Source organism: Meleagris gallopavo, chromosome 8 (genome assembly GCF_000146605.3).
Source record: "Meleagris gallopavo isolate NT-WF06-2002-E0010 breed Aviagen turkey brand Nicholas breeding stock chromosome 8, Turkey_5.1, whole genome shotgun sequence".
In the NCBI taxonomy this organism is placed as follows: Eukaryota; Metazoa; Chordata; class Aves; order Galliformes; family Phasianidae; genus Meleagris; species Meleagris gallopavo.
This window is the reverse complement of record NC_015018.2, coordinates 8,609,058-8,662,175: the sequence shown is the minus strand read 5'-3', so window position 1 is coordinate 8,662,175 and position 53,118 is coordinate 8,609,058. Positions and strand designations below refer to the sequence as shown.

The following is a 53,118-nucleotide window of genomic DNA, read 5'->3' as shown; positions in this document are numbered from 1 at the left end:
AAAGATCAAAATGTGGAAACAGAAGCATGGTGGCTGCAGAGAATTAGTGGGGGAAAGACTTCTATCTTCTTCAAATGGCATCTTCCAGAAGAGTGAGACAAACTTCATGTGAGATCGAAGTTACACCAAAAAGGAAAAAGTAGGAATCAGGTGGCAGCACCAGAGAAGAGCCAGAGCTAAGTGTCACACATCAATGTCCTGCATTTAGACCTTGGCCTGGAAATCTCCATAAGCTAAGTAGCATTCTACTCTAGCTGCAGGTGGAGTGCAATACAAGACGACAAAATTTTTCTCGGCAATTAAGCAGAATTCATTTGTTTTCTATTATTTATTTTAACTACTTTATCCATCTTGTTTTGGCATAGGCTTCCAAAACGAAGAAGGCCAACAAACTGCTCCCTCCTGTAACTGCACCTGGCCACAGGACCACCCTCCTAGCCCCATCTCTGCCCCTGACCAAGGCTCCAGCTGGAGCCTGCAATGCTGCTCTGGGGCTGCTCCTCCCCATGGGCACATGCAGAGCCCCAAGAGGCAGCACAGCCATGTGCCTTCTCTGGCTCACCTGCATGGGAGCTGCTGAGGTTCATTCATCTCAGCTCTCTTTGCTCTCTCAAATAGTTCTGAGGGTTGCTAGGCAACTATTGTTGAATACATGCATGAGGCATTAATTGTCTGAGCGCTTTAAAAGAGGAAAATTCTTTAAAACTGAGGACACTGCCATACCAAAAATAGGATATTTCCTTTATAAAGGGCAACACTCGTGGCTGGGAATGTTGATGGCTGCAGCATGTCAGAGGCGAGATGAGTCATGGCGATTACTCACAGCGCAGCACAAAAGCAACATCTTAGGAGAACTGACTTTTATAATAAAGTTTTATTTTAAATTAAGTGCTTCAGATCTAGTTTTATCTCCATACTGCTGTCATTGGGATATCACAGTCCACATTTTCACCATGAAATTAATGGTGTTGGGTCCGTCCTCTGTTACAACTTCCTGAGCGTATCAGTTCACGGCCTTCCAAACCCAAAATGGCACTGGCAAGCTTTGCTCTTTGCTGCACTTCAAAGAGACACTCTAGTCTCACTCCTGATCCTAAGTGCTCTGTGCTCCCTACCCGTAAATGTGGATTTCATTTTATAGGGTCTTTTTTTTCCAAAATACATTCCAATGTCATGATCAAGTTCTGAAGACAGTAAACACAGACTTCCATAAATTGACTTAAACTTCTAAACTAAACAACTGCTAGGATTTGCAGCTAGGTAATTTTCCCTTTTTTTGTTTTACAATAAACCCATCTCTATCGTAACTAAACATTCACAATGTACATATATTCAGCCTAATTACAGGGTGCCTTTCAAAACCACCAACACCAAAAAAACCCATGAAGAGCCATCTTTTTTTTTTTTTTTTGGTAAATTGGTCAAATGATTATGGTTCATTGCAAAATCAGGATATATAAAGGAACGGGGGCAACGGTACTGCTGAATTTGTACATGGTATTCTGAGCAAATGGGTCCTAAATACCCTAGGAATAATCTTCAGCCTGATTTTCAAACTTGTGCTCTACTTCTGTGGAAGCATGTAAAGGACACAGGATCACCTAAACAGAGTTCCAAAGTTCACCTGAGGTTAGCAAGATTTGAAAGATGAAGTGTTTTATTTAATGAATGAAGTGGGGAGGAGAATCAACACCTCCTGAAAGTAAACCCGGTAACTCATAGCCAAGACTTGCTTTCAGTGGGAGGCCAGCTTCTTCTGCAGTTGCAGATCCCATGGGAAACATAGGAGGGTGGTCATAGAGATGGAGGTCACACCATCTTTCTCTGCTGGAGCAGCAGCAGTGCCTGGGAACGTCATTCATGTTAGCAGGATGATCACCATTAGCCTTTTCACATATTCTCTTACCCTTTCTGAGGGCTGAAACTGCTGATTTCAAATGAATTCCTCCTCTTCTATTACTCACTTGTTACAAACACCTGTTTTTTAATTAATGTGCTCTTTAAAGCTACTACAGAAAGAGGTAAGGTGACTGAAGATGTCTGTAAAGGACCCATCAGGGAAAACTCATGGAGTTGGTTAAGTCTGTACAAGATCTTGTAGTTGTAACAGTATATTTAAATGAGATGCTATCAAGTTACATTTTCCAGTTACACTTCAGCTGAAGAGCAAGCCCCTGGCAGCAATCATTTAAGTGATCTAAAATGGGGCAGATCCTTCCTGAGCTGGGCTTCCCACTGGAGAACAGGCAGAGCTCCCAAGACTGCAGCAAGGGTTGATGCTCTGAGACGGGCACTGCTCACAGCACCCGGGCTGGTGCTGAGAGCAAAGAAGCACATTTTTGGAAGGTTTGGTTTACTGCGTAATAATGAATGTGCAACAGTCCAACACAACCTAACCTCTGCTGACCCAGATGCTACAAGTGATTTAATATTAATACAGTAATGGTTTTCAATGCCAGAAGAAAACAGTAGGATATTATTGTCTTGTTTACTTTCTGCCTATACAACTTCAGAGTGACTGCTGGATGAAGACAGTATCTCTTGTCTGAGATCATGTTGTTTGGAAAGCAGCCTTGATTTAAAAGCTTGAAGTAATAAGGAATCTATGTTACCTCTAGCTAAGCTGTTCCCCTGGGTAATTACCCCTCACTGCTAGATAATTGTGCCTTAGTTTCATCATCAATTTACCTGTTCCTTCTCTGTAGGACTCGGTCCTACTATGTGCCTGTTCACCAAATTAGAGAGGCCTCTGCAGTCACAGATCTGGCTGCCCAGAGAAGCTGTGGGTGCCCCATCCCCTGAGGTCCCAAGGCCAGGCTGGATGGGGCCTGCGGCAGCCTGATCTGGAGGATTGCAACCCTGCCCATGGCAAGGGGTTGGAACTGGATGGGCTTTAGGGTCTCTTCCAACTCAAGCCATTCTGTGATTCTACAGAATAATGCAATGGAGCATTAGCAGTGCAGTTATCCCATGAAGTAGTATCGTCCTTTTGTAGAAAGCCATAATCATTTGAATGACTAACCAAAATGTTAGCTCTTAGAGGCTCTGATAATGATTTCCTCTAGTGTTATATGCAGCAGCAGTAACACCTCTCTATTTCTTCTCACTGTTCCCCTGCTTATTCAGCTAAGAAGCAGGTTTGCCCTCCTATTCTAGCCAACTGGTTATCTGCCATTGCCCTTCAGTAATTCATGGCATTAAGACCAACAAAGCAGCTCTAAGGCACAAGGAAATGCTTGTTTGATCACTAAAAGACCAAGACACAACTATGTATATTATCCAGGCCCAAATTTAAGCTGAAATGTAAATTCTGACTGCTTCACTGGCCTTCGCTTCATAATGGACAATAAATCCATTAAAAAGCATTACAAAGTCCTAATTGCTGATGAGAAACCTACAAATAAGCAACATTTTTTTTTTTTTGGAGCGAGGTACTATCATTTTTTTAATTGCCTCCTTACTGAGTAGTGATACATGAAAAAAAAAAGCCATCTGAAGAAAGTCCCAGAATCCACTGTCTACCCCTGAAAGATGGGTGCTCATACACCTTTTAGCAAAGAGCAGCACTTTCTCCAGTGGACGTGGGAACAGAGAGACTGCTGCAGTCCCTTCAGTTCAGTAGCTCTGAAAATATGAACTAATTCATATATTCTCCATGATCTATCTCATCACTTTTCAAAGATGCTGACAGGTACTGAGAACTTCCTACAACAGCACTGGTCAGTAGAGTGGAAGAAAACCAAAAGACTCCTCCTGATCACAATTAATGCCCTCACTCAATTTCACAAAGAGAAAAGCAAAGCAAAACTTCCTAATGCCTTAGCTTGCCTCTTTTGTAGTTTAATTTAAAAACAAACAAAAATAAATTCACAAAAATGCAGCCACGTGGAACTTACATTCTGCAGGAATCTCACCAACCGGTAATTACTACTGCAGTGTTTAAAATTTCCAAAGAAAGCAAACAAAAAACAAAGAAAACACTATTTTTCAATTAATTTTCTTCCTCTGATTTCTCTCCACATTGCATCATCTCCCAATTACTCTGATTTTGCTGAGTGTGCCAGTTTCTTAAAGACACAGCTATAAAATGTATGGACTAATTGTTGAGCAGAACTGAAGAGCTATTAAAACTGCAATAGTACAGCACTTCCAATGGTAGTCTATTATTTCTACATGATTGCTTTTGTACAGTCCAACTCACGCAGAGAAACTCTTAGATAAATTAACTCCTTCGTCTTGACATAAACATCAAAGGGAGAACCAGAGAAGAACGAACGTTATTTTCTGCTGCTATTTTATACACAGTGTTTGTAACCTCCACGCACGTTCCTGGAAGTTGCAAATTGTTTAAACTGAGAAACCCATTTGCTGTTTTATCAAGTCTGTAACACATAAAATTTGGCTGCAGAATTATCTCGTTTTCCCATTTCACGTTTCCCTGTCATTTACACGGTGGAGCATGTTTACAGAACTTTATAACTATAATATACAATTCAGTCATTTTTAAACAGCTCTATAAGAGTAACACTGAAATGTACACATTTTAAAGATTACTTAGTGAACACCAAACCCTTTCCCAGCTGTTTTAAATTCTGAATTTCCCAATAAACGAGTAACATACTAAAAAAGCAAACAAGATCTGACATTATTTAGTCTAAGTTTCTAAAATGGCATAACATCTGTAGCTAAAAACAATTTTGAATAACTATATTTAACTATAGCAGTATTCTATTATTCCTAGCTCATTTTCCTTACGGACTAGGGGACTTATATGGTGTTCAAACATTTCAAACATTTCTTCTAATTGTTCAGTCCTTCCAGCAGACAAACTGCAGCGAAAAGGGGGAAAAAAATCTCCGCTCCTATCTTTTATATATATTCATGTGACCAACCCATGATCTCAGTTAAGTGCCACAACTGTTCATTAACACACATCACAGCCCCACAGTCAGCACTGCAAGCTTTGAAACCGTGCCAGAAGCAGGGGCTCAACAAATGGCACTTTGACCTTTTCACTACTAACTTCAATCTTTATTAAAATCTCTAAGACGTCAGCTCTGTCTCTCTCTTTTACCATCTTTTATCTGCTTCAGAAATACCTAATATTCATTCATTAAACGGGAAAGTTTGCTACATTCTTACGTAATGATAGATCCCCTTTTCACTTGGATCGGCTGCTGAAATGCCTTTGATTAAAAAAGAAAAAGAAACGCACTCTCCCCTCGCCAAACAACTCTAAATTCAGATTGCTCACTCATTTCCAGGGAAATCAAGCATGGTGCCTAATATTAAAAAATCCTGCAGTGTCCAGGCAAATTCCACTCCATTTTATGTCTCTCTTATTAAATTCCAACCCAGTAGCACACGAGATGCTCCCCCTGCTCTTTTCTTCCCGTTCTAATTTCACACTGGCACCCTGGCACTATCCGCCTGCCTGTCCGTGCGGGGACAGAGACTCATTTTTTGCCCAGCAGGATTTCCATTCCCAAAAGTGAAGCCACCAAAACCGGTGGCCCCATGGCGTAAAATGGAACTAGGGACAAACACAGGCTTTGATCATTTTTATGGTGCTCAAACATAGGTGGGGGAGAGGAATCACATCTCTTTTTGTTAGTTTTTTTTTTTTTTCCTTTGGTGTAGTAGTAATTAACTAATTAGATGCTAAAGAAATAAAAACAACAAGAAGTTCACATGAGTCATTCATGTGTTTTCACTCTTTGTAATAATTCTGGCACACCCTGTACGCCTCATCTCTTGCTTCAAATAAGTACTGGAAAATATGCATAGTATTTGGGACCACGGGGAATGACATACTGATTCAAAGTTTGCTTTGTCTAAGTTTGCATTTTCTAGATTTGAAATGCAACTTCAAGGAACTTAAAACTTGCCTGCAACCTTTAATTTCTGCCACCCTTCTCCCACGGATTATCTCTGGACATAGAAGCTATTCATTTGGGCAGTGCCACACAGCATCATCATTAGGTGGCTTAGTTGCCTGGGATACTGCCCCAGCCCCACACTGGGGAACCCAGGAAGCAGGAGCTCAAAGGGGGAAAAGTAAACAAAGTAATGAGTAACAGTTACAGCTCCTTAAATGTGTACATTAACTTGGGGATTGGGAAACTGTTTGCTTTCTAGAGGCAGTACCCTCCGACTGAAATAATGACAAATATTTTGGAAATTCCATCCATAGCCAAAATGAAATTACTCAAGTGCACTCCGAGAGAACAAAGCTTTTTAGTATACCTTCAAATGAACTCAGGTAAGTTTACAAATGGCCTATACCTAAAAGACCATTAACTGAAATTACATTTGTTTTTATTGAAAGACAGCCTCAAGTGCTGACATGTAATATATGACATGTGATACATAATAATACTCCTAAACCAGTTCTGACATAATATCTCCCAAGGCATAATAACCACAAATGACTGCTTTAGTTAAGAACTAGCCAGAAGCAAAATAGATCCATGTAAAAGTAGCTTTAACCATAAATACCTCAACAATATTTTATGTCACTTTGTAAAAAAGTTAAAGGAGACCCATAATAATTAACAACAAAAACTTCATGTTCTTTACTATTGTATGGTGGTTGTGAAAGGTTATTTCATAGTCCCGCAGCTGCCAATGCTGTAAATTATGCAGGCACCAAGAAGCATTAAGGAGAAATAATAGCAATTTAAACCGAGGCTGACGTAATTCATGATAAACAGTCGCTGGAAAATATTACAATGTTGTCTTTTTTGAGCGGGTTTAATCAGAAGAATGTGACCATATTCTGACACAAACCACTTCTCCTTCTGCTCGCAGGGCAGGAAGGCGGGCCTATTGCTCTACACCCAGCCCCGCAGCGCAGTCCCATGGCCCATGGGCACTGGGGCACAGAACACTCACGTGAGGATGCTCTCACGAGTGCTTGTTCAAAATGATAATAACGAGAAGAAGACGGTTCCAGCATTGCAACTGCACACCTCCGACATCACGCTCATGCTTGTGATGAATTCGGCTCGGGCTGCTTTTTGATGTAAGGGCAAAAAGTGATTTTGATGAGGGAAATATAAAACTAGCCACACAGCTGACATCTACCACCAGTTGGTGAATGGCCACCAAGAAAGCGGGCGCATGCAACACATAGCAAAGCCCACATGATAGTTCACATTGATCACGCACAGAAAAGTGGCACACTCCCTAAACCTGTTTTGCTGCAAGGATGCATTCATCCTCTGCCGAGCTCAGACTAAGGAAACACGCAACCCCCCCAGTACAGTGTCATGTGCCCACTACTCAACCAAAACACAGAAAAGGAAAGGAGCCTTCCACGTAAAAGCACTGGACTGGAAGTAGGAGCACCATTGCTCTGCCACGGATCACCCTGAGCCATGTCAGTGCTGCCCAAGACCCCAGGCCAAGCCCCTGGCCATGCCTGGCCCCAGCAGCTGCAGCAGAAGGTGGGGGAGGAGGAAGAGGTACCCCCTTGCCCAACGTCCCATGTCTGCTGCCTGCAGGGATGGAGCAGCACTGAGCACCCCAGCTGTGCCGCAGAAGCAGGCCTTACAGGAGTTCTGACTCTGGTTTTATGGAGTGAGAAATAGTCTATCTTAGTATTTATCCTGGTTACAGCTGTGGTTGCTACTAAAAATGCGCACACACACACACACACACACACACAAAAAGTAAAAATAAAACAGCATTTGTTTTGAAGTTCTTACAGACAGGAAGGCATTTTATCTTACTTTACCACACATTACTTATGCTCACTTAGCAGCTCGCTGTTAACATTGGGTGAGATTCTGCCCTTAGTTAACTGGTGAAAACCTGACTAACGTTTGCTGAAGTGAAGGGAGTCATTCTGGATTTACACCACTCTCAGTGAGACAGAATGTGACCCCCTATCGGTGCTTTTTGCTTTGAGTATACAAATATTTTATGCATTTCAATGAGTGACAGAATGCAAAACTTGCAAATATTTATTTTTAGATGTATGGGGGAAAAGCAATTAGAGCTAAAAATGTTAAGAATGAAGAAATCACTTAACAGAAGCAATTATGTTGAGCATATAAACAGCTCTGCCTTCAGACATTTTATTCAAATGCTGCAGAGCACACTAGAAAATATCAATTGTTTAAAAAAACTGCAAGTATTTTTTCACAACTGAAAAATCAATCATTATAAACAACATCTGGGGACCATTAATATCTCACTCTACAGTTGAATTAACAAAATAAGAAAGAGGTCTGACCAGAATCCAGAACATTTCCAGATTTTCTTTTTCAGGCTAAAAGCTTATGTTTGCAGAGGTGGGGCGTGAGGGGGAGGAAATGTACATTTATCTATCTACATTGTATATAGCATTATTATACATTAATCACTACTTCCCCTCCAGCTACGTCCTGTTTTTGTTTTGAGAGAGTTAAAATTTGAAATATTTAGCTAAGCCACACTACCCAGGGTGTAGGAAAAGTTCTGCATGTTTTTCAGATTCCTGGAGATGCCACCACAAAGCTCCATCTAAAGAGGCCCCAGCAACATGCTAAAAGAAAGTCTCCATGCTCTTCCCATCACATTTGTAACTGCTTCAATGTTCCACTCTTATCAGAGGAGCATCAACAGTGGTCCCACTCTAATACAATTTTTATGTTAAGATAGCCTGCATGCATCTATTTAAAAACCAAAAAAATAATAAAAAAAAAAAAAGAAACCACTGAAGAAAGCGTAGAGGTAAAAAGAGGATTTTAGAGCTTTTGAGTGCTTTTTAAAGGGAGAAAAAGCAAGCTTCCATTTCCACCATTACAGTGTGGATGTCACACAGGATGAGATTCAGCCGGCGCAGTGCCCAACCAGCTTGAGCCTTTGCCCCGTCCCAGCTGGGTGTCCATCTGCCTAGGAGATGCAAAGGATAGGAGACCCCTCTGTGCACAAGACATACAACATTCCAAAAATGCAGAATTAAAAAAGAAAAGGAAAAAAAAGGCTCTTCCATTGTTGAGCTGCCTGCACTACTTCATGCTGGATGCTGATATCGAAAGGTGGGGGACTGATGGCACACTCATGGGAATCTTGTAGTTAATCACAGCTAATACCAGCTGATTAAATATCCCTATGACTCGTTAAGTTACTATAAACGTACGAGTGATAAAACACTCCTTCTAGCCAGTTTTGGAGATTAAATTTGAGCTTGCTCCGTTCTTACGAAGAATGAAAGCTTGCCACATCAAGCAGATACCAATTTTGGCTAAATTAACTTGGGACCTATTCTTGATTGTTAAAATGTAGTTATGAGCTACACTGACAAAGACATTCAGCTGAGATTTCAAGCAGCAGATGGATACAGACTAAGGAAATCTTGAAGAGGTAAGAATATTAGTGTGCCTACCTTCTGGACAAGTGATCCCTAATGGGATAGGAGAAGATTTAGAAGAACTGAGATTCTAAGACCCAGAATCAGAGGAAGCTCCTACTGGCCTTGCTGAGTTACACTGATATACATTACCTTGGAAGTAACCAAAACTGTCAACAGCAGAAATGCTGACATTTTACTTCTGCTGAAAAACATAAAAAACTCCAAACATTCATTCTTAAGGGTGATTATTTTGACTCACACAAATAAAGAGCGTCATCAACAGTAAAACTGGAAACATTCTTTCTTTTTTCTTTCCTTTCCTTTCTTTTAAGTTTCATTCCCTGTTTTGGTTTTGTTTTGTTATCTTTTACCCCCTAAACCACGTATTTTAACTATGAGTCACAAACTCATAGTTCAGATGCATAATGAGAGCAAGGACAAAATTTCAGCTGCTCCAGGAGTAAAGGTACCACACCACTCCATATCTTGAAGCCATCAGCTCCCATCCTACATGTTGTCTGTGGTATTTGACCTATCTCTAAACAGTCCTCTCTTCTTTGCAGCCCTGTTTCCATGGCCTATGACAAGAAAGTAGGTAAGTCCTGAAAATATCCCAGAAAACCCCAGAGGTTAGGAAAGTCATTCCTCACTCCAACTCATTCCCAGCAATGAGATGATCTGCTTTCTGTATTGCTCAGCAGAGAGATCTGAGCTGGTCAAGGTACAGTTGTTTTTGCTTTGTTTTGAATGTAGATGGTTTTTCCCCATGCAAGCAACATGTTGTTAGCTTTTCGGGAGGAAGGGGGAGAGAAGGATAGTGGGGACTGCAACACCTCTATGCATCACTTATGTAAAGAGAAGATTCTTTCTGCATTGCTCTTATAATAAAATGCAGAAGTTTAATTCTTTCAGAAGAAAAAATGATATTAATACAACAGCAGGATGCAGTTCTCTCACTTTTTGGTATGAATTGTTTTACAAAAAATTAGCCTTTACAGGAAAGAATAAAACTTTTAACCTTCTTTCAGGGGCCAACATGTGTTTACAGCACCTCAGGGACCAAATAGCTTTATTAATGGCACACTGGACCCAGCTTGCTACAAAAGTAAGCCAGAATGATAAAAAATTTACCAAATGTATTTTTAAAAAAATGAGAAGAAGGAAGGTATGTGTTTTCCCTCACACTCTTGTTTGTACAGCAATCAAACCCATGCACACAAAATGGACAACAAGCTTCTGGTTCATCCATTGTGGGCAGGATTTACAATATTCATTCAGCAAAGCACTGTGACAAATCTTTCTGCGTTGGTTTTCACCCGGAAAAGGTGATGGAGCTACAGAAACCCACCTTCACCTGACTCTCGTGCTCCTGCAGCACCGTGCAGTCCCAGGCCTGTGGAAACTGTGCCAAGGGACACAGCTGTGCACAGTAGGGGCTGATGTGCCTTCTGCAATGCAGCCCACAGCTGGCTGAGGAAAGAAGCCACGCTCACCAATGAGCCCTGGAAGTCTTTTCTTGCAGCAGAGTAGGTGCAGGCCTGGTAGAAGATCAAGTCAGGTAGGCAAGCACTGAAAGGTTGCATGCTGTTGTAGCAACTACTTTGCACACTGATTTCTGGCCCAGAGTCCTCAAACACATCTTCTGGATACCGCACATGCAGCTTGGTCTCCAGCTAGTCTCTTTGATCTATAACGAAAACTATCAGAACCCCTGTTTTTTCATTCCTTTGCTCTTGCAGCATGTATGATAGAATCATAGAATCATAGAATTGCTCAGGTTGGAAAAGACCTTAAAGATCATCGAGTCCAACCACAACCCAACCATACTACCCTAACTCTAACAACCCTCCGCTAAATCATGTCCCTGAGCACCAGATCCAAATGGTTTAAGCACATCCAGGGATGGTGACTCAACCACCTCCTTGGGGAGCCTATTCCACTGCTTAACAACCCTTTCAGTAAAGAAGTATTTCCTGATATCCAACCTAAACTTGCCCTGGCGCCACTTGAGGCCATTTCCCCTCGTCCTGTCACCTGTCACCAGTGAGAAGAGACCAACTCTCTCTCGCTGTAAGAGACCGCTCTCGCTGTAAGCACCTTTCAGATATTGGAAGAGAGCAATAAGGTCTCCCCTCAGCCTCCTTTTCCGTAGACTAAACAGCCTCAGTCCACACAGATCACACAGCAAATGCTAGTAAATTAAATGTATTTACAAAAGTTATTCCACAGCAGCAGCCCCAGGGGCTGCTAACTCCAACAACTTTGACAACTGTCTGTAGCAATGACATGGAGTTGAAGAGAAACCATGACTGCGCAGATGCCGGCAGAGACTCCAAGGTGCCAGCCCCCTTGGCAGGTATTTGTGGTGGCAGCTCACGCTGGAGGCACAGCTGGAGCTCCATGATGGACAGTGGCCATCCACACAGGATGGCCTGCAGCAGCTAGGCCTGGAACACCTCACGCCATCTCCTCCAGCCATGTTGGAGGGAGCTGATGCACAGCATCTACAGGCCTTTCCAATTTAAAGAGACAAAAATCTCACATCAAAAACCCAGAAGTTTCCACCTGAACTTCTGTCAACAAAACTTGATCGTTTCCTGCTTTATTTATTTTTTTGTTAACCTCAGAATGGGGAAAAAGGGTGGAGAGATGAGAAGGAATCAGAGCAGAACAAAATGTTTTTGTTAGAAAGGTGTAATAAAATCAGGGATAATACTTCCTGGAAAAACACTTCTCTCCATTAAAACTGCCTAACAAGAACAACAACTACACACCACAGTGAATGGGGATCTTTGTAGAGGTTTTTCTGGTGTCCCCTTGCTATTAGCTGCATCTCTTGCATGCTGTGACAGTGCTCAGAAAGGGTGCGGCACTTCACCCAGCAGTTTCTGAAGGAGCCCTGCATCCTCGTCAGAAGTCTTGGGATCTCACAAAGCTGTTTTTCATCCACACTACCCCAAATTTTATGTTTGCTTTGGATTTTGAGGAATTCCAGGCGATGGGGAAACACACATGGTCCCGTCTTCATCTTTCTGCACACTTCTTTCATTTGCAAGTAAAGAAATAGCCAAGCCTCTCAAAATTAAGTGGGTCTGGATTCTCTTGCTGGAATTTTAGCCACATTTCTATAATCTGGTCTCTCCCTCAGATTTGACTGATAAATACCAGTGCCTTAGAGTAATCCATTTATCTACTATACCACCCTGCCTCTGTTTAGCTCTAGCAGTCATCACTTTCCACATGTGACATCAATCTGCATGATATCAACATAAACTGTTTGTATAATGAACTGTTGTACATTTCATTGTCCTGCCAGCAAAGAAGGGGATAAAATGGCACTTTGCCTATTGCCTTCAACAAAGGTAGTATAATTGACACCGTACACTCTGCAATATAGTGATGGAACCATACACTGGCTAGTTTTTCCTTCCTAGCACAGTAGGGCTTGCAAATTTTACATCCATTATTTTTGTAAAAAATATTTTTAAAGAATAGTCAATTTTTTATTTTTTAATAGGCATTCAGAAAATCTGCTTTTTAAACCAAACTATATTTTAAATACACATTATTAATTTCTATGGCAAAGATTTCTGTGGCTCTGGTTTGATAATGAGATAATTGCCTCGCAAAGGTCAAGAGAATGGCATAGTTAGCTTTCAGAGACTGAACAAAGCACTTGCTATGGTTCACTGAGCATAGTTTCTGTATCACTCCACATCTTTTTGATTCATCTATTACTAATATTCCATGATACACTTACATTATGGATCCAACTATTTCAACAAACCTGTAATCAAGGAATGACCCTGAATAAAATACTCTGCAGAAAACAGATGGTATGCTCATCAAACGCCTTCAAGCCTAAAATAACCTTTCCTATATGAGAAGGGTAGTCAATTAAAACTGAACTTTATATTCTAAGCTAAAGCTCAGAGTAAATAAAACTCAACATGATACTACTGTGGTATTGGACCAAATTTCCCGGATATTTCATTCATTTTTTCCACCTCCCCATCCTCAAGAGGAACCAACATTTATAACCATAATTGAAAGCCTGTAATGTTTGGTGTGAATGTAAGAGGACTTGACAATTTGGACCTAATTTTGTAATAGCTCAACACCACAAAATTAAAACTCTTCACAGTAGCAGCGTGCTCCAGTGACAACAGTACAGGAGGACAGCTCTCTCCTACCTGCCTGGAGCTACTCTATGCACGGTAAAGGAGCACTTCCACACCACTGAAATGCCTCAGCCCAACCTGCTGAGCTGGCGCTCCTCTGTGCCACCACAACAAAGGCCTGACTGAGCACAAAACCAGTAACCAACATGCTAGGGTTAGGACAAAGCGGGATGTTACTCTCCCAATACAGGCACTGCTGAGCGCCTTCCCTCTTGCTCCCATTATTATGGATTAAACACATTTAAAAAATTGTCTAAAAGACCACAGAACTTCCTCGCAGAGATGTACGGAGCCCACAGCAAAGGTGCAGCCCACCGCTACACAAAGAGATTTCGCCAGCATGATTCGCGGTGCTCATCCACCTAGTAGTAAGGGTAATAAAACTTGATTCTCACAGCATAGGCACTTTACTAAAGAAATTACACTGGACCCATTACTAGAGCTGAGCTGTGTGTGTGCAGAATATGCATTCTGACACATTTCACCAGTACAAACCCTGCACTTGGGTTGACTCAACAACGCGAAGCAAAACAAAACCGAAGCATTAAATTACATGGCAGCTATTGGAGTTTCGTCTTGCAGCCCCCTCTCCCCAAACTGTGAGGTGCTGCAGACTCCCCTGGAGTGGCATGGTATTCTCTATACCTTTTGAATTAAGAGATCACCTCTCAGAACTGCCTCTGCACATGGAAAATCAAACTCCTAGTTGAAACTCCTGCTGAAAAAAAACATCTTTCGGGAAGGCCAGAAACACACAGTCTGTAGCAGACGTTTGTTCAAGACCCATAGAGCAGATACACGGTTGATGAGTGCTCTGCAGCAGGAATGGGATGTGAACGGAGTTTTCCTGTTTTGCATTTATTAGCATACAGCACCAACAATGGCTTTAACAAAACAACACACATTGTAAAGCTTCTGCAAAGACACAGGCCACAGGCTAATGGTTAAGGTAAATAAATTCCAAATCCAGACAAGGGATCCTTTCACTTGTACTGAGTGACTGTGCTACATACTCTATCCATGTAACATTATCTTTGATTGTGATAAACTCAAGCTGCAAATGTGAGATCAGCAGTAGCTAGAAGCCTTCAGACTCAGAGGAAAGAGCACATTTGGTACTTAAAACTTCAAACAGTAAATAGCATTGATTCACTTTAAAGGAATCACATTTCCCCCTTGAAAATTGGTGGACACCTAAGAAGAAGAAAAATGTCATGTGAAAAGAAAATAGCTGTGAAGTGACTTACCAAACTCATCACATATACTTTCATTTTCTATAAGGGTTGGATGATCAAATGTATCCCGACAGTAGAAGATTTGGGGGTTCTTGCTTGTTACTGCTATGCCACCCAGGGCTAAAACAAACTGGTCTGTTAGTATTGAAGAAGGCTTGTCCTGAATGCGCTTTAACATGGAACGATAGCGACAGTACTGTGGGTAGCTGAGAATTAGCAGGTTTGAATCTTCATCATCCTCACCTGGAAGAAGAAGAAAAAAAAAAAAAAGAGAGAATTACTCTTATTACATCAGAAAAAATATAGGACAAAGCTGTTGTCAAGCAGCTCGGAAAACCCAGGGCCCCAAGTTCACTATCTTCAAGACCCATCTTTTATAACATGGTTGTTTTTGAAAGAAAGGTTAAAAATAGAAATATTTAAAAACACTTATTGGAACAGCTTCTTCTCTGGCTTCCTGTCCAGTTCTGTCATGCTTCCCCACAAGGGACTCCACCTGACTAAGGAAACCCCACTCTGAACAAGCTGGCCAATTGCCTGAATCAAAGTGCTCACCATCCTTTGCCAACTTGGCTGCTTTGATAGAAATATTATCTGCCATTTTCACTCAGCTCTCTATACAGCCCCACTGAACTCATGTTGACACTACCTAACACCTTTTAAAAATAATAACACGTGAGCCCCAGACAGCAGAGCAACTAAGGCTCTTCTGAAGCGCCTGATACTGGCAACCACCAAAGGGCCACGGACAGGAGCAGAGCTGCTCCGACCCGCACAGTGGTGCAAAGCGGCGCAACAGGTGGAGTGAACTTTCCTCATATTAACTGCAAATGCAGCAATAAAAAACCTACAGAGGGCAGCGAGCAAATGAATTTCCGAGCAGCTCATACTGTTGAAAGGTACACTCAAAATGTAAAGCAGTCCTGAGCGCACTTCTTTCCGTTCCCCTGAGTTTTACATGATATTGGGCATAAAGGTGGCGGATGCTGAACTATCACAATCAAGTTTCATCACATGACAACCAGCAGGAAACCTAACAGCAAAAATCCAGAGATGCAAACATGAGAAATTAGTCATTTGCAGGTATGCAGCCAGTACTTAACAGCACTTCTTTTTATGCTCATTTATCTCCTCAGGTGGGGCAGCTGAACATGCCTTCCCCTGCATGCCAATGAAGACAAAGCAAAAGAGTGCAGCTTACATTTTCTGCTTATCCTGATTACTGAATAACTCAGCTACTTCTTCTGACGGAGACAAAAGATCTAATATTTAATCCCATTACTAATACTGAAATCATCTTTCTTAGCCTTAAAGTAAAAATCACTTCAGATATTGAAAGAAATGTCAGATCAGCTCTTTCCGGCTAAATACAAAGGCACAGCTCGTCTTGATTTGTGTGAGGCAATGGAAATGTTGACACACAAAAGCCTACATTTTCAGAAGTCTCTGGAAGCAGACAGATTGTCCAGAATGTCACCACCGTAGACAAATGCGACGCTGCAAAAACCTCAGCACAGCCAAGGGGCTGGGGAAGCCCTGCTTTTATGGGCACAGCACCTGAATGCAGAACTTTGCCCACAGCCCTGAGGTAGGTGGGAAGATGAAACTACTTGTGTACCAAAGTAAGAGTAATACATTGTGGTAAACAACATTTACGTTACTTCTCTGAGAAATTTCTGGCTCTAACATCTCTGCTCAGCCACAAGGATGTGGCCATGCCTCGATCTCAGTAAGTGTCCCATGAGCTTCCAAAACAACGGGACAACTGCTCCTGCGATTAGGCCAGTCTCTTCTTTATCAGCAAACCCTAAAATCAGATCAGGAAAACCGTTCTAGGAATTAACAAGAACACGATCCATCCTTTAGCTCCTCTGAGAGTTTCATATATGCCTGCCTGACCGTTATTACTACTTTATACCTCTGTGTAGATAGCGGTGAGCTGAATCTGTTGATCTGACAACGCTTTTCTCAAGCCAGGATGTGGTCAGCTTTTTAAACAGGGTGCACATAAACGTATGTTCCATAAGCCTTTGTAGTAAACCATTACTTTCTAGACAAATTTCTCTAAGACTCTGCACAGAATTACACAAACTTCCTAACCCTGCAGACCAGCATCTTAACTCAAACCCACAGCATAAATTAAAGTCACGCAATTTTTCATTGGATCACTTTTACCCATGCTTGTGCAACACTGAGTACTTCACAATGCATTTTTTCCTCTCCTTATTCGCTCACTCTGTGTTCAACAGAAAGCTCTAAGAATGAATAAAGACTGAATAAACTGAAGATTTGCTTAGTGAAAGACAAACAGTGCTCCTGGAACAAAGACTTTTTTTCTCAGCCACACCCACACAAGAAATGAGAAATCAAAGTAGACCAATCCCTAATAAAATACAAGCCCAAAGAAGTATTTCTCTTCTAGCACAATCTAACACGTCATTTAGCAGTGGACTTAGTGTATATTGCTGAATATTTTTGGTAAACATGATCAGAAGGAGTTTACTGTTAGGGGGACTGAAATGTTGATTGCATTTCATTAAAATCCAGAAAAATAACATGATTTCTAAAAACATTTGGCTGAGGTTTTAGCAAACCACGGTGCTTTATTTCTGTGTCTCACTCTGTAGCTTCAGTAGAGAAAACAAGGTAAAAGATAATACCTACAGTATGCTGCTTGTAAGATTTCACTGAAATGACTCTAATCCTATGCTTATACCGTAATTACTTGTTTTAATAACCCCCCTCCAATGTCAATTTTTCATTTACTTATATATTTCAGAGCTGGAAACAGAGCAACTGTAATTACAGCACATGGTTCCGCCCCTGCGTTACAAGCACTGCCTATATATGCACAGATGTAATCCAACAGTTCCCTTTGTGAGGGGTAAAGAGAGCCGGGATTTGGCACAGCCTGGCATTTATGTTGGATTACATGTTCTTCAAGTTGTCTTTGTAAGTAAGAGATGCATGAAATGCCAAACACAATGAATCTATGCAAGAACTGACTTTTCAAATCAGTACAACCATTTTTAATATGTAATGCAAGACAATTAAAAGCCCTGAAAGAAAAAGAGCCTGCTAAAAGCATGCATTCCTAACAAATCCATCCAGAGCCAGAACTATTTACAGAAAGAACAGTGAAATACAGAAATGTAACTCCTTTTTGTTTGCTTGTTTCGGAAACATCAGACTACAATGTTATTGCTAACCGCCATAATCTACTCCCAACATCAGCTAGTTGTTTTTTTTTTTCTTTAGAAAGACCTTCACACCATGATTTTATAGAGCTTGATGGAAAAACTATGCATGTTCCTTCCTGTACCTAATTACCTCAACTGCAAAATCTGCCAAGTATTTTGCCCTTTAGTTCCTTTAATCGTATTAGTGCAAATGCATTTGGATGCCAACAGAAACAAACATTTAAAGATTTCTGCTTAGAAGGCTCCAAATATGTATTCGGCTCCGTTAGGAAAGCACACACTCCACTCCTTCTCAGAAAGCAGAGAGTTATTTCTTCAGAAGAAATATGAATTTGTGCCTCTTGTAAGACTAAATGTCTAGTTTCAACCCAATTTAAGTAAAATAATGCCAATACGAACTGCTCTCACAATGATTTATGCTACCTTCTGTTACTTTATTACATTAGACATTCCTTTCTCGAAGCTTTATACTTTTCGCCGTGCTCCTAGCAACCACATAAAGGCTGAGCAGCAACTTTACGCGCCTGGCACGGCTCCAGGCTCGACTGTTATTGATAATTATATTGAAGTTTCAATTTAATTGCTACTCTGTTGTGACACGGAATATTTTTTGTAATTAGGCATTTCCCATTTTCTGTCCATTCATTTTTTGTGTTACTGAAAACCATCTTTCTTTTCCCAGAAAAAATCAGCAGAACAATGATGCAGATAAGAGTAGGTACATCTGTTACTACCATTACCAACACCGCAGCGTGAAGAAAAAATTTAGAGGAAAAAAAAATTGTGAATATAATTTCTCAGAAGGTAATTTTCTTTTCAGTTTAAGTGCTCTTATTCTTCTTCCAGTTACTCAATGATTTCCTGTTCTAATTACAAGACATTATACAGAAAGTCATTTTTAAAAAGGAAATGTACTAGAGCAGGAGACTAAATAGCGTCATTTGCTTGCTATGGTTTGAAATTCCAAACTTTTGCATCTATTTTATAAACCCTCTGCTTTACCCGGTGCGATTTATTCTGCCCCAGATCTACCATCTCTTCCAAGGCAGTTAGCACAATTGTATACATCAAAGAGGAAAACACACTTGCAGTTAAACTGCAGGCGAAAGGAAAAAAAAAAAAAAAATACTTTTTTTTTTTTCCTCTTGACTGTAGCTGTTAAATTGGAGGCCAGCCAAGCCGAGGAGTGGAAAATATTAAAAAGTAAAAAAAAAAGAAAAAGAAAGCTCGTGATTAAAAAGCGAGAGAAGAGATACTCAGTTCTAAATCTAAATGAACAAGCCGCAAACTATTTCATAAAAACACACTGTGACGTAAATTACACATCAGCGTTGCAGTGTTGTGGTTATTTTGAGAAATGGCTTGTACTGTAAGTCAGCTGGTAAAGCCCCACCCTTAATGATTTTGTAATTCTCCATACAGCGATCAAGCAGAGCAGTCATGAAATTGCCAAGAAGGAAAACAGACTGAGCTGCAGAGAGTTTGTAATAAAAAGATAATGTACTTTTAACATAACAGAAGTAGAAGATTGGTTTTATTAACTAAAAAAACTACTTAAAAGGTCCCAGGCTTGCCATTTGTTTTGATAAATGTTAACACAGATCTTCATACGATAAGCAATGGAAGTATCAAGGGAACCAGATAAAATGGGACAATGCTTTGCTGTGTGGGTAGCAAATTGAGCAGGGGAGTTATTTGGAATGCAGAGCAAAAATGAAGGCAGCAGCAGCAGCGTGGTGTCCATCAGCCTTCCTCCTGCTCGCAGTATGAGCCGCTCTGCCGTCTTCCATTAGCTCCACTACTAAGGGGGCATCCCACAGGACGCACAGATCATAATTAGTTTGCCATGCTTGCATGCATGGCGTGGCCATACCATCGCTATGCAGCAGGTAGGGAGGGAGGGACGGCGCATCTGGCTACGTGGAGGCACTGGGATGGCAAGGGCTAGCAGTACTGAATGACGACAGCCAGGGCTCCCAAGTGGTCCCCTGCCCACTCAGAGCAGTGCTCGCTGCCCGCAAAGCCCGGGGTTAGGCTGGGGCTTCAGCAACACACTGGAGCACATGTGAGGGGCTGCATTTCATTCCATACGGACATGTTTTATTCCATAACAGAGTTTTAGCGTACCACCAACATGCAGATCCCTCCACAGTCAAACAGATCTCTTTACAACTTGTTATGTGGTAAGGCTCAGATCTTTTCACTCTCTGGAGTTACTACTGCCTTGTCATTGACGATGACTAGCTCAGTCCAGAGACTGGGCCTGCAGATGGAATGATTGACATGAATGCCACCAACACAGCTGCCCTATGCCAAAGCAATGGTTCAAATGCATACTAGAACATCCCCTCCCAGGAGGCATATTCACCACCAAGACATAAAAATGCTGAGATCATCTGTGATTGAAGACTTCTGCTCTTCAGCACTTAAGACAGACCCAGTTCTCCTTCCCTCATTCCACTCCTTTGGCTACGACATCCTGCAGGACGAGCATGAGAACACAGGGAGATGAGATGAGGATCACAGAAACATAAAATCATTCAAGTTGAAGAAGGCCTCTAAGATTATCTAGTCAAACCATCAACCCATTACCACCATGCCCACTGAACCACATCTCTAAGAGCCATACCTACCCTTTTCTTCAAAGTCCTCCACCTTTCTGTGCAGCCTGTTTCAATGCATTACCACCCTCTAACAATAAATTTTCCCTCGTATTCAACCTGTGCACAGCTAAAAGCAACAGCAGCAGGTCGGATAGGAGAATCTCAAGCATGCCTGTTCTACTAACATCCCAAAGGCCACCACACAGCTTGCCAGCAGGCAGACCAAGCTTACTGCACAACTCGGTTCCCTCAAAAAATCCAAGAGCAATAGAATTAGCAGAACACTGCAAGAATACAAGAAGGAAGAAGAAACTCTGTCTTTATGACTTAAAAACCTTTAAGGTAAATTTCAAAACGAGAACACTTTTGCAGATCACCTTCCAGTCTCAAACCTGCCAAATAAGCCCTATAATTGCCCAGATTCTGCATGTGGCTGAGAAGCAATGCCAACTGTCACCTACTTCCCTGGGTACTCCTCTGAGTGATAGGACTGTTCCCCAAAGAAATAACCTCCAAGACTGCATTATGGCAGGCCCCCTGCTCGCTTCACACATCTAATCCTCTGCATAAAGGCAAGGCTAAGAGCTGCAGCAGGAATCCACCAAAAAAACCACTCCCGAGTGCTCTGGCACACTGAGTTCCTCTTTCCTTGGGGATCAGGAGGACTTACCAAATGCAGCTCCTCCAAGTCACCTGTCTTTTCATCCCCACAGTCCCTGTTCACTCTAGCAATGCCACTTAGTGTGCCTTGGCTGGCTAATTAGTTACAAATCTAAAAATATTAATCTGAGAATCATATTTCTCTCACAGATAAAGACAAATACAGTAATGATTTAACCCTGTGACACAGGACTGAAAATCTGTGTTTTTGGGTTTAAAACACCCTGAGTAAATTATTGACACAACAGAGATACTGTTTTGTTAGCAGGACCCACTCCGCTTGCTTTGAGAACCCCCCTCTATTTGAATGCTAATGCAATCAAGAACAAAGGCAACGTGTTGCAGGATATGGAACACAGTGATTACATTTATGTTTACCAGATAATGATGATGTTAACAAGTTGCCTGTAATTCTTACATGGACGTCTGCCTGCCTGATTTTGCTTTCATATTGATCAAGAGGCAAAAGCTATTTTGCCAATACAAAGAATACCAGAGGCAGTCTTCCTGCATGTATCAGATATTTCTTCCCTTGTAAGGAGGAGTCAGAGCTAATTCTGAGAATTTTGTGCCACTTCCCCAGCTCTCTGTTTTCTGTCACAGAGCCAAAAGAGCAGCAGTCGTTCAGAGAATTCCTAAGATTAGTGTAACATTTGAAAGAGAAGACTTACAAACCTACTGGAGATTTTAACTACTGTTCCACCCGACAGCAATGCAGTCATTAATTAAAAAAAAAAACACAAAAGAAAAAGACAGCAACATCTCATGTGTATGTAAAGCACATGATTGAAGAACATTTTACAGTCAGTGATTTGGACTGGATTTGTTCTAGTCCTGCTTAGTGGGGACAAAACAGGGCATGTTCATCAATGACTGAAAGTAGGTCCATATAATTAAATCTTCCATAATATTTATCCCATCAAATCACTTTGAGTTTAAACCCTAAGTCTGACTTTGAAGAAGACAAGAGAAATTTAATAAAGTTTCCAGACGGATGTCCAGTGCCCTCTTCCATACCCTGATGCAATACTCAGCTCTGCATAACTGTGGCTCCTGCTCTGCACTCCGTGGGCCCTCCTGTGCCATAGGAAGCAGGTTTATGAGGTGTTTCCAGGCTCCAAAGAAAAGTGACTGACAATCATCATTTCCAGTTTTATATAACCCTTCCATCCACAGCCCTCAGACTGCTTTATGGAGATGAGTAAAAATTATTATCCCCATTACACAGGGAGAGAAACTGAGACAGAGAGAGCTTAAAGGATTTATTCCACAACATCAAGCAACTTAGAGAGCAATGGAGACAGCAAACAGCCAGCAGAAGTCCTCACTGGCAAGGATTTCTGGGTAAGGAGAGTTTTCCTAAGTTTCCTCGAAAGGGAAGCGACCGTCCCAGCCTCCTGCCTCCACAGGAACAGGGCAAGGACCAGGTGAAGCTCTGTGCTGAGGCATCTCTGCCGCTGCTCCCCTCTGCCCTGCTCGCCCACCTCAGCCACTCCTTCAGGCCAGGAGCATCCTGCGCTGCTGCCCGGCCAGGATCACCCCTGCACAGAGGTTCGTGGTGCTGAGCCACAGACGAGTGCAATGACAGCAGCTGGAGGAGGAGGGGAACAGTGCCAGGAACATGGCTGAGGTCAGGGCTGGGCCCTGAGAACCTCTCTCTTCCTCATCACCCACATCGCCCTCCCTACTGGTTCCTCAGGGCACATGAGCAGGTCAGCCCGTGGCCAAACAACCACAGATCACTATGGAAAATGGCTCTGATGGTTTTACACTGCCCTATTAGCTTTCTAAAGCAGATGGAGAAGGGGGAAGGGGGAGATTGGTTATAGAAGGGAGCACATGCTGCCTGTCCTCTTGAATGTTCCGGGTCATGTGGACCATTCAGGTTGAATGTGCATCAGCTTTAAAACAAGTATTTATCCTGGTTGTCGTGGTTACTGATAAGCAGCTTCAATTCTGCTGATAACAAAAAGAAGAAAGAATTAAAAAGGGGAGGGGAGCTCAAAACATAATTTGGTAACATGACGAAGCCAAGAAGAGGAATTAAATCACATTAAACAAGCCAACTGTACTGTAAATGGCTCTGCCTCCCTTTTTGCTTTTAAATCATCGAAGAACCAAATATGGCAGCTGCTTCAGTTTTAACAAACAAACAGTAAAAATCCCTTCTAACAACGAAAGGAAATAATGATATACGTTCCTTTAGCTGCATTCAAACATAATTTAATTTTCCTGAGGTGAGATTTGCACAGGGAACAATCAGATAATAAGTGTTATCATTCTCATAGACAAAACTGAACCAGCACTTTGCAATTCAAAGTGCTATTTAATGCACCGTTTTCAGCAATCTCTGAACACCATCCAACATACCACTGTACTACGCTTCAGTACTTACATGCAAACCTGCTTCTGAAAATACTCAAGCAAGACAGTACAACAAGCACAAGTACTGCACTGCCGCTATGGCTGCAGCTCCACACTCCCTGAAGAGTTCTCATGAGCAGGTTTACAACCAGGGACTTCTCCTACACCTTCTCTTCATCTTTTCTATGACAGCTATGTGTCCTGGGCTCCTTCTGAAGCACAGCACTGTGCGGAGAAAACACTGTGGACAGAAAAACTCTACACTTGCAGAGAAATGGGCAACTGGAGCCACTTGCAAAAGAGGCACCCACTGTTTTACAGGGATGATAATTAACCACTGGAACAACAAAACAAAGGCAGTAACAGGTTCCCTAAGCCAGTGCTCAAGAAAGAATATTCTTCTCTGATGATACTTTCCAGACTGATGATTTCTAAACTAGTGTTCTGTTCCTTGCCTTCTGTGCTGAGGAGGTGAAGTGGTCCACAGCAGATCCATCCTTGCTTGGGAAAATGTTAAAGAACGTAAAATTGAAAGACATAGGAATTCCACTAAGAGTTAAGCTAAGTTCCTGGGCTTAGTATCAGAGTAACAGATCTCCTGTCATCTCCTCTCTCCTCCCTCACGCACCATTCACACAGAAATGAGAGAAGTGCATGACACAGCCCAACTCCTATGGGACTGTCACACCATCCCTCCCACGGGCATAATCCATCGCCTTCATTTTTCCATTGCCCCCAAATGCATAGCTCAAAAGCCTTTTCTCCATGTTCCACGCAGCGCCTTCCACCATCATCCTCCAAACTCAGAAGAGCTCTGCCCTTCTCAGAACAGCAGCGGCAGACTGCCGGTCCCAGGGCCATGACACATGGGGCGGAGGGCGGAACGGGTCCGGTGATTTAAAGAGTGCAGCTCTGCTTCTGACATTTATGCCCTCTTTGAAACCCTTAATGAAGTAACAACCCTGTTAATTCTTGCCGGGTATTTAGTACACATAAAAACTGCATTATCTACTATTTACCATGTACTACACACAAGCGGTATCTGGCTCCATATAAAAATAACAAGCTCACTGTAACCCTCCGCTCCCTAACCATACTGCTGATTTCTTTGACACATGGAGAAGTGAGAATAATTACATTTTACTGACTGCGTCTCATTACACTGATTTAAGTAAGATTTCCAAAGCTGCAAAAATGTGCTTTCCAATTTCGTTTGTTTCTAGCAATTCCCTCCGAAGACAGTTAGTAAAATCCTCAGAAATCATCATCAATATGGATAAAAATTGTACCCTTCTCATATGGACATTTGACAGAGGGATAATAGGGTCTAGAAACACCACAGTCAGACGTTTCTTTTCTATTTAATGTTTCCTTCTGTGCCAAACATAATATAACAGACAAGTGTTAGAGAGACATGCAGGGGGGAGCCTGAATAGCGAGCTTTAAAAGAGGTCTTTAATAGAGAAGCAGTATGCTTAGTCTTCGACAACATTCAATGGCAATTTATTTGCAGCCATTTTCTCACGTAACCTTTCACACTGGAGCAGGTAAGATAGAGCACAAGACAATTTGTCAACTGCCAGATATGAACAAAAGAAACCATTTTTAATAAGCTTCAGCAGCCCCTTGTATTTGTTTTGCAACATGTTAATAACTTTTTTGGAAGTCAATCAAAGGCAAGAAGAGCAAAAGAAGTCAAGCTGGGAAACAAAAAAACACAGTTAAAGAATTTTACAGATAAACTTAAGTTATCATCTGTGGTGTAATGATGCCTAAACCCGAGAGCGGCACAGAATTTGAATTAGCATGCTGCTGTTTCTTAGAAAAAAACCACACTGTGGTTACAAAAAATGCTACCTCCATGTATTTTTTCCAAGAATTCACAGTCCTTTATCTCATCACAATGCAATATGTACCTGTCATCAGGATAACCTCACTGCCACGCAACCAGGGCAGATCAGCACAAGGGTCAGCGTTGGGAAAGGCTGATGGGGAGCTGCCTGGCTCCTGGTCGCTGACGTAGCTGCATCCCCATGCTTCCCAGCACCTTGCACAGCCTCATCTCCCACCTCAGTGCCTACAGACATTGGGCCAAAGAGGTCTCCACAAGGCTCAACAGCCATCCTCGGACCAAACGCTCCTAAAAACATTTAGCCCCATTTCTGAGGGGAACACCTTCAGGAATACCTGAGAAGTCAGAGTACCCAAGCAGGGAGCTATCGAAATCCCAACTCCATAAGCTGCAAAATCTGATGAAGTGTTAAGTAATTTCATTAATGTTATTAAAACAGAGAAAATTCCCTTGGAAAATTTCACACAGGTTTTCCCGTCTCCTTGCACATTACTCATGGCCTGAGAGACGTGTGAGGAGCAAACAGAGAGAAATTAAGGTTCTCTCAAGTCAACTTGGATGGAGTCCTAGTCTCACTGAAAGAAAGAGCGGGCTTGTGGGCTTCAGTGGGAAGAGGGCTGGGCCCTTTGAACTAGGTTATTAAGGCACCTGAAGAGAGGTAGAAAAGCTTATGGTGAGAGAAGATGGACTCGAGAACAAAAGGAGCTGCCGGTCGGATGAGCACCCTCCTCGCTTGGTAGTGGAAAGGCTCCCAACCGTCAGCAGACATACACCTGCATGGTTTGATGCCCCAGCCCCAGATCAGATTTTCATTTTAAGGACTTTGCAGGGGAGTTGTTACCTAGTAGTGGAGAGAAGGAACAGACAAAGAGAAGGATCTGCTCCTCAAGAAAGTGGAATAGCCTCCTGAACAAGCAAGGCTGCCTGCGATGAGAACCTGCCAGCCCAGCCCAGCCCAGCCCGTGCTCCTCCTGGGAACTAGCACTGCATCTCTCTTCCCCTCCTGTAGGTCCAGGAAGCAACTCCTGGCGAGGGAGAGAAGCCACGCTACCTGAATTATCTGAAGAGGCCTCAGGTGGAGGCAGGGTGAGAAAGGATTTCAGGATAAGTTATGCCTATGAGCTGAGTAGAACGAATAAGTATCCTCCCACTCCTTTCTCTAGGCAGACTCTTTCCAAGTTTTCAGCGAGAGCAGAAGTTCCAGTGAATCTGCCCAGGAAGGGCCCGCACAGGGCTGCCAACGTTCCCAAAAGCACCAGCGGCTCGTGCTCTGCTCCCGACGGGCTCTGGTCCGACACCCAGCAGAGATGAAGGCTCTAAGTAGGAAACAATCCCAACATAGTATCTGCTAGTCTGGAGTGTGCTCTAATAATAGATAGCAGTGTCTGTTTCAAAGCTCTTAATGGACGCTAATTAGTCCTCAGGGCATTCCTATGAGGCAGGTAGATAGATAAGTATTATTCTTCTGTTTTACATATGAAATAACCTCTCTAGAAATGTTCCGACTTGCTTAAGGCCACCAAATGAGTCACAGAGCTTCAGTGTCAGCAGGCCTGGCTCCCAGACCTGGGCTCGGACCACTCACTAGTGCTCCTTCACTGACGCAAAGGCAAAATCTTCACTTCAAATGTGGACTGAGAGGGGAAGGAACATCAGAGAGAGGGGTGGCAGCCTGGAAAAAACACTCTCTGGGAGGGGAGCTTCCAGAAGAATGATGAAACAGAGCCTGGTATCTACTGAGTGCCAGACATCAAATCTAGGGCAAGGCGAGATGAAAAACACTCTGATACAAAAACGTAGGAGTTTTTGCTACATACTCTATTCAAGCACTGGGGGCTGTTTATTGTGACTTGTGACTACCACTGATGTCAGATAAATGGTTTTAGGTTCTTAATTTCTAGTGTAGCCATGAGTTAACACAGACAGAGCTCCACAGGATGCATACAGGTAAGTCCCTGGGAAAAGGAACGCACCGTGTCAGCACCCACAGCAGTCACTCATCACTTCAGCTTAAAAAAAAACCCTTAATTTTTGCTTCCCCGGTGCTCAAGAACCAATCTCCAGCAACTATTGGCTATGCAAAACATTACTAATTTACCAGAGGGAAAAAAATTATTTATGCGGTGCATTATCAATCTTAAATGGTGATGTTTAAGCACAAGGCTGATGAACTACATGCAGTATAACGCAGCTGCTTTGCATTTTGATTCCTTTATTTATAGACCACGGCAAATTAATAACTCAAAAATGTTGTTCCAGGCAAAGTAATGGACACACAATAAAACTATTCATTTCCTCAAAGGTCACTCTAGGAGAAGCATACATTGTTTAGAAGCCTACCAACAACGCAATTGTTCCGAAGAAAAGTGAAAATACATAATAAGCAGTTAGTGCACATATCTGCATTGGAGACCCTAGGCTAATTTAAAGTGCAATCTTAAGGCAATCAATCATACTCTAAAATTACTTCATTTTCCAAACTGTTTACACTTTTTAAGTTACAAATCCACTTTCTGCTATTTCAACTCACGATTTACAGCTCCAGATTTAGCCTGCCTTGGCTTGCTGCCAAGCGCTAGTCATGAGGGAGCTAATGATCTGAACAGATCAGTGTTTTATAATGGAGAAAAGCGCATGTAAATTTCCAGTATGTCTGCAAGTAATCAAGGCATGCTGACTATAAATGAGGCGGCCTGAAATTTATTTTAGGAGAAATATCTTAAAGCCGCACTTTTTATCCGGGCCAAGAAAGAAACAAAAGAAAATCTCTTTTTAAAAGGTACTCCAAGATTATTCAAAATTATTCTAAATGAAACTGCTACACAAACAATATGTTAAAGAACAGTACAATAGCTAATTTCCTTTAGTGTTTCTATCTTGGCCAGATCGTATCCTTATCACGGCAAGCTGGAACATTAAACTCTCTACTTCATGGAATCAAAACACAAGAGTGCTTCATATTACATTATAGAAAAGTGAGCCATTCCCTACAAACAAGGTCAGATTTCTGGAATGCCAAAGGTCTACATTCAAACAGAGCCGGGAGGAGGGGAGGCTCTGCCCACTCTGCTCTCTGCAAAGCAGTGGGAAATGAGACCCAGCAATCTAAATGCGTTTTAATAGCCAAAATGCTAGAAAGAGAACAAGAAGTCTCTCGGGAGACGATACTTACATTAAGCATGATCTTTATTGTTTCATTACAGCGGCATAGCCAAATAATGACTTTGTGTTACTGTACAAATAATGCCGGATCCTCATTTTCTAGCGGAAATAATTACTCTATTCTATCATATTCTGTTTACCATCAGCTACACGCACACTCCCCCTTGTAGGCACGGCGCTGTGGTAGCTTTGGGGCCAGACTGAGAAAAGTTTTAGGCTTTTCCAAGTCTTTAAAGGCTGTACCAAGGAGGCATATTCTGACCCAAAAGCGGCTTTAAGAATGGAGCTATAAATATTCTTGTATTGTACTTCGTGAAATTCAATCCATCATGATGGATATTTCGGTTATAACATTATTACATGCCTAAACTCAATTGTATAATTGCATAGGGCCAGAAACAATAAGCTGGCATCACTTTGTTACAGCATGCTACAGCTTTAAAATACCTGTAATCATAAATCAGCATAATTATTTGAAGTACTGTCATGAAGCAGAGCAGAAAAAGAAAAATTAAAATAAACTAGCTGGTAGAGACTCTCACTGCACTTTCTAGAGATCAGAGAGGTTTGGTGGCCTTAGCTCTCACCACCACTCCAGCCAGGCAAGCCTTTCTCTCCACAAAGCCTGGACAGGCACCCAAAGCAGCTCAATGCCCCACAGCTTTCCCATAGCAGCCACAGATCAAGACAGACTGCGCCTTGGTTCTTCAAGAGGCAAAATCCCTGAAGCAGGCTGTGGCCCTTCTTCCCTCCCAGTACCTCACATTACACAAGGGCTCTCCAAATCTCATCCCTGCCCCCCTGCCAGCCATGCCGAATTTCAGGCTCACTGGAGACACTGGGCTACAGCATGACTGAAGTTAATATTAAAACATGGATTCCTCCCACAGCTTCACTGAAAAACAACATCGAATTCACAGGGATGGAGATCTCCATAATCTTTCCTGTTCTGTTCTTCTTGCTGCATTTAAATCCCTCACTATCTTTATTTTTCTTGTGATCTCCACAGATCTCAAACAATGTACTTTGTTACTTTTGATACTTCTGTGAAGAACGCACAGTCTTTCACAAAGATGCTCCCTTAGCCAAGCACTTTCTGACTAGCAGAGCTCAGCAACACACACGCTTGTTGTATATGCACACCTACTCACACTTCCATCACAGACAAGTAAGCACACACAATAAATATGACACAGTGACTGGAAGGTGATTAAAAACCTCACTGTCAAATACTCAGCTTGCACTCTCACGTGCTGGGACATCAAGAATTGGAAATACAACTGAAAGTAGGTAAGATCTGAATTTCCAAAGTAAGAGGAAGAGAACCCCGTTCTCTTTAAATACATCCACAAGAAGCAAAAAAGAACGAACAGAAGATCTGGGGGCAGGAGGTAAAACAACTCATAACCTCAGGAAAAACTTCTAAAAGAAAAACAAATGTAAATAAAAAGATGTATAAATAACAATTTTTGAAAACAAAAAAAAACATTTGATATCATCAGAGCCAGTGTCACAGAGTGGCTATTAAGCAGCATAAACATTCATTTTCAGTCCCACTGAGTCACCCAGAAAAGCTGGCTCTCTAAAAATGAGGCTGATGGAGTCTGAGATCCAGCCCTACTTTCCTTTACTCCAACTTGGAATCGTCGTACAGTTACAATGCAGAATGTCAGAATACGGTAAACAGAACTGAAAAGGGAAAGAAAACAATTTTTTTCCCTACAAGTCAGGTTCAGTGCTTTTGCCTATTAAAGTAACCAAATATGTTTCTCTCTGAAATCAAAGCCAAAAGGCAGCTTGCCAGACACAGTTAACAGATAAATCAATGTTCCCGAAGGGCGGGCTTTTTTGTTTTGGGGGGTTTCTGCCTGACAACAATCTTGTGGCAAGCAAACAGAACACCCACTGCACATCTTGTCAATCTACTCACATGAAACAGGAAAGGAAAAGTGAATACTTTCGAAGATCTACTCGCTGTTTGGAAAAACTTCATGTTCTAACCTTTCCGTCAAAGGTCACGGTTTTCGTAACTACAAAGTCTGCAGCCATTGTGAAGCCCTCGACATATAATGTGTAATTGCAGTTAATTTATCACTAAGGTTATTGTATATTAGCCGGGGAGTTTGTAAACAAGAATGAATCACAGGTTTCATTTTTGCGTCCCTTACAAACTGGAAGACCTAACAGTTTCCTGTTCCAACATTCAAAATAGTATTGCTTCTATAAACCCACTCCAGTCTCCTTGCCAGCAGTTTCCATTTAATTAAACTGACAGCAAAACAGGGCCCTTACTAATGTGTTCCAGACCAGTTTTCCTTCAATGTAAATTCTCAGGCATGAAATTACATCTGAAACAGACACAATAATCCCTCTATATCTTAGTCAGAAGTTTAATCTATACTAAAATAACATTTTCTTTGTCTATATTGAAGTCTGTTTCAGAATTCAGTGATCTTTTCTTCTTTTCTCAGTTGAAGTTCAGGGAATTATTTAACTTCCATTCACCTTACAGTCAATTCAGAATTTTCTTCCGGCCTGCAATTTATACATTCATTGTTGGTTTCTAGGCCACGGGCAGCAAAATGATCTCGTGTGCAAGAAATCAGACTCAGGTCAGGCTTAAAACTTTCACTTTCTGGGAGTGCAACAGGCTGGTGGCATGAGAAAACCAGTCCGCAGCTGCTTGAAGCCAGCTAACTTCTGTGAGCTAGCAACCTGATCTTTCACACAGATCCTCGAGTCAACTAGCTGTAAAGAAGGAAACTGATGAGATTTGTATGTACCTTCAATAAAATGAAGGTTGGGGTTTCTTGTTTGTTTAATGGCCCATAACGTTTTCCTTGTCTAGTCAGTCCTGTCAGTGCAACACTGATGCACAGATACCCATGGCACCCAGGGAGAAGGGAACATGCACAAGAGCAGTTGTTTATCTCCTGGGAACTACGGGGTTCGTGGTCATCAGCTCATTGAACTGCAGCACACATTAATGCCAGACCTAAGTGAGATGGGGATCTCTGAGATGCACAGAGCATTTCACTCCTGGCCCACGTGCTGCCTTTTCCTGTGCTGGTACTAGGACAGCCTGGGGACACCACAGCCACCAGCAATTCAAGCCTGAAATAGCAGAGAGCTTTGAGAACTTGGGACAGATGTGTCCAGAGTAAAATCTGGAAAAGCTGCAATAAGAAGGGCAAATAATTGTTCTTTACTCAATGAAGGCAGCATGTGTCACAGCGGGGACCTCACTGTGACTGCCAAGCCACACCTTTTCACTTGATAGGACAGATAAGCTTTATCTCTGTCAGTTACACGGTGATTGCAAAAACACTCTCCAGGCTTGCCGCCTGACCTTGCAGCCAAGTCCATGCGATGATACTGCAGAGAAGCTGCTCTGCCTTGCTGCTCTTTGGGCTCCTGCTACAGGACATTGAGCCAAGCCGTGCTGCTGCAGGTCTCCGAGCTCAATGGGAATGGTACAGCATTCAGCCAGTAACACCTAAAGCCACATCAGGACAGACACACTGTGGCAGGATGGCTGAGGTTCAAATGGCCTAGCAGTGACTGTCATCTCAACTTTTTGATCCTGGAAAGGATTCTGGCAATTACCTTCCTTCTGATGCCAACTACGCTTTCCAAAGGTAGGTAGGCACACCAATCTAAAAGGGTCTGAAGTCATCTCAAACACAGATTTGGAGTGAAGTTTTAGCACCACCAAGTTTTGGCAACAAGCTGTATAGATGAGCTCAGATACAGGTACACAAGCACTCTTTCTGGCCTTGTCCTACCTATGACACTCAGCACAACGTGTACCCAGGACTTCATTTCCCAACAGCTTGAAATACAATGGAAATACGATGACCATATGAAGCACAAGCAACAAAACCACTATTAAGATAAAACTAAACCACATCTTTTTCCAAGTCTTCTACTTGCCCAATGAAAACTTTGCAAAATCTCTGTCACATTCCCAACAAAAAATACCTTCTGCCAAAAAAGTGCTCCATGATTTAAGTAAGAAATTTATCACATACCCAGTATTTATGAATGACACTTTTGGACTCAAAATGTTTTCGGAGCCCTAACAATGTAATTTCTACGTACTGTTGTCACAGTCTTGTGCAGTGGAAGACAATGGCTAGTCCTTAGTTTGATTAGAAACCCTCCTAGTAGCTACTGTTCTTCCCTTTCCTTGAGGGTCCCTCCTTCTAGAGACAATACTCACCAAGCATTCTCCAGATAAAAAGCAGGTAAACCACTTGTTACTGCTAGGCTGACTTTGCAAGGTGACGAGGGGCAGAAGGGTCTAACAGAGTAGCAGCTTTTCTTCATCTTGTGCTTCCCCAGGCTGACAGAGGAAGCCATGAGATACTGATGCGTACAAACACCCTGCATGGTTGGCCAGAAATGAGGAAAAGACTTTTCATATTCATTTATATGTATTCGTGAATGTATGATCAGTTAAAAGCCTGCCAATGAGGCAGAGAAACAACCACTACCGTTTCTGCCACAACAGGTGAAAAATGCTCCTACTCCATTTGTGCAAATATGCTGGACTTATGTTATCAAACACACAAATTCTTGTCCACGCTCTTTCCTTTTCTCCTGCACTCCCCACCTTCAAAATAGCAGGGACGAAATTGGCCTCATTTCCTGTAAATTTCATTTAGACCCAAACGTTCTTAAGTATGTTGTCAGGGAATATATTTTAAGGCTGTTACGTTCACATCTGATCTCCTACCCTATGCTTTTAAGATATTAAATAGGCTTTACCCAATAAATCACATGTTGCGTGCCTTGGAATTGCATGGCATCTGAAATCACCGAAGGCAAAATCCTGGGCCATTCAGTCACTGTACACAAGCCAGAGGACCCAGTTCTAAACACAGGCAAAACTGAGCGCACGACCTTCCCCACGCTGCCCCAGGCGGTGCTCCCCCCGGCTCTCCACGCTGCCTCACCTCTTCCTGTCCCCCACGGAGCCACAGCTGGAGACCACAATGGAGCACTGCCTCAGCACCAAGCTTCTCATGTGTCCCCAGCCAGCCTGAAACCTGCAGAAAATGGCACTGACTTCCCCAGCACTGAGTGGTATGATGATCCCAGCAGCTCTATTCCTGTTGAGGAATATAATAGCTGGGTAGGAGAAACAAAGCAACTCTCTCTGTCCCAAAAATACTCATGAGGATACACACCGTCCTGCCACTCACACTGTTATAATTGTTTTCCTACTGATCATCACAGAACCAAGCCCAAGCCCAAGGTACAGCCCTGAATAATTATGTCAGGAAAAAGAAGCGCTCCTTCAACTCTTCATAGAATCATCTCATAGAATCATAGAACAGCCTGGATTGAAAAGGACCACAAAGAGCATCTAGTTTCAACCTCCCTGCCACGGGCAGGGTCGCCAACCACTACACCAGGCAGCCCAGAGCTCTTCTCCACCTGAGCTGGAAGGCTTTCCTCCACAACGAGGCAGGGGGCAGGGAGGCAGCTGGCAGCAGGGCTCTAGGGGCTGAGCACTGCTGCTTGAGCAGCCCAGCCCACTGCACCACCAGGAGCCTGCCTGGCACAAAGCACAGGACCCCACGTTTCATGTTTTGCAATAGCACAGAGACAACAAAGAAAACACATTTGAGAAACATTGTGGGAAACATGCCAGTGTTTTAATGAACGCTCCCTTTGGAAATGAAGCCTTTTTTAGCCAAACCACTATGATTTTGTTTTAGTGACTCATACAAATGGATTCTGGATAAGGTTTAAAAATGGGATATTTTCTCTTCTGCTTCTAGGTTCACCTCAAGACATGTGAATGAAAATATAGCAGCAGGAATATTAGGCTGGACTTATACTCACCAACAGACACTAAATAGGGATCTACTAAATTTGTAAAGCTTTGCTGAAGTTTCAAATATATAATTCTGAAAATACAATTCCTCCTGAAGTCAGGCTGGGCACGGGTCATAAAACTATAAAAAGATACTTTGTCCCTATAGACCGTGAGAAGCTAATCATTAGCCACCCATTTATAGTGTTTACCTGTTTATTTCGTTATTTTAATATACTTCCGTTGTAGGAGCCCACTCCTTCTTTCTACCACATGGGTAAAAAAAAAAGATCCACTGCCTCCAGGCAAAATATTTTTAAAGACAAAGACATTTGCCAAATTAAAACCAAACATAAAAACAAAGTGTACATAAATTTCTGTTTGACTACTGTTGGACAGCTGAAATGGCACACGTTTTCTTTGGAAATATTTTCTTCCACTTTTTATACAAATGATGGTAAAATATGTACCCGGCAGCAAAGCGAGGGAACTAAATTTAAAATGCATTTTCAGACCACTCTTTCATTTTTGCTTTTTTTTTTAAACTTTCTTTTTCCAGGGTGAGGGAGGAGGGGGAGATCGTACTGCTGTACTGAAGTACTGTAAGTTCTTTTGCCTTTTAACAGAAATATGTAAACAAGGTGTATGACTGTAGGGTAATGTTCTAGTCACAAAGCATTCAAGAGCCAGAGTGGAGCTATTTAAAGAATGGAGTATTCAATTCCTGAGGCCAGATGCTAGCATAAATACGAAACTATGTTCACACTGCAGATTAAATTATTTTTAGTTTCTCCATTTCAACTGCCAAAATTATTTGGTTGCGTTTTGCTTCATTTTTTACTCTATACCACAGAACTTATGGGGCCACTTTTGTAAGTTTCTGAAGAAGGGATTAAGAACACAAGCACACAAGGATTTTTTCAGCTATTTTCTCCATGTAACCAAATTGGAAATGTATATACTGACATATATTGGGTCACTTAGGGAGTAAGAAAATTGAAAAATGGAGCTGAAACATTTGAGATTCTTGATGTAGACTTTTATAGCACCTTATCATTTAATTTTTATCCCATAAAGCTTTTAATCTGGAAATACTCTGTGTGAAAGAAAAGTGGAAACTGTGGTTTTAAAGTAATTGAAGAGAAAAACATGCATAAAGACAGCATTACACACTGTCTACTAGGTTCGCCAAGAGAGCTCACCAGATTCTGCTAAGAATAACAAATTGAAGTCATCAGTAATTAACTAAAACCCAAATAATCAATAATCCCGTGACCCTGCCACAGCAAGAACACGCTTGAGTCCAAGAAGGACAGACAAGGCAATGAACCGGGGGTGCTGGAAATGCACACAGGCTCAGTGAGTAGCTGGGTGAGGACCTATTGTTGACACATGCCACAGCCTACATATCACCGTCGAGGCTGACAAGGACTCTATCCTGCTGATGACCACCACACTGTTGTCATGTTTTTGGTCCTGTTATTATCTTTGCTTTGCTTCACCAGCTGGCAAGAGTGGAAAGCCCAGGCTGCATCGCCAAGTCTTGACCCATCTGCAGCTGTCAGGGGGACTAGCACACCAAGACACAGAATGCAGAGCAGGAACTATGCTGAGGGACATCAGCTGAGTGCGTTCCATCAGCTGGAACGCACCAAAGAAGGTCTAGATGCAAGGCCAGAAGCATCAGTCTGCACAAAGGATGAGCAGAAACCATAGCTTGGTCAGTAGAGAGACCTCCTGCAATACTAAGGAATGTGGAATTACTGAGCAGACTTGCTTTGCCCTATGTTGAACATGCATATTTTGCTGATGACTTACCAGAAGGCTGAGGTTAGCAACACTACACAGCTGGCTGGAGGAAGGCACGGGGAGGGGAAGGGTCCTGTGGAACAGGGCTGCAGCCCATCTAATATTGGGATGTGTGAGCAGACACTAAGTACCTGTGGAGGCCCTGTCACCGCCCCGGTTCAGGAAGGCAGGGGACACCAGGCTTCATTACAAACAGGCGACACAGGACATGCTGAAAGCTGAACATGCTCTTGGCGTACCGTGTCAGGACTGGGCCCCAGCTCCTAATTAACCGCTCTTATCAGCCCCAGATCTGGCATCAGAACAGCGAAGCCTCTTTTCCACAGACGGGCTGACAGTCCCAGCCTTCCTGAGCATTTACAACATACTTTTAAAATATATGAGCCCACACTTTAAAGAAACCTGGGACTGGAACATCTGGGCTTCGGTTGTTTCATTTCTCAGTAATAAAAAGTGGAAAAATGATGCAGCTGTGTCTAAAGTGTTTGGAAACACATTGGCTACCTTGTCGTACTTTACCTATTTCCCTTCACCGGTCTCATTCACAGGACCAGAACGGGACGTGAGGGACCTGGAGGAGGACGAGAGGGAATGTTTCCCACTTCTTTTTTTTTTAATTTCCAATCTGTTATAGGATCCTTGAATTGTACAACACAGAGGGATCCATTCCACTCGTGGCACACATGTGTAACTCCTCCTGGCACTAATGGGAATGGCAAACATGCTGTGAGAGAAGGATCGCTCACTAAAACTGCAGGAGTGTGAACAAGGCTGTAAATACACCTCAAGGTTCTGGTAACATTAGAAACCAGACTAGTATCTTTCTCGTGGCTTATTATGATATCACCAAATCCCCTCCATGTATTTATAGCCCTGCAATTCAAAATTATTCCAGGTCCATAAATGTTTTTGGCAACTGAATGTAGAACTGACGCTATTATTTCACATATTATGGTACTGTCCGTGAATGTTAAATTTATTTCAGCGGAGGCTCCTGGAGTTCATTCATCAGATATTTTACGCCACTGTTCTTTTAATGATTCATTTATCCTTAGTAATATTTGTATTCTGAAGAGTGGCGTCTCCAGCCGACAGCACAATGCTCCGCTGAATTATCTTCTCTCACAGCATAACAAAGTGGAGCACAGTCAAATTGAAGATGGCCTTTAGTACACTGTCAGAACAATACTGCTTACAGAGCATATCCAGACACATTTCTCAAACCACATGTAATGCTCTGGCTGCCAACATGCTCATAAAGTCATTAACCAGCATCTTAAAATGAGGGTGTGATACATATATTTAAATGTTTAGGAAAATCAAATGTGTGCTCTGCTAGAAGCTTATTTTGAAATTCAGCTTCCACATCTATCAATTATGCAGCAGTGTGCATATGGAAAAATTCACCTTGATTTTTCACAGGCTGCTAAAATATACTCCTGCTAAAATAATACGCATTATCTATCACTAACAGAAGCTTCTTTATAGTGTTAAGTATTTGTCCTTCACAATGTAACAGAGAAAGAAAGACCCGAGCTCAAGGTTTACAGCGCCGATGATTCGTTTTTACAAGCAAATTACGATTAGCAATAAAATTAAGGAGGAACTTATTTCACATGGTACAGATTGTACTGAACGAAGTAAACAAAGGTGATGCCGCAATGCTTTTCCATGTAAAACCTACCCAGTTACACGTTTTCTAAACACCAGCTTTCTCTGCCTCCCATGCCCACAAAGTGCACTCCTGTTAACACACATGCTGGGCTTAACCCCTTCCTGCTCAGGAACCCTCAGCTATCAGTGGCCTCACCCACACGCACTGCCATGCCAGCAAAGGCGAGCATGAACCAACTTAATCACAAGCACTATGCAGTCACAGTATTGACACTAAGAGTCTTCAAACTGGGTTGAAGTAGAGCAAGGATGCCAGAGCTGCCCTCTTCCCCTGTGTAAAAAGGAGCTGAATGAAGCCTGGCTGTCCTCTCCCTCCCAGCACAGGATGGCCTTCCAGCACTGCTGGGTGTAGCAGTGCCCGTGGAAGGGCCAGAGCATCTCAGCACGGCAGCACAGGCAGCAAGGGAAGCACTTCACGGTGGGGTGAGGACCCCTCAATGAATGGGGTGCACAAAGTCAAGGCAAATGTGAGGCTTTACTTCCCTGGCTATGGCACAGCAGAATTACAGCCCAAGAGAAGAGCCAGGAGGGAAGAAGAGGATGTCCTCTGTCCCACAAGACCATATCAAAGCACTCTGTAGATGTCAGACCTGCAATCCAACCAGCAGACATGGCACCAGGAGGAGAGCGCTAATCACCTCCCTCCATGGCACTGGGCACGGCACATGCAGGGACTCAAACAATGCAAATCCCAAACTGCGGCCCTCTGGGATTCAGAAACAATAAGGGCAGGGACGGAAGTCAGAGAGAAGGCTGGGGAGGAAAACAGCACCCTCCAAAATGAAAAGTGGAAAAAAAAAAAAAGAAGGCAGACTCTGAGATATAGTCAGATGCAAAGCACGGCAGCGCTTCACCGAGAGGCACACGTTTCCAGTTACTGGAACAAAACCTCATGGTCAGTAAGAATTAAATGCAAGATCCAACAGTGACTAGAAGGGAAAAAATCCTGGAGAGCAGACACATGTGGGTTATTACACAGCCTGGCAAGGTCAATCTCGGTGCTAAAAACAGACAAAAATAAAAAAAAGCTGTCAAACATTTTTAAAGGGACACAGTCCCACAATGGCTGCCTTTACAGTGCCTGTGAACGGCCTTTTATTTTTTATCTACTTATTCTGCAGTTGTGCAGGCCTCTGCTGTTCCATGGAGAAGCTGCACCAAGCCCTTATTAATGGGGCAAACTGCTGCATCTTCAGCCTCAGCAGAACGCGGGGCAATTCCTCCAGCTTTGCAAGGCACTGAAATTTAACTCTTCCCCCACCGCTGTCCCACAGCAGCAATTTCTTCCATTCCACTTCCAAACCAAAGTGCAGTTGCAGATGGCTGTGCTCCACAACACTGACAAAGTGCCCCGTCATTCCAGTACATCACTGAAAATGCTGACACAGTGACAGCCACTATCAGCACAGCCTGATAACCGTGTCAGCCTGCTCCTGCTGCAGGAAGCGTGGGGTGAGGGCTGCCATTTGGGGGCTACACAGAAAAAAGTTACATGGGATTCTGCTTTTTCTCGGCACGACTTCTGCATTTCAATGACCAAAACACCACCTCCTCCACTCCGAGCTGTCCCCAGCCCCCTTTCATAGGAGTTCAAAGTCAGGTCAAGATCTGAAAAGAAATCCAAATTTTATCTCACTGATAAAACACACTTCGAGTTTGAAATACATGGTGCTAGAATTCCTTTCAAGAGCCACAAGTGGATGAGGTTCAACACAAGCCAGTGGCAAAAGAAAATCTTCCATAGCTAGCACCATGTATTGAAACGTTCATGGTACCCTCATACACTTCCCCTGTAATGAAGCAGGCTGCCCCCAGAGGAGGGAGGAATGAACAGCACTTAAATCGTCTCAGTGTTGTGCGGTCACAGAAGGACCAGAAAGCTCAGACCCAGGGACCCTGTCAACCCCTCCGAGGGCAGCAAGGGCTGGGGAGACAGGGAGCACGTGGGGAGGAGGGCCCAAAGATGCTACAGGGCCACCCAAAATGAAAGTGAGCTCTTATCATGGGACTCTTAGGAGTACACTTGGCCTTCCAACAGCAGCACCTGCCAGCATTCAGAAAGCAGCCAGCAGCCTATCAGTTATCTTCATCCAACTGGTTAACGAGTAAAAAATAAACATTTATCTCACCCTCTTTGTGCAAGGCCAAAGTTGTCTGTCTGCTCAGCACCACAGGTTATTCCTAATGCCAAACAACACTGAAGGTAAATGGCAACTAAAGCAAAGGGAGGCACATGAGCAGAGCAAGGCCTCCACTCAGCACACCCCTGCCAAGCACTCCTAGCACTGCCCATAGCCTGCAGGTGCTCTTGATTTGCAGCAGCACTGCTGGCATGTGCTAGGCATGATCCCTTCCCCAGGAGCCATCTTCTTCCACCAGGCTGCATGGAGCACAACACCAAGCCAACTAATTGCCTCATCTGCAGCAAAAGAGCTCTATCATTTGGGCTGGTGAAAATGAATAAGAGAGGTCACTCTGACCCAGGAGACAAAAGCCAACATAGAGTGTGCAAAGGCAGAGAGGGGAAAATGGGATAATGGGACACTTACAGGAGCTTGATCAAAATCAAATGGGATTCAGCCAGGACAACAGGGGCAAGAAGGCAAAAAGAAGAGCAAAAAGAGCAGACAAACAAAGCAGAAGAAGCAGGAAAGAGAGTTGGAGGCATGACTTAAGCATCAAATATGCAAAATAGCTGCACTTCGAATGGTCAATCATCAGCCGGTCAGAAATTATTGCATCCAGTTAAGTCAGGCAAGCCTAAATTCAGCAGCACCTGACAATGAACAAGGAAATCTTCAAGAGTGTCTGAATGCGGCTCGGCTGTAGATTATCAGTACCAATAATACTATAGATTGCCTATATTATGTCCTGACAGTCTTCATCTGGAGAAGACGTGCCAATTACAATGGTAAGTGAAATCAGAAGGTCACGTACTGTTCCCTTTGGTTCTCCCTCACTGGACGCAAACTAACACACGAAGACTGCACAAAACCCCCTTAGTAAGCACCAGAACTTGCTCATCCCCATCACTAATGCCGCCAGTACAGGAACAGGATAGCCCACAGCGTGCCAATTTCAATCATCCATACTGGCATGATAAAGCATCACAGAAGACAAATAAAGAGAGGTGACAGCAGCATGAGGACCAAACCCAGAGCTCTGTCAGGACAGACTCATGCCCCACAGGAATGCCCAACGCTGGCTCACAGTGACACAGCTGGGGCCGTGCAGCTCCCACCTCCCCATCCCGCACAGCCACTGCAGCCCAGCCCAGCCCAAGCCGGCGGGGCCCGCCAGCACTAAACCCAGCCATTTGCCCTCCGTCTCTACTCTCAATTTCAGCTCTGACTCCTCTATCTTTTATTTCTTTTTCTAAAGACACATTTAGAGACGAAACCATTCATAACTGCCTATCCACAGACAGTTTGTGGCAGCATAATTGACAATGAGTCTGCAGCAAAAATGAAAATGCTGTTTTAATAACCTTGGCCTAAAATACATTCTGTTGTATGCCTCAAAGGGTTTCAATGAAAAGTCAACCTGTATAGACATATTTTCTTGGCTTAAACAACAATCCAAAGCACATAAATGTAGTCCAACTATAATGACATATTTATAGGCCAATAAAGCTTACACTGCAGCTTTCATACTTCACTTAAAGGAAGTCTGTAAGAAGCAGTGTTATATAAAATAATTTGAATTTTTGTCAAACTATAGCCCAAGGAATACAAATATGCAACTTTGCCATATTTAACTGATAGCGTTTACATTGCTTAGTTGCGAAAAATTTTGTAAAATGAAATAATCCCTCACTTGGTTACTTCCCACTGGTTTACCAAATATGGATATACAAGTCCATTTATTACAAAGAAAAATCCCCTAAATGATTCTGAAGACAAAAATAAATAACTAGCAACCTTAGTAGTGAATGATTTAATCAGACCAATTCTTCTGGAAAAACAGGTTCTCATGTTCATTATGAATAATACATTCCTGAGCAACTCTATTTTTATATGCTGCATTGTTTTTCTTTATTTTTCCCAACATTTGAAAGAAATATTCAGAAAGCTATGAATAGACTTAAGACATAAACTGCTAGCATTCAATATTGACATATTTGTAGAAAGGGACAGAATGTATAACATAAATAGCTCAAAATGCAGAAATAATTCTTAAAAATAATTTCTCAGGTTGAAATGTTGAAGCTCACAAAAAAAGCCATTACAGATCTGCTTTATTTAACTCAGTCCTAAGGAAAAGTTCTGCATAATTCACTAGTGATAAAACAATGGCATTTTACAGAGAAAAACATTTCTGGGGAAAAAAAAAAAAAGGAGAAAAGGAGAAAGAGAAAAAAGAAGGAAGGAAAATAGAAAGAAGAGAAGAAAAAAGAGATGAGGGAAAAACAGACTAGGAAAGAAGGAAAGTAAAAAGATAAGAGAAGAAATTAAGAAATTGAGACACAGCTACATAATTTGAATTAGGATCAACTTTGAGTTATAGGTGCACAGCTTCTCTGGGTTGTGGATTAACCAGTTGTCACCTAATTTTATTCTAAGCAAGTGCCACACAGCATACCATACAATGTAGAGCTCATACACCAAGGTCCCACTTTGCCTGGCTATTGTGTAAAGCTGCCCTGCTCCCCAGTAATGTGTTTAATTAAGTACCTTCTCACAGTGCCACTCCCTTGGTTCCGTATCAGTCATGTTTTCATTTCATACAGGTTATTTCACCCTTCACCACTTCTCGGTACTACATGAAACTGATTTTGTTTCTTGTGTAAAATTTTTTTTAAAGACTTTAATAGGGATATAATTTCCTCTACAGCTTGGTCCAAAAACATCTACTAAGAAAACTTTCAGAATCAACTTAATTTTATAGGATTTTTCTGTAATGGAAACATGCTATTTCATAGGAAAAAAAAGGGGTCCAGAAGATCACTCTGTTTATCTATACCTTCAACACCTGGTTCAGCAGCTTCCTTGTCTACAGCCAGGGTTAAACACGGGTGTCACCAGCAGCTTTGTGTATGGCCTGCCAGATTAGCACAAGAACAGATCTGTTGCCTTCAGACCTTCCATACGATGCCGCCCCACTGCAGCATCGTGAAGGACCTCTCTGCAAAACATCTGAATGGGCACAGCACAGAGAGCCTGACCAGAAAGGGAACAGAACTGCGGTAGTGGGAAGCCATTGACCCCACTGCAGCCAGTGACCTCCATTGCAGGAGGTGACCACTCCACTTGGGCTGATTGACTTTGCTAAGGTGACTGTGTTGACTCTCACACCTGAGGGACCTTCACACAACAGCTTACCACACTCACTCACAGTTTACAGCACTCCATTCAGACAACAGCTACCCCACTGCGTTGTGCAGGTGACCTCATGCATAAGTTACTGCTAGTAAAGCTTCGATCACTGCAGCTGAGCACTGCTACACTGGCAAGATGTTCAGTATTGGAAAAGGTCTGCAGGCACATGCCCTAACAGGCAGTAAAGCCAACATTTTGACAGCAGAGAACATACAACACAGGCAGCTGAAATCCCCATGCCCTGGATGCTGAGCATTATGTTACTGCCTTTACCCAGAGCGGGAGAGATGGCAATTCTCAGAGCACAGAATTAAACCTACTGACCACACAGAATGAGAAGTAAATGTTCTTCACTGGTGGGGTAACACCAGAGCTCACAGGCAGCTTTCAGGATGCAGGGCTGCTTCACAGTGAAGATCACTGTTCTGAGTTTTTCTCAGATCTGGGAAGCAAAATATCCTTAAATTCTTGAGTTTTTCCAGCAGTTAAAAATATCCTTATTATTAGATTTAAGAAGTTTCTTGGATTGCATTTCACAGGCTAGATCATTCTCTATCAACATGCCTGACGCTGCAAGTCTTACTGAACCCTTGGCTTCACTACTCCTATCAACCTGTGATGATAGGAGTGATAGGATGTGATGAAGAAAACAGTGATCACAGTCAAACATTAGCCAAAATACCCTTTTCTACTTAAAAAAGGCCTAACAATATAGCCAGAGCCACTGACCAAAAATAAGCAACATCAGAACATAGGTTAACAAAATTATAGCATATACTTTAGATTCCATAAGCATTTAAAGTATAACCCCTACTTTCAAAGGCTTAACATGCAACTATAAGCTTTAGGCTTAAAGATAATTTTCTTTGGCTCCTAGGGTAGATAACAGCAATTTCGCAACTTACCACAAGGGTCTTCTTGATTGTTAAAGACAAAACCAAGAAAATATTAACCCACAACAGTTCTGTCTGAGAAGCATTAAATTTCTTTTAACACAACAAACAAACACAAATAAGTGCAGTGTGTAAAGCAGATGTCAGGGCAATAGCAGAGAAAACCACTGCATGTAATCATAAACTAGAAGAAACCACACACAAAAGCCAAGGAAAAGAGAAAGAATTTCATAGGTCTTTTGTTTGTTTGTTTGTTTGTTGGAGAAGTAATGAAAAATATGATCAACTTCCAGTTGTACTTTAATCTTCCAGCCTACACATCTAAAGGTGAATGTAAGATCGACAAAATCACTTCACCGTCTGGTAAGATCAGAAAAACAAGATGCAGAAGATAAATCCTCCAAGACAAATCTTCAGCACAGTGTAACTTGGCTTTGGTGCCAACACAGTAGTGCTAGTAAGATACTGAATCTGGCCCCGTATATCTCCTATTCACGTAGTTTCAAAAGCATTTCCTCACATGCAACAGCCTTAACTTTTAGTTTCTTACCTTCCAACTCATCTGAATTTGTCTTTAAACTTGGAACATTTGTTAAAAGTTTGGTACAGCAGAGAAACATTCCTGAGATGACAGCTATTACGCATCTAAAGTCCTAACACCACAAAAAGGCACGTTTACCAACAGGAAACCCTGTTGGACCCTGGGCCCCCACCACAATTTCGAAGGTCTGATCATCACAGAGATACAAAAGCAGTCCCAGAGCTGCAATCCTGTTTGCAACCATCCAAAGTATCAGAGGTAGCACCTCTCTCCATAGCAACAGCCAGAAAAAGAAAACATGTCTGCCAAGTGCAAACCACATCCAGAGAACAGAAGGGCACTCACAGGAGGCCTAAGCTGTACAGCAATATTGAAGATTACAACAAAACACACCAGACTCACAAGAAAACTCACCAGGTTACAGCATAGTCTCCAAGGAAATAGTGGACATTTCCCTACCAAACCAGACTCAAAGCTGATCCTGCAGAGACAGGATAAGCACTAGAAGCAGGCGAGAACCTTGAGCTTCCAAAAAGGTGAGACATAAAAACTGAAAGGCCTTCAGTCTCCACTTCCATGTGGAGGAGGCCTACCGAAGATGTGGCAAATTCCTTTTCCCACTGTGCACAATTTTCACCTGATCCCAAGGCCTGCATGGCCCCAGGGAAAACCCTTGACGATCTATTGTGCTTCTGTCTTCAGGATTTGAGCCTTATGGTTAAGCTATAATTCTATAGAGTAGACAGGTAGCACAGAGTTACATCACGTTCATCTCCAGGAAGCCAAGATGCAGAGTGAGCAAGCCTGCAGTGAGCTCACCACCACTCCTACCCATCCAGCTGGGACACCTCACCACCACACCTCTGCCCAAAGTGCAGACATACCTTGGGAACTGGCAACAGTTAGGCAGGACTGGGCTCATCTGCCACTGAAGCAAGTCAAACACAGGCCCTCCCCAGGGCAGAAAGCAAGGGACACTTACCAAGGTCAGCCTTCTCCTTCAGGATGTCTTTGAAGTTCAAGCCGCTATTGAGCGTGGATTGTCTGTATCTCATCAAGGCCTCCTTCTGCCCATTCTTTCCCACATCCATCGGTTTAACCGGCTCAGCCCGGAAACCACACTTCCACTTGGAGAAATCGGACTGGGCCCATTTTGCCAAGTCTTCAAGCTTCACAGTGACTTTCTCTGAAACAGCAATAACTTCATCCTGCAAGAAGCAGTCAAATAAGAATACATGTCATGCAGGGCTCCGCAGTGGCTGATAAACTCTTAACGCCAACCACCCCCAACAGGCTGTTGGAAAAGTCTGTCCTGTTGTTGGCAGATTGATTTTCCTGTGATGCAGAATATCTCATACTTCATCATTCCTGCTACCACCTAGTAGGAAATATTAGTTGTTTACGCAAAGCAAATACAATGTAAAGAGAATTTCTAAGACCAGGGCAATGATCCTAAAAGGCATGTGAAATACAGGTTGCCAAAGCACATTCTGTATAACCGAAAGCCTTGAGGGAAAGTTTGTTTTTTAGGTGCAATTAGCTGCAAATGTAAAAATTCATGGCTGGATGACTAATGGTTATAGCTAGTCCTGAAATAAATGGACTAAGTAAATCTCAGATTCTTGGAACTCTGACTCACCAGAAAATTCTTGTGTTTATGGTACATTTTCCCTTGGCTTATACACAAATACTGAATTTAACTTTTGTCCTAAAAATTAAATAAAACTGTGATGTAATCCCAAAAGAAATACTACATAAATGTTATGTGCTTCCCACCAAAAGAAACTTGCACATTCTCATGTTTCTGAAAACCCTTTTCAAGATCAGAAGAGAACTGTAATTTTTTTCCCTTCTTAAACATACATTCTAAGAAAAGCACTTAAACCTAGTTTAGCCTCCAGAACATATACTTGAATTAAACAGCTCTAATTGCTGAATTTTATCCTTCCAGGAAACAATCAACTCCTCTCAGTCGCGATGAATAAGCAGAATGTTTTAAAGCTGACTGTAGTAAGCACTGGCTCCATAAAGCCTCAAAAAATAAACAAACATATATACATAAATATCCAGGAAGATACACTCCAGATTTTTGTAGTTAAAATAGCAGAAATAATTTATGTTGTAATGAGAGCTGGCTGCCCACCACACCTTGCACTCTGCACATTTCTACTGCTAAGTAAGGTTACAGGTTCTTGAAATAAATAAACCAGAATCCAATTTTCCCCCAAATAAACAGAAGTATTTGCAAAGGGGAGAGAAATGCTTTCATTTATTAAACAAAGAGAAAAGCATGATTGATTCTCTTTGCGTGTGTTTTTTTTCCCCACTGAACAAATTCCTCAGGAAATAAAATACTGTTCAATAGAAAAATAAAAAATAAAAAAAAAAAGGAAGAACAAAAAAAGCTGTATTGTGATAAGTTAGACATAACACAAAACAAAACATGAAGGATCTCTTAAAAAAGCAGACCTGATATTCCACTCTCCCTCATATAATACCAAATTCCTTCATAAGCAGGCGCCTTCATTACATTTACTGCAATAACATGTATTTGGTCAGAAACGAAAGGCATGCTAAGCAAGCTTGTAATAAAATCTTTCCCTTTTATCACTGCAAAGCATAAGAGCTTCCTCTGAACAACAAACAATAGCGGTGATGCTTTAAATCTTTGTTTATGACAGACGTCAATACTTTGTAAACAAGCGTTGTGTACTACAAAGTACAATTTCAATGGATGGTTTCACCCAATTTCATTACACCGTTCCCTTGAAATTAAGGAAAAAAAAGCTTAGTTGCTGTGTATTTTATAGCTATTACATGGTGACTAGTAAATGTCAGGATGAAAAACATACATATGTATCTATCTTAGCCTGCCTGCAGACGGTCCAGGCAGCCTGTGGATAAGCCCACCTTCAGGACGCTGCGTACAGCCACCGCACCATGCTGAACGCTCAACACCAGAGGCATCTACATAGCAGCACTTTTAATAAAAACCTGGAGATCGGACATGTTTTTGGTTAAAATATTATTTTCCAAATAGCTCTCATGATCGAATGATTATGATTTCAATTACTAGTTTCTTCACATCCTTTCCAAGAACTGGTATGACTAATACTGGCTGGCATACAAAGTAAGCTGAGCAGACAATTTATTAACCAAAAGAAAAGTACAATCACTATTACATCATCAATGAATAAACTTGTTTTTGAGAATACAACCTTCACACACATGCATGTGATGTGCACAAAGGAGAGAAACGAAGTCCAATGCTGAAGGGTGCCGGGGTGGTCGCCCATCACAAAATGGCGCTGGGTGTCTGCGCACAGCATGAAGAACTCACAACAAGGCTGGAGGACACGCTGCCCCATCACCTTGCCACAGCCATGTCCACAAGGATGGCTGGGCCCTGGCTGTGGCAGCTCCATCCCTACGGCCTCAGATGGGCAGGGACACCTGGGAAAAGCAGCTGGCCTCCGGCCTCAGGTCTTGTGGCCAGGCCTCAGGTGGCCATAATGGCGGCCTGCGCCCCAGGCTGCTGGCCAGCAGGGCCTGCCCTGTGCCCTCTGTGAGGCTACAGATCACCCACATCAAAACCCCTAACACTGAGCTGCTCCTGATGCTGAAGCCACTGGCGTGGTCCTCCTGCTTGTGTGAGGCCCAGGCAGCTCCAGGGCAGGCCATTTTCCTCAGGTGCTTTGCTAACACAAGAGATTACCTGCCGCAACAGAGCACTCACTGCTGCAACCCCTTGCCGTGTCTACACATCTTGCTACCTTTCCACATCACTTACGCAGCCCTCCTGAGCGCTGTGTTCAGACGTGAACTGGGAATGGCACGTAGCTCACCCAGCCATGTCCCTCCCTCACCATCCGACTCAAACAGCCGCGCACCCACCTCTGCAGTCTGTCTAGAGGAACCCTTCCAATGAGACGACAAAGGCATACAGATGTTGAATAAATAAAAACCAAGTACGCAGTGACACATGACTAACAAACCTTTAGAAGATTAAAGAAATCTGCTGTATAGCCTTCATGTCATTCATAATTATATCTCTGTGTAAACATGAAAAACCACCCACGCCGCATCCAATGCATATATATATATATATATAAAGAAAAATCAACTCATGTATTAGCTGTGCTCTGAAGGGATATGTTTGTGAGGTCTCCATTGCCTGAAAAGTCTTTAATTGCACTTTCTTCCTGCTACCCCAAAATGAGATTTACTAGAGGAAATGGCGAGTGATGATTCTAGCTCTACTCAAGAGTGGGACTTATCTTGGGTGCCCCTTACAGACACTGGTAGCAATGGAAACCCCATTCCTAGCCACATAGTTGTTTAATCATGAAATAAATACTGACTACAGAAATAAGCACTTTTCCCTCTGTTTCCATAAAAGCAAGCATCTAGTCAGCCTGCCATTGCAGCGTATCTTACAAGGCTCCTGAGCAAAGCAGAATACTTCCACTTCTCAAGTGGAAAATGGAGTGACGGTTAAGAAAAGGTGCTAATGCAAACCCTCCTCATCCTTCCCTTGTTCCTGAACGATGCAATCAGATCAGCGTTTTCAGAGAAGAAATACAGGGAGAAAGGGACAGTATCTTCTTGAGAGCCGTTATGCTTAAATATTATGTCACTGTTGTCTAAGCAACCATCACGGCCTCCTGCAAGCACAGACCGCTGTATTGCCTGACTCAGCAGATGGCTGGAATACTTACATTCAATGAAAGAGGTCAGGTAGTTAGAAGAGCTTAAAGCGGATAATTATTTTTTAGAAGAAATATTAACTCTTACAAGGCAGGGAGTCACAGGGCACTGCAGGGGGGGTTGCACATCTCAACCCCACACCCGCATATGCTACATCACAACTTCTCACTCACTTCCAATAATGAGGCAAGATTTGTACTTTAGAGACGCCAGAGCAGCCTTAAAAGAATTACGGCAACTGAGATATCTCAAAATTTTGACGTGCTGAGACTGTTTTCACTCCAGCGCTTCCAGAGGTCATTTAAGGAATTCTGGAGGGCAAGAGTGATCCGAACACCTGCTTGGCTGTCTCCTAACATCAAATACGTGGCCTGGAGAGAAAGGAGAGACGCACTATAAAAACTCTTGCCAATAATTACAGGAGACACCGCATGTCATTTATCTGATCAGTATGATTTGCTTTGGAAAACATCTCCAGCCTTTTTACAGAAACTTTTAGCACAGCAGATAGCTGGGGATGCATATTTTACAACCCAGTACATTGCTGATGAAAACACATTCGTCCACAGGAGCAAAAAAAAATACAGTGTGAGTCTTACAGGCTGCATTCACTGCAGATAATAGAACTGCGTATTTCATTGGGACATAATGGCCCCTTATTATTTCAGGTTTTTTGTTTTGTTTTGTTTTTGTTTTAAGTTTTCCACAATTTAGGTGAAAACATCCTTTATGTAACTCGCACAACCCCACTGCTTGCCCCAGGGTCCTGGCACTATGCTTTCTGCCAGGAACAAATGGTTACTCCTTTTCCACAGATGGGATCACTGTCACAGAAAGATGCATGGGAAGATCCCATGTGTAGCTTGGGCAGGTTAAACTTTCCTTTCCCCTTTCCCTGGTCCGAGTGCCTCAGGTAGTAATGTATCCCCGTGCCCAGGCTAGATGGAAGCGTCCTGCTGGATGCTGGGCTGGCAGCTCTGGAGGTGCTGGTGTGCAGGGACCCACGGTGACCAGCAAGCACTCTGCACTCACAGACCCCAGGGAGAGACAGAAAAGGGAGGTCTGTGTGATCCAGGAATCCACCTGGTACATAGGAGAATTTGGAAGAGGCCGAAACAGTCTTGTCTGTTAATCTTTTGCTAACTACTTTAAAGGGCTGTAATGATCTCATTAAACAGGTGACAGGTATTTCTCCAGCCTCCTGCACTGTTTTCCCAGACTGTGCGCAGCCCTACCAGGCTGCCTGAAGATCCCATTGATGATGAATGCTGGGTCCCACCCACTGGTGCCCAAGACCAAACAGAAGAGATCAAAACAGAGGGCCCAACTGAAGCCCCACAAGCTGCAATCCCCTGTGTGTTTGTGTAGCTCAGTATTTCCAAAGTGAGACCTGCAGAGCGTCCTGGGGCAGGCACACTGCACCACAACAGGATGTGATGTGGGGTTCTGGTCCACCTGGTCCAGAAACCAGGTGGTGATGGAGTCCTCAGGGCAATGGCTGCGAGCAGCCAGACCTGGCATTTCCACTGCCTGCCTCCTCCTCTATTTCTTTTTCTTCCCTCCCGCTGCTCCTGAGCAGAGGTTCAAATTGAATTTATATCTGTCACTGCAGATAGAAGTCCTGACCAAAGAGAGAATAGGCTTCAGTCAAAATGTTTTCCCATCAGATAGCTTGCGGACCTCGAAGAGTTGTTTCAGTTCAGGCAAGTTGACAAGCAATTCATTCCTAATTTTGCCTACTACAGTTACAGTACGAAGAGCTTTCCTTGTAGATTACATAATTATATTTTTCTTAACAGGGAGTACATTGCATTAGCAGGTTTAAATTATGCAAGCTTATTCTTTTGTCTTTTGTTATATTGTGTTCTATTGTACTGGTAAAACAATATGTGCTTTAATTAGCAAATATCTGTAAATAATTTACTTGCTTTTCATGCAGCAGAACAATGGAGCCAATTTTCACATACATCCACTGAGCATGTCTAGTGGGTTTCTTGCCAGAATCTTCCATTGTTCCGTATCTGTATCAATCTGCCCATCATTAGCAGCTAACGCTCAACAACTCTGAAAAAAATCAAAGTTTCGGCCCCCAGGAGCACTCCTCAGCCCATGAAACTCAGGCTGCACTTTGCAAAGGAAGATTAGAATATCTAGTAAGTGAAAACAAACTATTTTATTATCTGCATAACCCTGGCACCTTCACGTAGAAACATGGACGCCTGCCAAGCACTAAGGTCACTGGATTAATGCCATCAAATGCTGATGTTCATCTGACCTCCTGACTTTTTAGCTAAAAATAAAAAGCTCAACTTGGTGTGACGCCACGCATCACGCACGCATCCTGCCTCGGCAGGGTTAAATCTGGGCGTGAACCCACACACACACACACACAAAGCAAAAAGCTCTTAAATCAAGACTGGATGACTGTTCCGAGACTTAAGGCATTGTTATTTTGAATGCGAATGAAAGGGCCAGAACAAGCACTGCAAGAATATTTCAATTATGTATTTCCCAGAACTGCATCTCTGAGCAACTGATGCAAATATTGCTCCCATAACAGCAGAACTTCTTCCTGCACAGAGGCGTAGGGCGCATGAATCAGAGGGTACTTCTATATTGTACGCATATTGCTGCAATATTATTAAAAATGCAGAATGTATGTATGTGTAGCTCTCCTGAGCAATACAGTAATTATGATTAAGGGACAAGCGGCACAAAAAGAGCCAATTTATCTTACTTGTGCTTAGGAATACTATTGTGTAACTAAGCAACTAAAGACAAAATATAGTCTAATTAATTCACTCCTATGCTTATTTAAAAGACACAATTAGAACATTTTTATTTTCCAGCCTGCGCACTATCTCAACACGCTTGAGGGTGTACCATGTGAGGCCCATTACTCTCTGAAGACAAGAGTTTAATGCTCAGTGCCACAGATCGGACTGGAACAGCCACTTCAGGGAGCAGGGTTTCCACAGCCCAAACTGGGAAATGAAGAGAGGAACACAGAAACGTGCTGGGAGGGCTCTGCCTCGAGTGGCCCATCGCACCCAGCTGTGGCTAATGGCGAGCAACATGTGCTCCTCCCTGACACTGCTGCCCTCTTTCCCTGCCAGCATACACTGCTGGTGGTGAGAGGTAAAAATATGCACAGTGGATGTGCAGTTACCAAACCCGCAGCATTCTATGACAAATACCATTTCTCCAGCACCGCTATGACGGTGTGCCTGATTTTTCAAAGCTGAATTAATCCGAGCGAGTGTACAGCAGAGGCTGACGCTATGAGCATGATTTTCAGGGCACCCTTTAGTGGCCGTGAGCCAAGTCATCACTGCCATGCTGATGGGGACAAGCGTGGGGCACATGCTAGGACTGGGCAGCTCCCACCCATGCAGTCCTGCCGAGACCCTCACCACAGGGAGGGAACCAAGGATGAACCTGCAGCACCTCTGCTCCCTGGGAGAATCTCTCCGGCAGTTCTAGATGGCATGCACGCATAGAGTGTTTTTTTCCCCAATTAGTCTGAAAATGCAAAATACTGCGAGGGAAATAATTACAGGAAACCAGCTCTCTCCTCTCCTCCGCATGAGCAATGCTTGCTCATGTAAATTACTTGCATGAGTAAGGATTATTCGCAAGGCGAAAAGCATTGCATCAGAGCCCGGTTTGGGAGCGCAGCTGCGACCAACACGAGCTCGTAGTAAACTCGGGCCCTGATGAATGGGCGCCGGGCGGGCCCCCGCGGGCGGGCGTGC

The 53,118-nt window shown here is 42.8% G+C and overlaps 1 protein-coding gene across 1 annotated transcript; it reads right to left on the bottom strand.

Annotated features, from left to right (window-relative positions):
* Nucleotides 1-14,372: 14,372 nt before the first annotated feature.
* On the bottom strand, nucleotides 14,373-45,886 carry LOC104911911 (AT-rich interactive domain-containing protein 5B-like). Its single transcript, XM_031554358.1, has 2 exons — nucleotides 45,639-45,886; nucleotides 14,373-14,999 (listed from the first exon to the last, which is right to left on the bottom strand). The coding sequence occupies exons 1-2, from the start codon at nucleotides 45,745-45,747 to the stop codon at nucleotides 14,734-14,736; spliced, it is 375 nt and encodes a 124-aa protein (XP_031410218.1). The 5' UTR covers nucleotides 45,748-45,886; the 3' UTR covers nucleotides 14,373-14,733.
* Between the last annotated feature and the right edge of the window lie 7,232 nt (nucleotides 45,887-53,118).

Bases quoted from the DNA above. Each gene is read 5' to 3' on its own strand.
- LOC104911911 (XM_031554358.1), bottom strand. From the start codon at position 45,747: ATGGATGTGGGAAAGAATGGGCAGAAGGAGGCCTTGATGAGATACAGA. The intron at 15,000-45,638 runs GTAAGTGTCCCT...TTCTTCTTCCAG, and splicing joins GAAGGAGAAGGCTGACCTTG to GTGAGGATGATGAAGATTCA.